General features: G+C 42.0%; 1 protein-coding gene across 2 annotated transcripts; it reads left to right on the top strand.

Moving 5' to 3' along the window:
• Nucleotides 1–47,692: 47,692 nt before the first annotated feature.
• Nucleotides 47,693–57,211, top strand: LOC147456192 (cytokinin dehydrogenase 11-like). Of its 2 annotated transcripts, XM_086514738.1 has the most exons (5): nucleotides 47,701–48,390; nucleotides 50,085–50,212; nucleotides 51,381–51,686; nucleotides 55,399–55,664; nucleotides 56,838–57,211. In XM_086514738.1, exons 1-5 carry the CDS (start codon nucleotides 47,802–47,804, stop codon nucleotides 57,178–57,180), a joined length of 1,632 nt encoding a protein of 543 aa, XP_086370864.1. In that variant the 5' UTR covers nucleotides 47,701–47,801; the 3' UTR covers nucleotides 57,181–57,211. The 2 variants fall into 2 exon arrangements, with proteins under 2 accessions (XP_086370865.1, XP_086370864.1); XM_086514739.1 differs by lacking the exon at nucleotides 51,381–51,686 and having other exon boundaries at nucleotides 47,693–48,390.
• The last annotated feature ends 14,878 nt before the right edge of the window (nucleotides 57,212–72,089 follow it).

Genomic DNA, 72,089 nt, shown 5'->3' with positions numbered 1-72,089 from the left:
ATATAGCGGCTAGCGACTCTTCCTCTGACTACGATCTTATGGAAGAGCATCTTACACAAAGCCCTGGGGGAACAAATGAAACCGTACCTAGCTGGGCCCAACAACCTGGAACTAGTGTTTTTAGCCGTTTGATGGAAACTTTTAGTAAAGCTAGGCGCTCTGAACCTACGGCTAGTGAAGTAAACGAAGGGGGTGGGGAAGTAGAATCACCATTCACATCTCCTGTAGACCCCACACTCCCTCAGAGCGTCCACGTGGACATTCTACCTACCTCATTTAATGAGGGCCTTACCGAGCTACCACCTTCCAAAGTCGCCTCTAAGGTAGCGGTGACTAAAAGTCAAAACACGGGAAGCAACATTGCATCCACCTCACGGCAACCCTCTAGTACACCAAGTTTGGACGGGGTATTTCTCAATGAAAATTGGGAATATGACCTACACACAGAGACTTTGACCAACCTATACATGGGCTACACATACCATGTGGGTTGGTTAGAAGTTGTACAATCCACATCTAGTGCCACTAGTCTAGAGGAACAACAACACATGATCTGCAATGTCATCCATAGGATTATCCAGTCCGAGAGGCAAAATCGAGGAATAAACATACCTTCGACCGGTCCTATGCAATTTTGAGACACGGGCAAAGGGAAACAACCCACTCTATCACAAATGGAGACTCCCCCAGTACATGGTCATCAAGCTAAGGATTGCATAGTATTTAAGCGTGCGATGACCAATAGACCAACCTTAGCATGGACAAACACACCTTGAGTGCCTGCCTTGATGCCGGCCCCACCTCTTGAACAAACAACACAACACATGGTCCCTAGGGCCCAAAATGTTGTTCAAACAACACCCTTACCACCTCCAGTGCTACGACCGCAACCACCACATCCGAGAATCACTTCTGTGAATCAAGTGGATTGTGAGTCATCTATTTCTTTTTTGGAAGGCTATGAGGAAGATATAGATCCTAATATCGCCTTAGGGATGGATGTGCTTGAAGAAAGTCCACAATACTACATGGAGGACTATTGGGGACCAGTCAAACCTGTATATCAAGTAGCTGCTCTTGCGGCAAGAGGCCAAAATATCAATTACACTGCTAAGAGACCACCTCTTCAATGCTATGAGTGTGGAGGTCCACATCGTGTAGCCGAGTGTCCTATTAGGCTACAAAAGAACGCCACACTAATGCAAACCAATCAAGCGAGCACGTCTACAATGCCGATACTCATGTGTAATCGATGTGGCATAGATCATTTGATTGCCCAATGTCCAAATAATCCAAATGCACCAAAGATCACGCCATTAAACTTGATTGAAGTTACCGAGGAGCCATCACCAAGTACACCCGTGGTACCAGTAAACGTACTCACACGATCGATGGTCCAAAAACAAAATTATATTCTTGAGGAAAGAGACACGGCATCAATCGCCCAATCTCAGAAAAAGAAGAAAACACGAAGAAAGAGCTCGCAAAAAGTAACGAAGTCAGACCCCAGTTCAAAGACCAACATAGGGACTGGTGACGATCCCGTATATTTGAACGACGCTAAAGAAGATTCTGATTCAGGTGAAACCATGGAGACCAAAACGACCACTAACATAGAAACCAACAAGGAAGATCTTCATGAGCCACAATGGCCAGGATCCAAAAATAAGATAGGAACTTACCCAAACCCTACAGAGGAGATTGAGCGAGTCAAGCAATTAAGGAGTTTGGTAGAAGATACCCAAAGGGATCTAGAACTAGCACCTAGGAAGATCCAGATTACAGACACTGTGTTCCCTACGCAACAACAACCTCACCAAGTCCATAGACCCTTGGACATACCTAGTGTCATCCAAGAAGAAAGTGACTTAAAGTCATGGGAAAGTGGGCGTACTCACTTCTTGATGGAAAGAATGTTTACAAAGGGACTACCTGATCCTATCGAAGAAATGGAGATCCCATCTTCCCCACGTCAAGGGACTCAAGACCAAAAGGTGCCGTTAAACATTGCCAAATTGATGGATTTCATGTCTTCAGAAGTTAGAACCACCATCATGTCCAAACTATATAAAGACCTTGAGCTAGTCTCAGCTCTTCGAGCCTTCCTAATTGGAGAACTGAAGTTTGGGCTACCACAATTTGCACAGATGGATGGTGCTGGGGAGATGCCAATAGAGGAGGAATACATAGATCCACAACCCAGCCTAGATGAGAACCTTGTTATAGAAATACCTGTTAACAAGTTGGGACAATACTTTGAGGGTGATGAATCCAATTCGACCATACCAATCACTACTAAGGGATTAACTGTGAAGGGAATCCTTGATGGTGGTGCTGGGGTTAGCATTGTGACTAAAAATTCCTGGGAAACTATGGGAAGATCGCACCTTGCGACCACAACCATAGTAGTGAAGATGGCCAATGGGTCTATTGTTAAACCTATTGGGATGCTAGAAGATCTCAAGATCAAGGTCTTTGGACATAAAATAAGGATTACCTTTATTGTTATGGATTTCTCCAAACACACTATGGCATCGGAGATGATCTTAGGACGTCCTTTCATGAGGGAAGCAAAAATGGTGCATGACTGGTCTAAAAACCATGTCTACTTGCAGTTCCAAGATTCTGTCATTCGAGTGGATCTTGTGACGAGTCGAGCACATCCTTTAGGAAACAGGTTTATAATCGATCATAGATCTGACACCACAGTTCACTCGGCTCCATTGCAGTATTGTTACACATGTAAAGCAGACACTCATTTTGGGGAAGATTCTCCTTATATGGATGTACTACCTGGGATGACTGAGTCAGACAATGTGGATTGGGTCCACCTAGCAGCAACCATAGACACTTGGGGAAATAGGGGGACGACCTGGGTAACACCTGAGGGGGATGAAATACCACCACTTGTACCCTTAAACATGCTAGAAGCAATGCATATAGCTTCTGATGATCTACAAGATGAAAGTTTGACTGGCATTGAAACCAGTAGCGCCTCACAAGACTATAGCCCACACGATTTGGGGTCATAATCATCAGTTGAAATTGACTCTGAGGACAAAGAATCTGAGTTAAATCTTAGTGCAAAATTCAAAACATGTGCTTGAAAGAGTTGCAGGGAAGGAAGCTTATAGCTTTTTGGATGGGTACTCTGGCTACAATCAAATCACAATTGCGCTGGAGGACCAAGCTAAAACAGCCTTTATAACCAAATTTGGAGTGTTCGCATTTCGTGTTATGGCTTTTGGCTTAACCAATGCCCCAGCTACCTTTCAAAGATTAATAAACACTGCTTTTAGAGAATATTTGAGGGAGTTTTGTGAAGATTTCTTAGATGACCTTTGTGTTTATTCCTCTTGGAAAGAACATCTATCATGCTTATGAAAAGTGTTTGAGAAGTGTAGATTGTATCGCATCTCCTTAAACCCTTTTAAATGCCAATTTTGGGTTAAACATGGAGTCATTTTAGGGCATATAGTGTCCAAAAATGGGATTTCCACAGATGAGAGCAAAATTAAAGCCATTGCAGAATTGCCACCACCTACAAACTATAAAGGAGTTCAAAGGTTCATGGGCCATGTTGGTTATTACCAACGGTTTATTTTAAACTTTGCCGAGATAGCTCGTCCTTTGTACAAGCTTCCTATTGAGTTCCAATGGACTACGGAGTGTGACCATGCTTATGAGTCATTGAAAAAGACCTTGACTAGCGCTCCTATTCTACGAGTGCCCGATTGGAATGTAATTTTTCATGTGCATATTGATGCACCGAACTTTGCTATTGGGTGTGTTCTAGCTCAAACCAGGAGAACATAAACTGGACTACCCCATTAGCTTTGCAAGTCGTCAGTTGAATGATGCCGAAAGAAACTACACCACTACAGAGCGAGAAGGTTTAGGTATGATTTATGCAGTGAAGAAATTTCGCTACTACCTTCTGGCCAACAAGTTTGTGTTCTATGTTGATAGTGAAGCCTTGTTGTATCTAGTAAATAAACCTTGTTCTATGGGAAGAATTACAAGATGGTTGTTAATTCTCCTTGAGTTTGATTTTACCATTGTGGTGAGACCTAGTAAAAGACATGTCATGGCTAATCATTTGTCTCGCATACCCAATGGTGAAGCCCCTATTGGAGTCAATGATGAATTGCCTGATACTTCTCTATTCCTAGTCGAAACCATACCCAATGGAGTGAGAAGATTGTGAACTTTCTAGTTAATGGTTTTCCACCCAAAGAGCTTCGTAAGGACATAGCTCAAAAACTGTTAAAAGAATGTGAACCTTACTCTCTCATTGCAGGAACTCTCTACAGGCTAGGGAAGGATGATATTCTTAGACATTGGGCCCGTGAGGATGAGTATTTATACATGCTGAAAGAAGCCCACGTGGGTATAGCCGAAGGACATTTCTCAGGGGAACTAACAGCTAGAAAGGTGTTGCAATCAGGCTATTGGTGGCCAACCTTATTTAAGGATTCATCACTTTTTGCAAAAGGATGTGATGAATGCCAACGTTACAAGATCACACAACAAAAGGATAGGATGACCTTACATCCTGTTAAAGTGACTCAACCATTTGAAAAATGGGGTTTAGACTTTGTAGGCCCAATTAGTCCGGCAGCTCGTAGCACTCAATCTCGATATATTATCGTTGCCACTGACTATGTGACAAAGTGGGTGGAAGCCAGGGCGACACGTAAGGCCGATGCAAGGTCAACTACCAAGTTTCTCTTTGAGAACATTGCTACAAGATTTGGTTTTCCCTTTGAGATTGTGAGTGACAATGGTACTCATTTTATAAATGGAGTAATAAAAGAACTTACTACCAACTTTATGATAGCTCACCATAAATCCACACCTTATTATTCACAAGCAAATGGCCAAGCTGAGAGCACCAATAAGACCTTAATCTCTATCTTAACCAAAACGGTGGAAGCTCATCGCACAGATTGGGATTTAAAGCTTACATCAGCTCTATGGGCTTATCGTACTGCGTATAAAGTTGCCATTAACTGCAACCATTCAAGATGGTGTATGGCCAAGAAGCGGTTATGCCATGGGAGTTTGTCGTTTCTAGTCTTCGAGTAGCTTCTCAAGAAGGTTGGGATGGTAACCCCTTAGTTGAGCGATTATATATCCTTGAAAGGCTAGATGAAGAGAGGCAATTAGCTGTACAAAATGCACTTGTGGAGAAAGATAGGAGGAAGAAATGGTTTGACTGTCATCTAAAGAACAAAGATATCAATGTTGGTGATAGAGTCCTTGTGTATGGAGTGCGTAACAAAAAGAAAAAGTTCAAATATGCGGAAAAAGGACCATATAGAGTATGTGAGATCACCCCACAAGGAACCATTCGTGTGGAGACTCTTGATGGAGTTGAAACCATTGGATTCCTCAATGGGAGCAAATTTAAAAGATACTATGATCCTTTAAGCCAAGAGGAGTTGCATGCCATCCATACAAAAAAGGCAGCCAAGGCACAAATAGAATTGAAGAAGATACAAGCTCAAGCTGAGGCTAAGGAGCGACAACAACGTATAAGACGAAAACGAGAGGCTAACCTTGGAGTCACACATGCATTCCACGTTGAAATCGACGAGGATTGGTTGGACTCTGACACACCTCTACGATACCCTATTGAGCTATATAGCACCTATGGAAAAGTGCTATATAACGCCTTATTGGACACGGGTGCTAAATATAATCTGCTATCATATGGGGTGTGGTGTCAGTTAGGGAAGCCACCTCTATTTGAGAGTATTATCCAAGTCAAGGGTGTCAACAAGAAAAAAACTACGGTTTTTGGAATCTGGCACACTTATGTCAGTTATGACAATGGGGTTGTAGCTCAAGACTTTTTGGTCATGCATGTTGGAACTATGGAGGGTAATATAAACCTAGGATGCACGTGGATGATAGCCACCAAATGCACTATTGATTGGAGGACTGGGGGTGTCACAACGCAAAAACCAACTCTTATCCCTACCACTCAAGCCATAGTCCTTGAGATATTGCCTAAGGAAATAAAACCCAAGACATTGCATGTCCAAGAGGTTGAACCATACGTCCCCATAGCCCAACTCTCTAGAGCTTCAACTGATGTAGTTGAAAGAAAGCTTGAGACACACAAGAACCATCCTAATATAACAAAGAAAACATACAAGTGGGTCCCTAAAGCTTCTTTAGTAACCATGGTTGATGCTAAAAAACGGAAGCCTCGTAAGAAACGTCCCCCTCACTCCAAGAAATGTAAAGAAACATTGTGTTGGATTCCTAAACGACTATTGGAAGCCCAAGGATACTATGAAGGAAATGATCAAATCTGGGTGCCCAAACGTAAATTATACTCTTACCTGTCACCAGGCCCATGTGAGCTCAATCCTATGGCTCCAAAACAAATTGAAGATCGTGGAAAGGAAAAAATCACAGAATGCGACACACTTGCTCCAGAGCTAGTTTGGGTACGAAAGAAAGAACGATTTGTTCCACCTAGCTCAGGAACAGGGAAAGCAAATGAAGCTTCTTGCTCTTCATGTAGTTCCTATACGAAAATAGAAGCTTCGATACAACCTCCACCTACCATTGTACATATCCATACAAGCAAGAAAGAGTTTACACCTCCCGTTGTAAGTTCACCACCTACAACGATGTTGCAAATAAAATCATGGGAGAGTACCTTACCACCCTTGCAACTAGATGAAACGCATAGAGCGGTCGAAAACTATTGGTTAAAGCCTTCACCTATAACAACTTGGAACAACTGGTTTCAAAGGGTGACGACATCATTTCAAACGGTATGATCTACCCAAGGAAGGGGGGAGTGTTTGTTAACATCCATCATTCACTTGCTCCCCTCTCAACCTTTCTCCCTGACCTGTTAACCTCCAATCTTAGGGAATGTATATATAAAGCCTTATACTCACAAAAACAAGATAAAAAAGTAAATAGGCAAAAGCGACTAGCAACGAGAGAGCACCCTATCAGATCCTACACATAAGTCTAAATTCACCATGTCACATCAAGAAACACACAAAAACAACTCATGTTTTAAATACCTAACCAAATCTATTTGTATTCTCAGAGATGGCTAGTTCACCAGAGGCATGCGCTTCTATTTTTTTATGAAAGGTACCCTTTTTCTTTTTCTCAAGTGTTTCACATCTGCTACCCTGTACTTTCTTGCGAATGGGATTTGGTAGAGAGACTTGCATGTGAGTGAAATTTTGAGGAGTTAGAATGGCTGATACGTCTATGGATAACTAGTGATCCCTACCCAGTAGCGAATGTTTCTCCAGTGGCACATGCTTATTCTTTTGCACAGGATGAGTATCCACGCATCGCGAGGTTCTTGATTAACACGCTTGCGCAAGAGGATGATGAAGAAGAAATAATAGAGACAGAGTAAGACTATGGCCTCACGAAAAATGATTTCGTTTATCTAGATGATGAGGATAGAGGCCTAGCCTTAGGGTGGCCACCCGGTTTATATAGTATCCTCTTTCCTTGATTCTAAAAGGGATGACAGATAGGTAGGCTAGGGGTCTAGATTGTGTTTTGAATTTGTTTTCTAGGAGTTTTAATTTTTTCACACTGACATGCCTCCTAGAGGTATAGTGCTTGTTTTTTGGATGTGTTAGGTAGGACTTATATGGATCTCCATCCACATGGCTGAGGACATCTGCTTCGACGAAATGAGCAACTCCATACCTCCAAGTGTACTACTTTCCATGATTCATGTTGGTGGATATGTATAATTGCTAATAATGATTTTTCATGGTTTGTTTGAGTGCAATAGTTATGTTTGTTATCTGCCATTATAGATGTATAAATTTGTCTTTGCTTAAGTTGATCGAGATGAGCCTTGAGATTAGGAGACCGTGACTTTAGGTTAACTCATTTACATGACCACTAGGCCTAGCTGATAAAATTATCTGAGTATTTGAGACCTTAGGAATGTTTAAGGCATAGAGAATCTTGCTCACTTAAACAACAAAAACACTAGTGAGAATACAAAGGAAATGGAAGCAAAAAACATAAGTGCCACAAATGAAAAATCTAATGCTGGAAGAGAAATCCTGGCTTGATTTGGTACTTCACTCACATGTATTGTCTATGGTACTAGAGCCCTAGAGGTTCCCAATGTGGGCGCTTTTCCTTGAGAAGCAAAAAGCCCCGGACATACAAAATAAGCACACACGTCAAATAATTGTGAACCAAAGTAAAAAAGAGAAAAAGAAAAAAATGAATGACATTTAAAAGACTTCCATCGAGCTTACAGTTAACATTTCAAGCTTTTGTTTGCAGTTGTGAGAGCTAGTTGGCTAATCAAAGCTGAAAAGCATAATTAGGAAATCTTGCATTTAGATAATCTTCTTAGCTTAGCTAGTACTAGAGTAGTTGTTTTAACCTTAGTCACAACTAACTAATTGATAGACTCACCCATAAGCCCAAAACTCTTGATAAATTAATTTACTCAAAGTGCGATTTATTTGTCCTTAATGGCAGTCTAACATTTCATAAATCTTGCATTTACTTATTTCCACATGTACTTTACATTCCCCTCATAATTTATGGAAATATAATTCCACTTGCTGAAACAGTGACTTTGCCTTGCAGATTCAAATCCAGATGCTCTACAACATGGGCATAACAAGCTTCAACTCAATAGCTTTCGAGGACGGAATCTACATCAGAAAGGGGGGCATGTTAACCCTCACGGATCACGGACACCCTATTACCTACGACGGACGTTGTAACCTACGGCGGACATTGTATTATTTATTTGGTAGAGTCAGGTACCAGGCTTGTCGGTCCAATAGGAAAAGGGTAAGAGTGATCACCGATGAGAGGCGCACTCTAATTGGAACATTCAAGGGATTAGTTGGCTAAGCATAGGCGCCCAAGTGTGAATGGGACAAGCTCATATAAAAGTCAACTAAACCTAAAATTCACTCATTCTCTCATTTGTGCAATAGAAGAGTGCTCTTGCTCCATCTCCATCTCCATCTTCTTCTTCTTCACCTCCTTGTGTGTGTGTGTATGTGAGAGAGAGAGAGAGAGAGAGAGAGAGAGAGAGTGGGTGATCGAGCAATACAAAGGCACGGAGGCGGCGAAGCGATTGAGTGTGGCAAAGTGGCGGCTCCTTCTTCTTCGCGGCGAGGAATCCTCCACGAAGCAAGCGTAGAGCGGTGAGTGACACACTATCGCCTCCTTTGAGCTTACTAGTTTAGGCTTGTTGTGTGCTTGGAGCCATTTGTGGCTCGCCCACGGTGTATCGGCAAGTTCCTTGCATTGACACGTGCGACATACGCGCACAGGGAACAAGGGGGTGTTGTGGCAAGGGGCGATCCAAGGAATGCATGAAGGGGCGGGCATAGGGAGACGCAGGCATAGGGGGCGGGGAGTCAACACGATAGGGGACATGGGCAGGCACAAGGCACGTGGAGTCAACGCGATAGGGGGCATGGGCCACGTCCACATGGAGAGAGAGAGAGAGAGAGAGAGAGAGAGAGAGAGAGAGAGAGAGAGAGAGAGAGAGAGAGAGAGAGAGAGAGAGAGAGAGAGAGAGAGAGAGAGAGAGAGAGAAAGAGAGATGGGGATCGGTTCACACGGGGAGAGAGAGAGAGAGAGAGAGAGAGAGAGAGAGAGAGAGAGAGGGATGGGGATTGATTCACACATGGAGAGCGAGTGAGAGAGGGGGGGTGGGGGCCGGTTCACACAGAGAGAGAGAGAGAGAGAGAGAGAGAGAGAGAGAGAGAGAGAGAGAGAGAGAGAGAGAGAGAGAGGGCACAAGATGTTGGAATTAGGGTTGTAGAGAAACGCACACCGCTTGGAGAAGACGAAGGAAGCTCAAGGCACACAATAGAGAGTGTGTTACTTAGTGTGCAATGAAAAGATGGATAGCCCTAGAGTGATGGGCATGTATACAATGCTCGGGGGAAAAAACCTCCTAAAGAGGGAAAAAATGCCCCGGCGATTCTAGTGTGTTCACACACATCATTACCACATGTATATGGTAACAAATCCCCCCTGGAGTGATGCGATGAACGAGAGCTGGCACATGAGTAAAGGGAAGTGCCATACCCTGAGGACATGATCAATCCACAAAGGGAGTAAGCCCAAAGCTTTGCGAAAAGCTTCAAGATTCTCTCAAGACAATGCCTTTGTGAAAAGATCTGCAAGGTTGTCCTGTGTTGGCACATAAGCCAAGATGATCTCTCTTGCTAAGAGCCTCTCCCTGACATAGTGGTAATGTACCTCAATGTGCTTTGTGTGAGCATGAAAAACTGGGTTCCTCGCAACTGCCAATGCACTCTGACTGTCAGTGTAGATAGTGTTGGCAATGTCCTATTCAACACCCAAATCATCCATAAGGCATCTGAGCCATACACACTCAACCGTAGCTGCGAAGACTGCCCTGTACTCATCCTCACAACTCGAAGTGGCCACAATAGGTTGCTTCTTTCTCAACCATGATATACATGAACTGCCAAGCATGAAACAAAAACCACTTGTGGACACTCGCGTGTTGAAACAACCAGCCCAATCTGAGTCCAAAAAAGCATGTAAATCTGGCGACAATGATCCCCCCTTGGGATAAAACAAGCCAAGATGTAAAGTGCCAATAAGTTAGAAAAAAATCCTCTTGACAACCTGCCAATGCTTAGACCCTGGGCTATGCATAAATTTGCTAACCTGTGAGACTGCAAACTGAATATCTGGCCTCGTGTTGCATACATAAATGAGGCAGCCAACAAAAATTTGGTAAAGAGTGATATCAGCAGGATCGCCAGCATCATGTAGAATCAACTTCAAACCTGTTTCCATGGGAGTGGCAATAGGTTTGCAATCCTCAAGTCCAAACTTACATAGCAATGTCTCTATGTAACTTTTCTGACACAAGGCAATACCACCATCACACTGCTTAAACTGTATGCCCAAATAATAATGCAACAACCCCAAATCTTTCATCTTGAAAGTAGCATTGAAATCAGCCTTAAATTCAGCAATATGTCTCTCATTTGGTCCAGTGATCAGCAAATCATCTACATAAAGAACCACAATGAGAAGTACATCACCCTCACGCTTTACATACAATGTGTTTTCTGTTGGACTATTACGAAAGCCTTGTTTGACTAAATGAGTGTCAGCTTTCTCATACCAAGCACGCAGAGATTGCTTCAACCCATACAAAGCCTTCTTACATTTGCACACTTTGTCCTCTTTTCCTTTCACGAAAAAACTGCGAGGCTGCATTACATAAACTTCCTCAAATATGTCACCATTCAAGAAAGCAGTAACAATGTCTGATTGATGTACATCCCAACCAAAATGAGCTGCAAATGCACATAGAAAATACACAACAGTCATATGATAAGTGGGAGCAAAAGTCTCTTCATAATCTATGCCTTTTTGTTGTGCATAACCCTTTGCAACAAGTCGAGCCTTATGGCGATAGATCCCACCATCCGACTTGCGTTTCAACTTGTAAACCCACTTCGTACCAATGGCCTTTTTGCCATGAGGCAAATCACATAAAGTCCATGTGTCATTTTCTATAAGTGCATCATATTCTAATTGCATGGTAGCCATCCAATTTTCTGAATTCTGTGCTTCATCAAAAGACAGAGGCTCCTCAACATCATGAATCTAGACACAGCCAAAGCATAACAATCTGATGCATAAGATGCATGGCGAGAGCCTGAATGAGTACGACTAGACAAAGGTGCATCCAATTTACTATCACGCAAAGTGTGCACCAGCCATTTTGGCATGCCTCTAGCTTGCTCATTTTCAGCCCTTTCCTCATCAAGTACATCATGTACATCTGCATCAGTAATAGGATGATCTGTAACATTTTCAAAAACCCCCATAGGCTGTACATTTGCCTCATTGTAACTTACATTCGTATTTCCACCAGTGAAAAGAGGAACAAAGTGTCATGAATGTCTTGTGAGCTTACATTACTGTCTCTAGTACATGACAGCAAGGGCTGAACAGAATCTTCCACAAACACTACATGCCGTGAAACCATAATTTGTTTTGTTTGCGGATGATACAACCTGTAACCTTTGCTTTCATCATTATAACCAACAAAAATACATTTGACAACCTTATCATCCAATTTTCTGCGCTGTGTTTGTGGCACCAAAGCATATGCCAAATAGCCAAAAACATGCATGTGCTCAATAGAAGGCTTTCTATCATGCCATGCTTCATATGGAGTAATAGACTGCAAAGCTTTCGTAGGACACCTGTTTAGTACATAAGTGGCACACATGATGGCCTCAAGACAAAAATAATGCGGCAAAGCTTGACTTTTGACCATGCATCATGCCATTTTCGTAAGTGACCTGTTTTTCCTCTCAGCAACACCATTTTGTTGAGGTGTACAAGGCACTGCACATTGGTGTTTTATCCCAAGACTAGCGAGAAATGCATTGAATTCATGAGACATATACTCCCCTTCATGAGACATATACTCCCCCCTCTCGATCGGAACGGAGGGTGCCCATAGTACATTTCGAGATATTTTCAGCCATAGCCGGAAATTGTTTGAAGCACATAAAAACATTGGACTTCGCTGTAAGCGGAAATACCCATGCATGCCTGGAGTAATCGTTAATGAAAGTCACGAAGTAAAGGTAATTTCCCAAGGACGGAGTTTGCATGGGCCCACAAACATCACTATGCACAAGCTGCAACCTGCATGTGGCTTGAACTGAATCATCCTTCGAAAACTTAGAACGCCGCATCTTACCCAGAATACAGCCTTCACAAACATGTTTGACAGGTGCTTCAAGAGGTGGCAAAGAAGAAACCATATCAAATTTCTGCAAACGCAGCAAACTGGCAAAATTCAGATGACCAAAACGTGCATGTCAAAGTTTTGCATCTGAAATAGCCTTTGAATCTGCAATTGCATTTGCAAAATTTTGTCCACACTTGTCATACAAAGTGATCTTATACAGCCCACGGCACAAAAGCCCAGATGCAACGATTTCATCACCAAAACTGAGATCATGAACTCTACATCTGTCATCCACAAATTTGACTACAGACAAAATATTCTTCTTGATCCCAGGTACATAAAGTGCATCAACAAGTGTGAAAGAACTACCATTTGCAGCAGTAAGCACAATCTTTCCAACTCCTTGAACCGGATAAGAGGCATTGTTGGCACAAGTGACTGAATTTCCATGAGGGACAGAGACTCGAGAGAGGTGAACAATTCATGATGTGAGCTAATGTGCTTTGTAGCACCACTATCAAAATACCACACATGTGAATCTGCAGCAGAGCTGACAAGCATGCATCATGGACAACAGGATTTAAGTGCACTGTACGCTAAAAGCCCATTTTGCATCAACATCAGCACTACAGTCTCCTTTTACAGAAGACTCAACAATGGCTGCATTTGTAGTGGAACCAGCATTTGCAGTGGACCCACCCTCTTTCTTCTTAGCCTCTTTGGCCTTCAACTTCGGACACTGCTTGATCAAGTGATCATTAGCTTTACAATAATGGCAACGTATCTTCTTTTTGCCCTTATCACCAGAATTTCCAGATGAATTGTTGCCAGTAGAAGCATTAGGAACAGAAGTTTTGCACTCGCAGCAGAATCATAAGAAGTGGCTGCATTGTTGTTACCACCCTTTCTTTGAGAAGCAATAAAAGCCTGTTCAACTGCACGCTGCCTAGTCCTTTTTTTTTTTTGGAAAGTGACTCTTGCAACAACAATGTGCATAATACATCAAACTTGACAACTTCAGGATTTCCTTGGGTCATCAGTCTCCAAGTACTAGCAAAAGTCTGGTAGGAATCTGGTAAGACATTGACGAGAGCAAAGCGAACCCCGAACCTCGATGGCCTCTAAAACACCGGGGACTGAATGGCGCGCCTCGAGCCTGTCATGGTAAAGCAAACAGGGGGCACCACCTAGCTTCAGCGGCTAGGACGCAAACAACACACCACCATAACAAAGTTTTCATCCAAGAGAGATGGATGCTTGGGAGTAATGATGAAAAGGAAAGGGAATGAGATCAAGTGAGAGAGAGAGAGAGAGAGAGAGAGTGAGGGAGGGGGTATAGCGGCTTAGTACTTATGCATCACAAAAGGATGGCGAATCGGCACACCCTTCACACATACACAAGCTCACTCCAAAACACAAGACTAGGTGGCGATTCCGCACACCTCACATAGGCAAAACATTGCAAGAAAACATACTCACAAAACCTCAAGCTTTATTTAGAGAATTAGGCGATGAAATGGGGAGCATAGGGTAGGGGAATGAGAAGGGAGAGAGTGGTAGAGCACATGGCGGATAGGTGGGAGTTGATGGCGAAGACTCGCACGAGGATTATGGCCATCATCCTTCATTTAGTTGCCCTTCATCTTCCATAGCCAAGGGTGTAGAGTTCATGCTCAAGACAAGCATGGTGATTGCGGTGATGGTGATGGTGTGGGTGTGTGTGTGTGTGCACTAGGCACACACAATGCATAGTGTGTTCTTTGGTGTTGTGTGTGTTTAGTGTGATGGTGACCCCTCTTTATATAGGGAAGGAGGGGGGAGAAATTCTAGAATTTAGAAATGAAGAAATCATTATCTACATAGGCCATGTGATTGTGGGCCACACTTGTCTGGCTGTGTGTATATGTGCCTGAACAGCAGTCTCATGAGAGAGAGACTAAGAGAGAGAGATGGGTTGATGAAAAAAAGTGAGAGGTGACATGGAGAATAAAGTAATTACAAGAGGGGAGAGAGGGGAGTGTGTTCAGAGGTGAATCTGTGTGTAGATGTGTGTGAACACAAGAAAAATCAGGTAACCACCGGGTGGGGATGGGTCTGTGGGTACCTTTTTCAGTGAAACTGAGTGTGTGTGAGTGTGGGGGAGGTTATTTAGCTACAAGACAAGAGACATGGCGCCCTTTAGAGAGAGGGGGGGGTATTTGGGTCATGGGATATGATAGGAGAGAAAAAGAGGGGGTGGGGTATACTATTTTGGAAGATAGGGTAAGTTGCATGTGAGTTAGGGTGCATTATTGGTGAGTTATAATGCATTATTGGTGAGAGGTGGGGTAGCTTGAGGGGAGAGAGAAAGGAGAAAGGACAAGGGGAAGAGAGAGGGGGTTGACCTTTTGAGTGGAGGAGAGGAAAAGGGACACCCGGCGGGGCAACAGTGAAGAAAAAGGAGGCAAGGTGGGGATGGGCTACCCCGCAGGCATGAGGTGGCCTATTTTACCTTTCTTATATATTTACATAATCATAATTTATTTTTTCTTACCTTTTTCCAATGCCTTTTATCACTCCCTCCCTAAGAGGGGGTTTTCATGGGGTGGGGACGAGAGAATAGGGGTATGGGAGCTTGGCTTGTGAAAAGCCCCCATCAGCATCAAGAACAATCTGCACAAGGGAACTGTCTGAAATGACTTCACCTGCAGAAATAAGTTGCTCATTGATATCCTTGACACCAGCAAGGAAAGTTTCCATATCATCTTCCTCATGCATAATCTTTGACTCCATCTCTTTACGCAGCAAAGCAGTTTTAGCCTCATTGTGACTTGCATAAAGACCAACCAATATATCCCAAGCCTGTTTTGCAGATTTTGTTGAACGAATGTGAGGAACAATGGTACGCTTCACAAACAAAGAAATCAATGCATGAGCCTATGCATCCTTTACAAATCCCAACGAGATTGTTCTGTCGTAAGCAAAACAACTCTAATAGCAGCAATCCTTGCAGCAAGACCTGCAACATCCTCAACATCGCCTGCACCCCTCAGAACCAGGACGTACATCAATGCCCTGCACAATATTCTAGATGCCCTTTGACAGAAGAACATGTTGCATCATGTAAGCCCACATAGGGTAATTGTCCCTATCCAACCTATCCTCAGCAGCAAACATCTTGAACACATCTGTGTTGTTGTCAGCCATGGTAAATGTTGCACCTGATGTGAAACTGCCCCAAAAGAGTAGAAACGAAGCGGTAAAAACATGTGCTATATATCACAAATTGTAGAAGACTGTAAGGCACCTGTTATGCAGAAAATGACACTGACAGAAATTTTGCACAAAATGACGAAATAGCATGTGCAGACCTGCCTGTAGTGGAAACGGAGGCCGAAATGAGCCCGAATCAAGAATCTGAGCAGACAAAGCTCTACGAGTATATCCAAAAAATTTGTCGACCTGCGAACGCTTGCCAAACGTCACTATAATCGGAGGAAGTGAGCAGGCGTGTGCTGGAGCATCTGGCGACTAAGCTTGGAAGGACGCATCCTGCTCTGATACCAATTGTTGGAATTAGGGTTGTAGAGAAACGCACACAGCTTGGAGAAGATGAAGGAAGCTCAAGGCATACAATAGAGAGTGTGTTACTTAGCGTGCAATGGAAAGATGGATAGCCCTAGAGTGATGGGCGTATATACAATGCTCGGGGAAAAAAACCTCCTAAAGAGGGAAAAAATGCCCCAACGGTCCTAGTGTGTTCACACACATCACTACCACATGTATATGGTAACACAAGAGAGCAATGAAAATTTAAAAAAACATTAATTTTAATATGGATTTCAAAAATTATTAAATATTACTAATAATTACTAAGATCAATGTAAAATGCTTTTAAATCCTCTAAACAGAACTAAACAATTTCACTCTCATCTTTTCAATCTCTTGCTTATCTTTTCTACTCTACTATCATGTCATGCACTATAGTCTTCCCTTCTTTCGAAAGGGCTTTTCCCTTTTCCAATGGGAAGATTATCTTTGGGGTTAAATATCTACAAGAGCATGTTGTGCCACAAATATTTTCTGCTTTGCATGCAATTGTCATGGTTGGGAATGAAGAGTTGATAGTGCCAATGGAGAGAATATGCAATCACTTAAGAGAGGAGTTTTATGTTGTGGACAAATCTCTTTCTACAACACAGTCTCAAATTCTAGTGGCATGGCTGCTCCAATGGTGGATGTTCCCTACATAGACCTTACTAGTCCAAGAAAGGAGTAAGCATTGCAAAACTCTATCGAGGTAAGGAGTACAAATAGTATTTTGTCATTTTTTAATGCAATGACGAATCCCAACACACTAACAAAGCTTCTTTCAAAGATACTGAAAATCAAACAAGTGTCGGAAATACCAAAAGTGTACAATGGTAACATGGTGTTTGGGTTTCCATCAACCCTAGGAAAGGTTCATCCAATGGATGCTATGGAATATGAGTATGATTTACACCATTGGACCAAACCGCAAACCTCAAATATTGCATTTCTTATAGTGTGTCGCAAAAGTCAGTGTGCAGGTGCTCTAAAATGTCTCGATAAAAGTTGTCCCAAATTGGTTAATTTTGGGAAGTCAAACACAACACATTTCAATGGAAGCATCCTAAAATTACCTTACAAGGACGAGTTTTGTGAGGACCTTGGTGGCAAGCTTACTTGCCACTATTGCGGTCAACCGCCCATTTGTTTGTGTTGATGTGATTGCTTCGTATATTATGTCATGCCAAGAGATGACAGCATGAGAAGATTAATGCTACATCAAGGAACTCACCAACATGACATGAGGGATGGGTCGTCAAAAGAGCGCACCGATAAAACCAAAGAAATGGTTGCACGAGTTCTGAGTGTGGATAGACATGCACGTGCAAGAAAGGTACAAATGTGTGTGGAAAAGGAAATTATGACAACAACTTTGATGCAAGAGGGGGGCTCTTGCCATGTACTTGGTGAGAAAGAATTTCTAAATGTTGTTGAAGCAATGGGTCCCTTGGTGGAGGACAATTGGTGAGGATTCTTACATGTTCCTCTTATTTTGACATAACATTTCAAAGTAATTTAACTCTAAAATATGGGTTTTGAAGGTCCGTGGCTGCAACTAGGAATGGGCCAACAAAGGAGAGCTTTGGTGTGGACTCCTTGCTACGGCTAAAAAGAGACTGCACATATTATTTTTTCTATAAAAGCAAGTTTCTCGGGCAAAGAGCAGAAGGGGAGCGGTGCTTTGTGTTCAAGATGTTTACAGTTGGTCCTGCATTTGGATTGGATTTCGTCAATCGAATGTGACGAAGACTTGGAGATCTTTGGCATGTGTTAAGGCGGTTACGCCGCTAGCGGAAGCTAAATAGCGAGAACTCAACCAACAACAGAATTTGTCAGACGAGGACGGAGCTTGACCCACAGGCGCATGGAAACAACTAGGTGGGTGTCAAATCACCTACTCGACCTTCTAATGACAATCACTACTAAGGAAATCAAATCTAAGTTCTAAAATACGCAAGTGACTGAAATCCGTACTACGAACAAATGCTATACGAAATAGGATCTAGAATCATTGAATCGATCTCAAAATCAAGGGGAAGTCTATACACTAGGTAAGAACAACACCCTAAAGACTTGAACTGCAAAATCAACCTATAATCACTCCGTGCGGTAAACGCGTATGAAGACAGACCGAAAAATACAGGTGACCGAAACTTGACCCCGATGGTACTAATGCGTAGCTCTACTCGTTGTGGTTCTATAGATATGCTGCACGCTCCATTCCGACACACGAGTTGGAAGAAAACTCACACCGAAGCTCGTAGGAACTTACCACACATAGAAGCCGATAGCACGCACTCTTGGTATCTGTGCGTAGCTCTCGCCGTTGCTAACACAATGGCGGTGTCGCTTCTCCAATGGCGGCTCCGTAGCTTGCGTAGCAAGTAGATAAGACTCTCTCTCTCTCTCTCTCTCTCTCTCTCTCTCTCTCTCTCTCTCTCAGACACAGTCACGGCGCTCAAAAACTCGCTTTGATTAATAATCTGAATCTCCTTTTAGGTTACAAAAACTTTGGCTTATATACCTCAGCCTTGGAGGTGAGAACATCTCTAACTAATTACATCAGCAAGTGAAATTACTTCGGGATTACAAGCTGGAAACTCAATTGAGTCCCATTACTTAATGAATGGCTCAAATCAAAATTAATGTCGGAGAGACATTTATTACAATCAATGGTTACAAAATGATGAGTGTGAGCAAAAATGTGGGTGTGATCCTCTGCTGGCTCAACACTCCCCCCCTCCGCGTTCATGTCGTCCCTGACATGACTTTTATGCTTGGTCAATAAAGTCCTGTCGTCTTGAGCATCTGCAAATGTGATTCGTATCGTAGGTTGCCGATGGTCAAGGTTGGGCCGAATATTTTTCTTTCGTGGGTGAAAAAGCCGGTGTAGAAAGCTTCTTCGAATGTTTGCATGTGGAAGCTAGGCAAAAACATAATCCTTTGGTATAGGAGGTGCAACACTTTTGGAGAAGGCTACAATGAAAGATCATATATCATATCAGTCACTGTGTCGGCCATCGATAGTAGACTCGAGGTCGTGGCTTTATCTGGCGCGAACACTTCAATGCAAGCTAAGAGAGTCCTGCAGATTTTCTTGAGCATCTGACACGAAAGGTCAGGAGAGCCAGTAAAGAGCTTGATGGTGCCCGTTAGGGTTTTCACCATGTAGGCTTTACCTATTCTCTCTCCTGCCTTTGGTCCTGGCATCCTGGGATTATTAAGCCAATTTGGCTTCTTTTCTGCAATCTTGCCATGCTCTTTCCAGTTTCTGACTCTTGGCACCGGGCAGAAGGTTGCATTCTCCCGAATCTCCTTTGGTGCCTCCACCAAGTAGATGAGGTAGGCTGGGTATTTGTTCAGCCAACCTTTCCTCCATCTAGGTTGTGAATCTACTATCTTCTTTGACTGTTCTTCCTTTGTGATGTCGCCTTCGTAAAGAGCGACATACTGCTCCTCCTCTATTCTCTTTTTCGTCTTTAGCACTTCAAATTTCATCAAAGGGAAAGGCAGGCTGGGTTGCATCCACTCTTCATGGAGCACTTTTGTGTCTAATCCCTGAAGTCTAATGGAGATGAGGAGTCTCCTCTCCCATTCCATTTCCGCCTTGGCACTCTCCTCTGCTGACTTTTCTATTTGGTCATGGAGCCTTTGTTCTTCTTCCTCAGAGATTCTTGAAGTCGAGACCACCTCTTGAGCTGGGGCTGGATCTTCAATTGTGGTTGCCTCTCCAGTTTCTGGTAGCTCTATGGCTGCTCCACTTGATTCTTCGTGTGGTGTCTCTGTCTCTCTTCTTTGTTGCTCTTGTAGATCTTGGAGCTGTTTGCGGAGGGCCTCATTCTGTGTCCTTAGTGTTTGATTTTCTAATGTGAGCCTCTCCTCTGCGGCCAATGATCCCTCCGCAATGTGCAACCTTTGCACTTGCTCTAATCTCAGCTCTCTTTGTAAGCTTCGGATCTGGTCTTCTAAAGCTGGTACGAGAGTTCCTTCTTGTTCGGTTCCTTCTCTGCTAGCTCTAGGGGTAGTCCTAAGTCTAGTGATTGTTCTTTCTTGGAGCTCGACTCTTTCCCTTAGCTCAATGAGCTCATCCTTGGCTGCCTCCAACTCATCTTCTATCCGCTCCTTTGCTTCCTGTGCACTTGTTACCTCTCTTGAAGCCTCGGCTAGCTGGAGTATCAAGCCGTCTCTCTCGTTTTCCGCGTCATAGAGTGATGCTTTATGACTTTCAGATTCGGTCATAGCATTCTCTAATTTCCTCTGCAACTCTGCTTCCCTTTGTTTGGCTGTCCCAATCTCTACTTCCTTTGCCCTGGATCTTTCTTTGATCTTGCCTAGCAGTTCATGCACCATGTGCACATGCACCATGTGCATGTCTTTTTCATCTTCATCTGTCAACTCTAAAGCTCTTTCTGCCACCACCTCCACTGGCTTCGGCTCTTCTAGTACGTTCTGTTCGTCCAGTTTCTCTTCACTTTCTTTTGTACTCTTTGTTTTTTCCTCCGTCCCTCTCCGATCATCTTGTTTTTGTAGGGTGATCCCATAAACTGCCTCAAGGGCCTCTGCTTCAATGTATCCTATCGCTACCAGATCCTCATAATCATTTCTCTTTTGCTGAACTGGATCTATCTCCTTTTCTTTGGTCTCGGCCTTCGGCTTTTCCAAATCATCTATGTCCATCTCTATTGTGGTCTCTTCCACGATATTTTTTGTCTTCTTCGGGCTTGGTACATCAGTCATAGAGGGGTATCTGTCCTCAGCTTCTTTGGCTTTCCCCTTGTCGGCTTGCCCGTCTGTCTCTTGAGATTTAGTAGACTCATCTACTTTCCCTTTCCCCTTGTCGTCCTTTTTCAGCTCAGCTTTTAAAAGTTGTACCTCCTCTTCAGTGTATGGCTCGACAGGTTGCTGCTCCAGTATAGCCTCTGACTCCTCATAAGCTTTAATATATTGATCGTATTGATCAACATGTGGCCTGGCTGAGCTAGTTCCGACTTTGGTGGGGTCTGGCACCCACTTTTCTTCAAAGTCACCCTTTAGAGCTCTTTCTGCTCTAAACTGCTCCACTAGTCTTTCCATTCTTGCCACTTTCTGACTTTTGGTTTGCTTGGGAGCACCCTTCTTCTTTACTTTCTTCATAAGCGGCTCGTCCACCTCCTCTTCAGGTTCTAAAACTATTTCTAGTTTCCGGCGTGCTCTTGTGGATGCCCTCTTGGATACTTCGGGCTGTTCTTCCTCCTCGTCGGCTTCTCTAAGCCACTCATTCTAGGAGGGAACCTTTGGCCACTAATCTCTAGCTCCAATAGCTTCATAAGCTATTCTTGTCAGAATTTCCGCTCCTCCTATGTACTTTGGCTTCTCGTTGTGCATGGCAATTACTTGCTCGTGGATGTGTTGAGCGTAATTCACCTCTTTTGGCATATTGCTCTTTAATGCCCATGTTATGGTGGTCGCAATGGCATGGGGCGGTGTCGTATACTTTTGCGGTCTTTTACTGCAAACATGGAGAAACTGGTTGTACAGTCGGCAAAGGGTTGCCTCTCTTTGGTCCGCCATATCTCCATAGGTTGCATTCTGTTTCTTGGATCCATAGACCTCTATGGCCTCCCTTCTTTCCCTGACAGAGCTCCCTTTGTTGTGCAGCTTCAATGCGTCGGCAATGAGCTGTGGAGTGATCTGTACTTCTACTTTCTCTCCATCCATGGCTGTCAATGTGGCTTTCCCATCCTTCTGAATGGATGTTGCCAACTCGTACACTCTTCTTGTATCCACACCTGATGGTCTCGAGGTGAAGAAACTGTGCAAGTCTGCCCTTTCCAGGTACCTGTTGATGTCTTCTGACCTGCTATAATTTACCAATTCCTGTGGGATCATCGGTACATCCACTGCTTGCCCTTGAGGATCTCTGAAAGTCCCCTGGTAGATCTTTATTCCCTCTTTCTCCAATACTGCTTCCTCCACCCAAGTTTTGGTTGGCTTGAGGGTTTCTGCTGGAATGTCAAAGGGTTCCGCTTCTGCAAGAGCATCTTTGATTGTCGGTCTTTTTCTCTTCGTTGCCGATAACTTGGCGGAATCCATGGATCCTGTAACTCCAATTTCAGAAGTTAGCGTCTTTTTAGTACTGAAAGCCGAAATGAAGATTTTAACTATCCAAATGACTTGAAAATTGAAACATGAGCTATTCAGGGCCTAAGGATGCAAGGTAGGTGAAAAAATATGCAAAATGGGCTCAAAATCATGATGTAGACATCATACGCGTATGATGTTTTTTGTGTCAAAATGACTTCATATTGGTTGTGCTTGTAGCTGATAGTGTATACATGAGTATCATATGCTTGGATTTGAGTTTGGATACCATTTGGTCAAGTTTTGGCCAGTTTAGTCCAGTTCCGGCTCTTGGCAAAATTTTGAAAGGGATTTGGATTTTATGATCCAAATTGGATAAAACTTGGTGGTTCACTTTCAAATGGCATGTAGATCACTTATGTTTGGTGGTTGAAGCCCTGAGGTGCCAAAATCACATAGTGAGACATCATACGCGTATGATGTGTTTTAGTGTATTTTTGGACCAAATTTCTCTATAAGCTTGGATTTGTATTCAGTGGATTTATGAATTTTGGATAGATTTTGGGCTAAAAATGGCTCTGGAGACATCATACGCGTATGATGTCTTCTTCATCAATTTTTCATGGGATTGGTTCTGTGGACTCCCCATGTACTAGTGAAGGACTATATCTACTCAAATCTTGGTTTGGACTTGAGTATGTTGGATTTGGGCCAAAAATAGGCTTTAGGTGAAGGATTTTCCTTCAATTGGGCTACTGGGGTGATCCTCTTGACCAAATGGTTCCAAATTTCATATGTAGCATGTATTAGATATATATAATGGATGTATGATGACAAATGAGCAGTTTTGGCTCTGTAAGTGCAAATAGACATCATACGCGTATGATGTCTTTTGTGTCAAAATGGTGCTTTTTGGTTCCAGATAGCTTGTAGATGTGTTAATCAACAATCCTACAAAGTTTCATTGAGTTTGGAGTTATTTTGACAAAATTAGGACCAAAAATCAATTTTATGGCCTAATTTGCGTCTTTTTGGTTTTCCTTGGGTTTTCTAACTCCAATTCTCATGATACTTGGTTCATAGGATGTGATTAACCTGTGGAATGAGGCTATGCACTCAAATGTTGAAATGGATGTGAAATTCATGCTGTGAGACATCATACGCGTATGATGTCTTTTCTTGAAATGTTGGTCTTTTTGTGCAAAGAATGCTTTGTGCTAGTGCCCTAAGCCCTGCTAACTAGTTTTCAACTTAAAAAGTCATCAGTTTAGCTAAAAAGCCCCCTTATAGGCATTTCAGTCTCCGAAGTCGTCTCTTTGCCGTGGGGTTGAATTTCTTCAACTTTTCTTCTCGAGAGTTGCATTTCCAGCTCATTGGATATGTTGTGAAGCCATCTATTTGGTTGAACTTGACTTTGGCTCCCCGTTCTCCATCTTTCTCCATTTGGTTGCCCAAAAGCGTCTTTTTCACCATCGGTAAGTGAATCAGCTTTCTTTTGAGTTTTGCTTGCAAACATAAGTCATCCATGTATATTTGAAGCTGCTTGTGAAGTTTCATTTCATTCGGTCGTCAATTTCAGTCGTTATGCCAAAATGACGCTTTGTGTGTCTGTCGTCGAATCGGTTGTTTTGACCCACTTTTGGTGGTCCAAACCTGGAGATACTCCATGGTTGCATTGCCCTCGATGTTGTTGAGCTTCCTGAGGAGTTTTGTGTCGTTTCGACAACTTTTTCCTGTTTGCCACTTGCAGGCTCTGTTGACCTAGGGTTTTTCCAGTCGTTCTTTCTCGAGCTTTGAGTGTTAGAAATATACTAGGGTAACCCACCTATAAGTTCTTGCAAGGTTTGGTTAGGCGGTTGTGCCACTACCTAGCATTCTACCGCATTCCCCGTCTGCTCTTGTTTCTTGGTTTTGGTCAGTTTTCGCGACAAAAGTTAACGATAAGCATCAAAAGCTTATGGCAACGAGTCTACCTCTCATGTTTGGTGTCCTCTGAGCTCTCGTAGCAGTCGTAGAAGGCTGTAGAAGGTTGGATGCTCCTGTGTGCTCTTTGCTCTCTCCAAGAAGGTAATAGTGGAAATGAGCTTAAAAGTGAAGTGAAAAATACTTAACTTCGGACTTCCCGGATCACTTGTTACCAAATTTGACATGTGCTCCTATCTCATCGTGAAATGCACTTTAGGATATGAAATTTCTCAATTTGGACTCTGTTTGACCTGTTTCTGAGAAATCTGTCCACTTTGTCAAAATTCTGTCATTTCGGGCTTTCCGCAACTTTTTCCGAATTGTACTCAATTTTTACCATGGGTTGCCCTTGTCATTAGGATCATCACCATCTATTCTTTTCTTTTTTCTGATCTCGTTTCACCAGCTTTTTTATTTTTCTTTTACTTTTATCAAGAAAATCATAAAAAATAAAGGAAAATAGCAAATCGAAGCCAAAAAATTCCAAACATACACAATAAATAGCTGGTAACTCTGTGTATATGAATATACAATTATTTGTGATTTCTGGACTTGGATTACCACTTTTATCCACTTTTTAGCTCCAAAAACACTCTTATTTAGTGATATTTACACGTCTAGAGACCCAAATTCATCATTTGATCTCTTCTTGTTGCAAAACAAGGTATATAAGGGCATAAATATTATCAATATCCGCAATCAAACATAAAAATTGCAAAATCATGTAAGACACTGCCCTTGTAATATAATTTTTGTTTTTCTTTGTTTTTGTCGCTTGTAGCTGCTTTGTAGCTCCTGTATACCTGTATACCTCCCCCCCTCCTAGTCTGAGTCCTCCCGGACGACTATGAAGTGTCTGTGGGCGAAGCATTGTAGTTGTTTTGGTCATAAGTTCCCAATGCAATTGCAGAGCGATGATACAACAATCTTTCCAATAAAGCTGCCCTTTGTTTGATTGAAGGATTGGTGGTCGGGTTTTGGGTTGGTTTTGGCACTTCGGTAGTAGAATCAGTAGATGGATTCTTCTTTACTTTGTTGTTCTTTTTTACAATCCAAATCTGCTTCCGCTTCACTTGTGCTTGCCACAAACTCTTTGCGACCCAAACCTGCTTTGTTCTTTGTGTTGATTTCCTCGACTTGAAATACCTAGGAGTTTCCGTTGATTGTACTGAAGGGAGTTCCTGTTTACAAATCTTTGGGATCCAAATTTGCTTGCTATAGCTTTGTGCCGTCATGAACCTCTTTGGAATCCAAATCTGTTTCATTGTCCTTGATTGTCTGGAATCACTCTGTTGTCTGGTATTGAAGACTCTGTTTTCCACCTTTGTGTTCTCTGGCACAACCTTTTTTGGTCTCCATACCAACTTTGACTCCGTTTTTTCCCAAGGTTGAGCTGTTATATTATTGCTTGTCTTCCTTATCCACTGTTGAGAATTCCTCGTCGAAGAGCAATCCAGTTGTATAGAAACTTTTGGTTGCCATTGCTTCTTCTTTTTCTCTGGTTGTTGTTTACCTTTGTTCTTGGATTCTTCCTTTGGAGTTGTCTCTGATCCTTTGGTGAACTTAACTGATTGACTTTCACCTTCGTATTTGATAAGCACTGATTTAGAACTCCAGTCAATCATTGCATTGTATTGCTTCTGCCATGGTTGTCCTAGCAATAATGGATGTTGTGTAGCTTGGTCTTCAACCACGTAAAACATATGAGGATACACATATTGGTTAATCTGTATATGTAAAACTGTGCATCCGACAGTTTTGATTGAATTCTCAGAGTAACTCTTTAACTCTTGCTTGGCAGTTTGCAATTTAGTGTCATTTGTCAATTGTCTATACAAACTGAGTGAAAGTAGGTTAGTTTGAGCTCCTGAATCCAATAGTGCTCTGGCTTTGATTTGGTTGGTTCCTACTTTGCATTCAATGATGGGTTCTTCTTTGTCATTATCATTTTCTGTTATACTGACTGCGTTTATTCGTATTGCTCCTTCATTGCGCTGTTTCTGACGTAGTAGTCTTCTTTTCTCCATTCTTTCCTTCGCCTCGGCTTGCGCTTCCTCCAAAATCATTTTCTTTTTCTGGACACGCAACTTTTCTTGATGTATTTTGAGAAGCATGTCTTGGGTTAGCGGCAAAAGATACTTTTTCACTCTGCATCCACTAATCCAATTGTAGATCTTTAATCACCAGAGGTCCCATCCCTCGCTTTTTAAGCTTCTTAGCATGTTGTTTCAGAGTGTAAACTAGGACATAGTCCCCAACCTTAAACTCTTTAGTCCGCACATACTTATCAAAAAATTCCTTTTGTCGCCTTTTTTGAGCGTAGATAGAAGCTACTGCTTTTAGGCGAAGCTCGTTTAGCTTTTCCAGGTCATCTATTCTATCAGAAAGCTCGTGCCCTGTCCACTCTAGATCCTTAGCCACCCTTAAGGTTGAAATCAAGAATTCTATTGGTAAGATAGCATTTAGCCCAAAAACCATGTTATATGGGGTCGTTCCTATTGATGTTTTATATGCTACCCTATATGCCCATAATGTTGAATGCAACTTCTGGTCCCAGTCAGTTCTCGACTCAAATACAATCTTCGTAAGGACCGTGCATATGGTTTTGTTTGTTGCTTCAGCTTGTCCGTTTGCTTGTGGATGATACGGGGCTGATTTCCTATGGATTACCATGAATTCATCTAGAAGGATCTTTATCACTTCATTTATAAAATGTGTGCCTCGATCACTCACAATTTCTATTGGCAATCCATATCGTACAAAGACGTATTCATATAGAAATTGTGCCGTGGTCCTGGCATCTGCTTTTTGAGTTGCCTTTGCTTCGACCCACTTTGTTAGATAGTCTGTAGCCACAACGATGTATTGTGCATGAGTTTTATATGCAGGAGGTGAAATGGGTTCGACATAATCAATCCCCCATTTTGCAAAAGCTCTTGCCCCCATCATTGGTCTAAGCGGCATATCATCTCTTTTAAGTGGTACTTTGGTCCGCTGACAGTCATCGCACCGTTTAACGTATTCCTCAGTGTCCATATGTAATGTTGGCCACCATATTCCTGCGGCTAAGACAAGTTTTGCTGTCTTATCACCGGAGAAATGGCCTCCACCTACTCCTCCATGAGCTTGCTCTAGTATTATCACATACTCAGTCTTTGATGCGCAAATCCTAAGCTGGTTGTCTTTACCTCTCTTATAGAGTTGATCTCCTATTAAAGCATAATCTCTAGCTTCTGTCTCTACAGATTTCTGACGAGCTATTGACGTTCCTTTTGGGAAAGTTCTATTTGTGAGATATTCAACAATATACTGACTCCATTCTGGAGCGATCATTATCTGATATAATGTCGAATACTCTGCTGGCGGTTTTGATGAACATACAATACATACAGTGACATATTCATGTACGCTTTCTTTCATTCCTGGCCAATAGACTCCCAATTGTAACAAATTCCTATATGTGTTCCTTCTTGAAAAATGAAATGCACATTCTTGAACATGTGCTTCGCGCAGATATATATTATATTCCTCAGGATTGATGCATAGTCCTAAAACATGATCATTTCCCAATTGATACAACCTTCCTGCAACCAATTGAAGATTCTTGGATTGCTGAATAGCAATATGTTTCTGGTTGTATTCTCTTCTATCAAACTCTCCTCCATAGGTTAATAGGCTAACGACATTTTGAGACCACTTCGGTATCATTTCTATGTTGAACAAGTACGCGTCTGGCATGTCGTCATCTACTCCTATAGGGTCTTCTCCATTCGTCAATCGCGAAAGATGATCAGCTCTAAGATGTGTTTTTCCTTTCTTTACTACTACCGTGAAGTCGAATTCCAGTAAGATAATGAACCATCTCACTATTCTCCCGGTATTGCATGGTTTATTCACTAGGTAGAGCAAGGCTTGGTGATCCGTAAAAAACACAAACTTGTTGGCTAGAAGATAATGCCGAAATTTCTTCACAGCATATATCATTCCTAATCCTTCTCGCTCTGTTGTGGTGTAATTCTTCTCTGCATTGTTGAGCTGTCGACTGGCGTAACAGATAGAAAATCCATGTTTCCTTCTTCTGGCTGAGCCAGAATGCATCCTATTGCATATGCCGAAGCATCTATATGCACATGGAATATCTTCTCCCAATCTGGTGATTTCAAGACTAGAGCAGTAATGAGTGCCTCTTTCAATTTCTTGAATGATTCCTCACACTCCTCTGTCCATTCAAAGTTCACTATTAGCCTGTAAAGTGGTTGGCCTATTATAGCGTACATGTAAATGAATCGTCTATAATATCCGCAATGTCTCATAAAGCTCTGTACTTGTTTCGCATTGGTTGGTCTAGGCATATCCACTATAACTTTTATCTTCTCTAAATTCGTGGATATTCCGTTTTGTGAGACAATATGTCCCAGAATTCTGCCCTGTCGGACCATAAACACACATTTCTCAGGATTGAGACAAATGCGATATGTCCTACATTTCTCAAATACTTTTCTTAGGTGTTCTAGATGCTCATCTCTCAGAAGAGAATGTACACATAAGTCATCCATGTATATTTCTAGAAACAACCTTAAGTATTCTTTGAAAGCATGCGTCATCAGCCTCTGGAAGGTTGCGGGAGCATTGGTTAGACCAAAAGGCATAACCCGATAAGCATAAATTCCCCACTCCGTTGCAAAAGCTGTTTTATGTTGATCTTCCAGTGCTATGGCTAGCTGGTTATATCTTGAAAACCCATCAAGAAAGGAGTATGCTGTTTTCCCTGATACACGCTCTAGAACATGATCAGTTATCGGCAGGGGATAATTGTCCCTGATTGTTGCAGCATTCACTTTCTTTAAGTTGACACACACTCGGAGTTTTCCGTTCTTCTTGGGTACTACCACAATTGGAGATACCCAATCGGTGTGTTCAATCTCGTATATGAATTCAGCTTCCATTAGCTTATCTATCTCTTCTTTGATTCGCTTAGCAAATGTATCATTATATGTGTATGGTCTCTGTCTGCTAGGCTTTGCGTCTTGTTTCAGTGGGATAGTGTGTTGGCATATCGATGGGTCAACTCCCTTTAAGTCCTTATAAGACCATGCAAACACATCCCTATACTCTCTGAGAAGACTCAAAAGTCTCTCTTCCTCGCCTGGAGACAAATCTGTGGCTATGTACACCGGTCTAGGTGTCTCACCTGGAGCTGCTAAATCAACTTTTTTTGCATCCTCCGGTCCGTCATAAGATTCGTTCTCCCTTCTCTCTCGAATAGGTTGGGTTAATACCACCTTCCTATCCTCTATTGTGAATTTCCTATAGTGAGAGGGAACATCCATGTTTTCCTTGATTTTGGTGTTTTTGTCCTCTCCACTCTCAATTTCTGTCGTCCAAACTTCTTTCAGAGTTTTCTTGAGCTCTCTGTACTTGTTTCTACGTTCTAACTTGGACTCCGTGTGTTCTCTGTTGCGCTTGTTCTTTTCTGATTTTTCTGTTTCTGTTTTCGTTCCATTCCTTTGAACTTGATTTCTTGAGCCTCTTTTGTCTTTTCGTAAGCTCTTTTGATCATTGCTCTCATTCTTCCAGAAATCTTGTCCTTAACACAATCTTCCGCCTTTACTAGCATTAGGAATTGATTTTTTCCTCTTATTCTAGGCATCGGATTGGTTCTAACCCCCTTTGTTTTTCTCTTTGCTCTATAGCGTTTCTGGCGTGGTTTAGTTTGGTTCGGAAAATCATAAAATCTGACATCCGTTATAGTTTCTTCGTTTCCGCTTGAACTGTCCGTTGACTCGTTGTCTGCTTCATTTCCCCACTCTGGATAATCGGGAATGTTGTGAAACACCTCTTCTTCATCTTCCTTTTCCAGTGTATCGTTCTTTTCAGTTTCTTTTTCGAGTATAGTTCTCAACATGAAGTACGGAACCACGTCGTACCCGTCCTTGTCGCAAAATTTCGTTGTGGGACCATCCAGAATTGCACAAACATCTAGGGTTGCTAGAATGTGTGTCCATTCTAATGGTTCAAGTGTGTCCTCTGGAAAGGGTTCTCCTATATAAGTTTCGTCTTCGATAGCCCTTTCTCAAACATATTCTTCTCGCCTCAGACTTCCACATTTCGAGGCTCCACACATCCATAACTCCTTGGGCTTACCTAACCAAGCTGGAAATTCAGATCCCGCCAAAGTAGCTGAATCAAACTCCTCTACCGGTGTTCGGTTCACATCTTTGTAGCTATGGTCTTTCAGGTTCACACGTGTAGTGGTTTCTATATTTCTCAGGTATATGTGATTGTAGCCCCAATCCTGGACCATTTTCAACTGTCTCATGAATGGTCTTCGCAATATGATATCATAGTTATTCTCCTTGCCAAAATCGACAATAGCAAAAGTATGTTCGTATTCAATGCCGCAAGAAGTCACTACGACTTTCTCTAATAACCCCATAGGTTTCTCCATGTGTCCATCTGCTAATTGGAGTTTCAACCTAGTCTTCCTTATTGCTGGTTTCCCCCATTTTTTCCAGATTTCTTTTGTAGCAATAGCTACCCCAGCTCCGCTGTCTAGTATCGCCATCGTGTTCACTCCTTGGAATTCAACTGGTAAGGTTGTATTCCCCTCTTCACCTTCGCAATACTCTCCGACCTTGTTTAAGGGTACAGGCTTAGCGTTCTTTTGTGGTTTGTTCAGCTCTTGTATACCCTCTTGCAGTCTCGATGTTGGGTCTTTTATCCCAAATTTCTCCAAGCATTTTCCTACAGTGGTCCACATATGTGGTCTTAGCCTCAAAAGCTCAGCTAGAGTGATAGTGCATGTCACTGGTGTTGACAAGATCTCTATCAATCCTTGCGAGTCCATGACTTTTTCTGATGAGATTCTTCGTGAGGGAAGTGCTCTAATCTCGAATTTTGCTTCATAATCTCCTAAGTATGAAGGTAAGGTTTTCAATGAATGAGGTTTGCTCTCCATTGTTCTAACAGAGCCCCCATCTCCCCAGTAAGATTGCACATCCAAGTCCACTTGAGATCCTGCTTCAAATTCCACTATGGGAGGATTCCTGATGTCCTTTTCCCAATTTGTCTGATTAGCTTGGCAACTTAGCTCGTTTGCAAAGTTTGCGCCTCTCACTTGTTTCCAAAATTCATTGTAATCCTCATCTCTTCCGTAAGACCTCTGTATGACTGGATGAAAACTCTCTATCTCCTGATTGGTTGTGTTCAATACTATGTGGTCATCCTTGTGTGTATTTTCAGGCTTTTGTGCACTGGGAGTCTTTTCAGCTACCCGTGAAACGATAGTCTCTTGCTGAATTGGGTTTTCCGTTCCGCAATTCATTGTTTCTTTTGGTGGTTCTAATAAGGCTTGTGCAGTCTCGATCATTCTCTGGCACATTTCAAGTCTCTGCTTTTCCAATTCCGCGTTTGGGTATGTCATCCACCTCTGTTCTTGTGTTTGGTTGTTCTTTAACCTAGCTTCGTAAGCTCTCATCAGTGCGTCCAATGGTTCGTGTACTTTGTCGACTAGCACTGATCCCCCTGAGCTTAAGCTCGTTGTTTCTTTGATACTCTTTTGTTTCGTTCTTTCCGGGCTCATCTCTCGTTTCCCGTTTTGCCTCTCAAGTTTTTCTAATCTATCTTTAGTTAGCTTCAGTTCCTCAGCTAGAATAGCGTCTTCACGTTCTTTTCTCAACTTCATGCGTGCTTTTCTAGCTTTCCATGTGTTTCTCTGACTCCGCGGTCCTTGACTAACCACTCCAGTCCCTAACTTTCCATTCTCAGGTTCTCTAGTGGTTTTCTTAGCTTGAGCTCTAGTAACAACTTGCGTTGGTATCAGAGTTTCATTTTCAGACCCACTGCTGGTAGGAATAGTTTCTAGCATATTCAATGTCGTCTTTTGCACTTTGTTTGGATTCTTTGAACAATCCTCAATGAAGTGAGTAACCCCACACTCAGTGCAATAAGCGTTAATTCTAATGATTTCCGTATGTGGACAAACATTCATCAGATGGTCACCTCCACACTTGTAACAGGGTCCTAGTGCTGGTCTTGGTCCCATTTGATTCGTCCTTTGTGGATAGGATGGTCTTTGTCCTGTTAACCCTCCATGAGCTATGAACATCAATGTTCTTGCGTCCAAATTGTATCTCTCTTCATCAAAAGCACTTATAACTGTTGGTATTCCAACATTCCCAATCATGCCCCATGGTTCTGGTTGTTTGGATTCTTCTGGTGGGTAATACACAGTTGGAGACATGTGTGCACCAGATTCTTCATAATAGGCTTGAACAGGCACTAAGGCTTGTTCTTCCTGATTCTCTAAGGTTGGTGCATATCTAATGCCCACTGGTCTTGCTCCTGGTAAAGGTGGTTGTTGTCCCAATACCGGTTGCGGTCTTTCTATCCCCATAGGTCCTGGTACATTTCCTGTTGGGTATCGAGGTACTGGATGTACCTGAGGTGGTGCTAATTGAGCAGGAGGTGCATACTGACGCTCCCTTACATACCCTTTGTTGTAATGGCACTCCTCTGTTGGATGGTTTGTCCATTTTTGTTCAATCGCACACCATTTCAGTGGTTTTGGCAATGGTTTTTGGTATGGTGCCATCCCTTTTAGAGCCTCTTCTATCATTTGCTCTACATTTGGCATGGTTGTTGTTTGAACATTCTTTTTAGTGGTAGTCTCGCTCACTACGGAGGAAGAGCTACTGGATGCAAAATTTGTATCCGCTGACACCTCTCCATAAACCGTACAATTATCCACTAAGTACAATGCCTCTCTCGTTACTTGCTCGAAACTTGTACAAGCTTTCAAGTGCAAGTCCTTCTTGAGAGTGTCGTTTCTCAGTCCCTCAATAAAGAGAACAGATAGTCTGTCATCTTGTGGTCGTTCACGTACTGGACATCTCTCAATGTATTGTTTGAAGCGAAGTAAAGCTTCCTTCACTTTTTCGTGTTCTCTCTGTTTAAAAGCATATATTTGTGAGACAGTATTGTGCTTAATCCCTCGTTTTGAGAATTCCTCAGCAAACTCTCTTAGCAAATGGTCAATGTCATGGAATCCCTCTATGTTCAGTGGTTGAAACCATGTCAATGCCGTACCTTCTAGAGTAAGACCAAATCCCTCGTATTGTGTATGGAAATCTGTTATCTGCTCAGCTCTTAAGACTTGCTTAAAGAGTGACACATGTGCATACGGATCTCCTGAACCACCATACTTCTTTGGCATACACTTGGCTACTTGAGATGGTCTCATACGTCTCTGGTCTGCTACCAATCTCATTGCTCCTGTGTCCCGGCTAAAGCTTTCTCTAGCATCATGGACTTCATGGGTTACCCTTGTCGGTTCCCCTGCCCTGAATCTACTATTAGGAGGTAAATGTGATGGTTCCGCTTCAAACCTTGGACCTGGAGTGGTATACGTGGGGATTGGAACTGCACTACCTCGATTCGTATCCATTGACTCTCTGGAATGTAATGATCCCATTGGTCCAGGCTTCGAGTACTGAGGTTGACTGAAAGAGTCAGCAGCCTGAGTTCTTTGTCCTCCTGTCGTCATTGGGTTTTGCACTCCATTTGTTGGTGCTGGTCATTGTGAGCTAGAAGTAACATAATACTGATGTAGTGGTCCCCCAAAGTATGTATATCCTTCTAATTCTTTCTTGCCCATTGTTGAGTATTGCCTCCCATACTTGTCGTAAGTAGCAATTTTCACTTCCGATCCCTCTGTGTAGGTAAAGACATAAAGTCTTTTTTGGTCTGTCAACTCTCCGGTGTAGGGTTCTTCACATCTATAATAGAGATCTTGCTCCCCATTATTATATTTGTATAGCCTCACATAGATGTTATCAGTGTTGATCCTTGTAGTTTCATTCTCTCTTCTTAACCTCGCATCAGGTAAGTTCATTATTGGTGCTTTCTCCTCAAGTTCTTCATCTACTTTGGCTTTGGTGCCCATCAATCCCCACTTGTCCACAATGTTAGGGTTTAGGACTACCAAGTACATGGCACCCTCATCATCTAGATATCTTTCACCGCTATAGCTCACAGGCACTAAGTCCTTGAACTCACTAGGTCTCTCTTATATCTTTACACAATAGCGGTCCATTCCATCTTTATAGATCTTGGCACCTTGCTCATTGTCGTACTGGTATTTTATGAACAATAGCTTCATTGTGGCGGAAAGGTTTGATGATCCTGTTGCCATATTTTCTCTGTTGTTCAGGTTCAAGTGTTCCAAGTGTTTGGTGAAAATCTCGTAAGATCTCTCCGAAGAAGTATCAGAAACACTTCCTTCAAAGATCGGCTCTAATGGTTGCACCCAACTTTGGTTTACACTTCCCTCGGTTGATATGACACTTGCTTGTTCCCCTTGTTTTGGTTGGTTATTCTGGAGATTCCTGCCCGATCTCAAATTCATCAATTCCCCTAAAGGACTTTAACTTTTCCGTCTCGGCAATTTGTTTTCCCCAAGTTTTTGTGGTCAGAATTGATCCAAACTGATTGATACTTGGTCAATTGTTTAATCTTGTCAGTTGGACAACTTCTGTTTCATCAAGTGAGAATTTTGTTGCAGTTATGCTGAAAAAGACATTATACGCGTATGATGTCTTTTTTAACAGATTTGGACAATTTTGGTTATGCTCACTCTCAGTAGCCCCCTTATGCTCTGTCCACTCACAAAATTCAGTTTGAACTCTGTTTGAGCAAGTTATGGCTAATTTAGGCTTTTCTTGGCAATTTTCCGCTTTTGACTTGTTTTGGGTCAATTATGATCCAAATGGGATGAAACTTGAAATATAACCTCTAGACAGCTATTACAATGGATCTGTGTTGGCAAAGTATCAAAATATGTCCAAAATTAGGTCAAAGACATCATACGCGCATAATGTCTTTTTCATCAATTTGGGTCAAGACTTGATATTTATGCTTTCTACAGTGTTTGCAACAATCTTGTCAGGTCAGATATCAAAAATAAGCAGTGGATGTGCTAAAAGACATTATACGCGTATGATGTCTTTTGTCCCAGATTTTGACTATTCTTGGTTTTAAGCTTTCTCCAATGTTTATAATTGAGTTTCAAGTGTTTTTGTCAGGTTTGAATGTAAAAACAAGATCTGAATCCAAAATTTCCTATTCTTTGCGTTTCTTGGACTCCGACTTGTCTTTTTGGGTTTCTTTGAGTGTTAATGCTCTTGTTTTAAGTTGAAATTAGGGTATAACTCCCCTTTTGAACACTCTGGTAAAGTCAAAATTTTTGTTTCGGTCTCTGTTTGGTCATTTAGACATCATACGCGTATGATGTCTAAAGTTGCAGATTTCCAGTTTTTTGGCACAGAATCCTTCCTAAAGCTTTCTCAAGTGCTCAGCAACTCCCAGATACACAGAAAATTTCTCTGACTTTTGTTTATTGCAAGTTTCACTACTAACTCGACGGTTTAGTTATCTAACATGCAATCAACCATATCAAGCAAATACTCCAATGATTACTAGCTCTAGATCAGGATCAAATGAAGTCCTATCTAAGCTATTCCTAATCATAAAATGGGTTTGGTAATTGTGATTTTAAAGAGATCCACTGCCACTCACGGACTAGCAAATTCTTCTTCTATCAACAACTACTCAACACCAACAAAACAACCAACAAATCTAAGCTAAACTAAAAATACTGTCAACACGGAAGACCCAGGAATACCCCACTTCCTAGTATCTCTCGAGATCTTCGGAGTCCACCACTCCTAGATCTTTTCTAACTAAAGTATACAAAGTAGTTTATACGACTCACCTCGTAGGATTAGTCTAAGGTCACCTACTTAGGGCTCTCGTCCCCGGCAGTGGCGCCAAATGTTAAGGCGGTTACGCCGCTAGCGGAAGCTAAATAGCGAGAACTCAACCAACAACAGAATTTGTCAGACGAGGACGGAGCTTGACCCGCAGGCGCATGGAAACAACTAGGTGGGTGTCAAATCACCTACTCGACCTTCTAATGACAATCACTACTAAGGAAATCAAATCTAAGTTCTAAAATACGCAAGTGACTGAAATCCGTACTACGAACGAATGCTATACGAAACAGAATCTAGAATCATTGAATCGATCTCAAACTCAAGGGGAAGTCTATACACTAGGTAAGAACAACACCCTAAAGACTTGAACTGCAAAATCAACCTATAATCACTCCGTGCGGTAAACGCGTATGAAGACAGGCCGAAAAATACAGGTGACCGAAACTTGACCCCGATGGTACTAATGCGTAGCTCTACTCGTTGTGGTTCTATAGATATGATGCACGCTCCATTCTGACACACGAGTTGGAAGAAAACTCACACCGAAGCTCGTAGGAACTTACCACACATAGAAGCCGATAGCACGCACTCTTGGTATCTGTGCGTAGCTCTCGCCGTTGCTAACACAATGGCGGTGTCGCTTCTCCAATGGCGGCTCCGTAGCTCGCGTAGCAAGTAGATAAGACTCTCTCTCTCTCTCTCTCTCTCTCTCTCTCTCTCTCTCTCTCTCTCTCTCTCTCTCTCTCTCTCTCAGACACAGTCACGGCGCTCAAAAACTCACTTTGATTAATAATCTGAATCTCCTTTTAGGTTACAAAAACTTTGGCTTATATACCTCAGCCTTGGAGGTGAGAACATCTCTAACTAATTACATCAGCAAGTGAAATTACTTTGGGATTACAAGCTGGAAACTCAATTGAGTCCCGTTACTTAATGAATGGCTCAAATCAAAATTAATGTCGGAGAGACATTTATTACAATCAATGGTTACAAAATGATGAGTGTGAGCAAAAATGTGGGTGTGATCCTCTGCTGGCTCAACAGCATGCTTGGGTGCAGTTTGATCACACTCACCGAGTGGTGGATTGGGTAACCATGGTATGCCAAGTTTACGATCTAGGGTTTGTTGTCTTAGGAACATATTTCAAAATTTTGGGATATCTTAAGAAACAACCAGCAACGTGTTTGCTAATGTACTTGTCTTATGTTGCAGCATATCCTCACTATTCCAACTTGTGAGATAAAAGAGGAAGACATGGAAGCACAAATTCTATTCTGGCAGTGCATAAATGAAGTTATGGAGGGTCATGGATGTGAGAGAGTAGATTTCCATGGATTCATGTGGTAGATGAAGCTCAAGTTAACTAGAATGCAGTTCGCAGCGTGTTCAGTGGTGGCAAAGACAATGTTCTACAACATCGAGAGTGATATTGCCTTTTTCATTGGAAACAAAGCATGGTGGAACACACCACAAAGTACATCGTCTCTTCATCTCAACAAACTCACAAAGACATGTGCGAAAAGTGGCATCTACCCCTCTCTAGAGAGGCAGCTGCAGTGGAGTCTCGTCTACTTCGACAATGTTGGCGAACTTCGACAAAATGGAGCTTGATAAGTGGCTTGGAGGGGTGCGACTTGTGTGGGCAGACCTTCCCACACATTGCAAACTTGATTCCGGCATATGTGGCATACCTTGATGGAATGCATTATTTGTCAAGCTCATTGCCAGTGCGTTCACCTCGGCTGAAGAGATTTTACTATTGGACGGCATAGTAGTCATGGTGTGTCGGGAAAACCACTTGGCATTCATCACCGAGGAGACTCGCTTGCATGATTTTTGTCATCTTTGCACTATTTTTCTCTGTATGGTGTCATGCACATATGTTGTGATAGATAACTTCACGGATTCGGTAAGTTCTCAACCATTTTTCCACGAATTTCATGGTTGGTAGATATTGGTTTTTTTGTGTGTTTGGAACAGTACCCATATTGTAGGTCACGACCTTATTGCTAGTCATGTTCACACGTAAAATTGAAGGCCTTCCAGTAATTCCACTATATGATCGTCAAGCACGAGATGTGGCAGTTGACAACAATGGGTTCGAGTTTGATTATGACATGATATGAGAGCCACTACGGGACTTTCCATGGACGTTAGATGCCCTTGGAGCACCATTTCATCCTGGAGTGAAGAAGAGCGAGTTCTTTGCTCGGTAAGTCAAGGAGGGCACTTTTATGCTCGATTTTCTCCATTGAACTAGTTCGCTAATGTGACATTGAAATGTGTGCTAATGCTCTGGAACACTCTCAGGACACTTTGGGAAAACTTGAAAAATCGCAGAAAATGCCTCGGACCGCCTGACTGAATCTGCCGACAGCCGTCCGCCGTCGCGAACGAGGAGCACCTTCACACAAAGGTTGGGGATGCATTTTTAGATAGTCTTGTAGGTTGTGGTGTCTTGGCAATGGAGTGCGAGCGTCTACAACGACATTGCATCAGCATTGATCAGGAGAATTTTTTTTTTTTGGCACGTATTCAACCGCATCAGCTGCTTCCTACTGGTCTAGGATCGACTCATCATGTGGGCGAGGTATCACGTAGAGTACAATCATAGCCACCCCCGTCTCCTTTACGATGTCGCCAAGAGTTGGTTGTGCCATCTGATCCTCCTTTGAGTAGACCTTCAACCATAGTTCTTGGTTGGCCAACCCCAACCTATGGTCAACCGCTCTACCATCCATTATTTCCCACACTTCCCATGGGGCCCCATACCTGCACACACCCCAATAGTACAATCCCCCATAGGATTTGTGGCCATCGAAAACCTAAATCCCGACTTGTATTGATTACTCCATATTAACTTATTTCTATGTAATGGCACACCTGAACTTATTGGTTGGTCATACTATGTTTTAATTTTTTCACAATCTGATATGTGTTTGCCAATATGTTTTTATTTTTATTTTTGTAGTTTTATTTAATTTTTGAAGGCAAGTCAATTGATGGTGGTTAATCTTTCATTGATTTTTTTCTCTTTGTAATATTCTAAGTGAAAATATTATGGAGGACATGGTGTGAATGACCTTTGAAGTAAAGACGCTTGGGGTTTTTTATAAATAGCCAGAAGAACACTAATTTCATTCATTCATTCCTGCGCAAGTCACGCTAATTAAGTATATATTTTCTAAAGTTATTCCATTTGTTTTCTCTCATTCACATATTTACCATGCCTAGGGAAAATCGCGGACAACGCGATTAGCGTGTTCAATCCCCTCCCCGTATTGACCCCATCACTAATATGCATGCCAATTACATTATCAATATTGTATATGCTATGAATGTTGTATGCACAGCACATAGTGCACACAACTACACGGACTCTCTCCGCGTAGTCGACGAGGCCACAAGCTCTATATTCAACGCCATGCAAAACCTTGATTTCAATGCACATCCAACCAAGGGGATATTGATCAAGCTGCCGCCTTAGCCAACAAATCAAGTATGATTTGGAGGGAACATGGTTTTTGCACCCCATAGGAGTGTACATCCTTCGAACAACATGTGGAGGCTTGGGTAGAAGTGTGGATGGCATACATTGTTGTGCAAGGAATAGCCAATGGAGCCAACAACAACAACTAGATCTCACCTTTCCTCGCTAATGTTGGAGAAATAAGGCCTTAATACCATATTAGCATATGGTACTATTTTTTTCTCCATATCTATCTTATTGTAGTTGTTGTTTTAAGTTGTGTGCTTTAAACCCTTTTAATATCAGTTTGTGGTTTTTTTATTGCATTCTTTAAATGTTGTTCAAAATCGAATTTCATTGTTATGGAGTGTGAACCGTTGAAATTGATTTGTTGCATGTGTACGAGTGCTCACAAGTGTGACAAAATAGAAAGACACTTGCCACATTGGTGGTTAATCTTGTTGCCCAATATATATCACAACATTTGAGAAGAAAAGTCCCACGTATTAGTGAGAGGATAGTGTGAGAGAGAGAGAGAGAGATTTATAAATTATGAATGTTTGAGAGAGAGAGAGAGAGAGAGAGAGAATAAAATTGAGAAGGGAGAAAGAATCTTCTTGAAATCTGCTCACCGGATTCCAAAAAAGCACTCGCCGAAAAATTACGTCCATGTGAAAGCAAAGCTTGAAATCCATGGCAGTCCATCTATAGAGCAAGCAATGAAGAGAGGGAGAGAGATTGGCTCATAAGGACGTCGCCCATTGACAGTGCTATGATGGGTTATCCTCCACAAATCCATGCATAGCCAACGAGCTCCTTCCCACCACTTTTCATGTCGGCCCAACCTCCACGTTCTCTGTGTAGAAGAGGGACTTCCCATGCCATCACCCCTCAAGCTTGCCCTTCACCCATATGAAAGCGTGTCATCCCACACATGCTCCTACTTCTTCCTCCACCATCACCAGTTGCATGCATGCACATGCAAGGCCTTTACTCCATGACCCTCCTATCCTCGGATGTCACTTGAGCTCTGATACCAATGTAAGACTATCAAGAACTCCGCATGCTCATCTCCACCCAACAATATTCCTAAATAGGCCACGTGGCCCCTTTCTAGAAAACCCCTTAACTATGTATGCTTAGCATAGGGCCATGCCCCCCGCCTGGTCGTAATGTACCATTTCACTGATAGAAATGGCATGCTTCATTGTCTACGAATGCCCTTTTCCCAACTTGACTAAACGCCCCTTCAACACTTTTGGTTCCAGCCTATATGAACCATCTATGGGCTTGCCTCCTCTATCGCAGCTAAATATTGAACCGCTACTCTATGTGTTGGTTACGTGACCTGTCGAGTAGGCCACGTTCTATTTTTGGCTTGCCTAAACATTAATATGTTTGAACAAGCTTGATGATGTTCAAACCTATCGTGCAGGTAGTATGGTTATGTCGTTTGACTGGTTTGTGGAGGGTGAAGGGTCCAAGCACGATGCACCGCACATGTTGATCACAATTTTGCTCAATCATGCGACCAATGTAATCATTGCACTTGGCTAAGCATGCATTACATGCTGGGAATTAGATGCGGCAACTGCCTCACAACCAAAGAGTCTGATTTCTATTATGAGCCGGAGGGCGTAGAGGCAATAGCGAGGGATGGTGCTCAGTGCAGAGGCAAGGTGAATGCGAGGAGCTCTGCCCAAGTGATGCCACATACTCTCCCTCATCTGTGTGTGTGTGTGTGTGTGTGTGTGTGTGTGTGTGTGTGTGTGTGTGTGTGCGCCGCAGCACCTTGCAAGTTGTTTTCTCTTCTAGTTTGGGTGGAATTATCATACATGGTAGTATGGTACACCATACATAATACTGATACATGCTTCCAAAGACTCGTGAGTCTTGAGGTCTCAAGGGGTATATCATCATACCACTTACAAATCTGTATATGCATCAAACACTCTCGAGATCTAGTTATTAGTTCTCGCTATCTCTCTTTTTTGAGTCTCTGTTGTCTAGCTATAAGGCCTAGGGTAACTGAACCTCGGGATCCTCCTCCCTACCACCCCTTATATAGGCTAGCTCCTAGCACTTGCCCTAAGCGGATCCCCAGTCTGCACTGGTCCAGCTGGGCCCTTGGCCTAGGTCCTTGACCCCCTAGGTTGGGCCTTGCCCCGTAGGAACCTTGTCCTGACATTACTCCCCCCTTAAGGAAGAGTTTTCGTCCTCGAAAACACAAGTAGTAATATCTTCTTAAGAATACTGATGTTTTCTTTACTGATGTCCCATAAGTGAGCAAGTTTTCTGTATGACCGATAATTGGTACAGTGAGGAGGTTCAATGAAACCAAGAGCAACATCTTGATTTTCAACATTGTTGTCCGTTTGCAACCACTTGGGTCTAAATGGTACCTCCATTTATAACTCACTTGAGTATTGTAAAGGAGTAACCTACAACTAAGAGGTGTCCAAAGGCATAACCAGTTTTCAGATCTTCTGAAGGTACTGGAATAATGCAAGAAAACCTTGGCGTAACTTTTCATGCAGTTGTGAGCCAGATTTCCTACTCGCTTGAGTATCTTGAAAAGTTCAAAGATAGGGAGTGTCCTCGTGTTAGAATTCTGAATGGTTTTGAACACAAAGAACTACATGTTCATCCCTAATGAAGGCTACTTGCCAACATAATTTGTCATCACACCTGGTAAGTCCTTGACGTATGAAAGTATTGACACAATCTTCAACCCCACCACAAGAGGTGTTCAGAGTCAAAAATCGTACTTAAGCAAATTCTAGAATAGGGAGAAAATCATCTATTCAGAAATGCGTTGTGCTAACGTATGCTCTTAGCAGATCCTTTAGCACAAGATTACTCTTTGTAATCTGCCTATCCCCTTGGATAAGTGACAGTACTGAGGTGTGTTTTCCTCACGGTTTACAGACAGTCGGCCCAGATGACTCGTAAACGGGGAATCACAATATCGTGTAACATTGTTGAGGAATCAACAATGTCCGGAATAACCGTCGTGGTTATCTTGGAAAATCCACAAACACCCAAACCGAGCCATGACCTCTATTGGTGATTAGTAGACCCGAAAGTAATCTCATAGAGATAGTGCACATAGAGTGCAAAATGCTTCATAAGCAACAACCTGAGGAATATGCATGCTGTTCCAAATCAGCCTTTGCTAAACACTAGGGCCCATAATACCTAGTGTGCATGCATTCAGTAAGAAACAGATCCAAACCTGTATATCCATGGTGATCTTTGCCAATACTTATGGAAAATGTGATGCACGTAGCACACATTAAAAAAGGATGTAAATAGTTCTGAAAAGAAACTAACTACGTTCAGTTGCAATCTTTTGCAAGCCTTACTGAAACATCTGAATGGCAATAGAAGGTGAAACATTGATCACTTCTAGGTACAGACAACGAAACGTTTTCATTAACAACTTATAGCCTTGCTATATGTATAAACAACCATCTGTAATGTTGTTTAGCAGTACTTGTACCTTAACAAGTCATTCTAAGTATCCGACAATTTCTGGCCATGAAATTGATCCTGATACGTCGTGCTAAAAATGGTCCAGAAAATAGATGTGACGAGCACCTAGGGACTTTGTCGTGACACATAATTGAAATAATGGCGCCAGTGTCAGTCCAGAGACTCATATTCTCCACATGTGGAATATGTCTCATGTAAGGATGTGTAAAAAAGAACATCCTGCAAGTACTAGATGTACTTGTGTGTGGAGGAACTGCAAAACACTCCGCGACTAGAGTGAGAGGGACCCTCATTATCTTGCTCCACACTGGCTGAACCGAACTCCTTGAGTTCCTAGACCATGTTGCATCCCATGTGGCAGCATGTGTCAAATTGAACCCTACAAGTAGGTTCGTAACAACATAAGGCAGAAAGAAAGAGTAGACATTGTGCCCAAAATAGTTAGTGCCGACATGCCCTTGGCATGGCTCTGTAACATTCAAACGTACTTATATTTATTGAAAAACCAAGCAAAGCATACTAAACATGGAATAACACCAAATCAATAGATGCGTACCTGGAGAGTTGTACGTAATGTACACTTACCTGTATTCAAATGGAGAGGAGCACGTCCCCTACCTGAAAAAACAAACAGCCTTGCACTGGGAACCCTAGGTATTGCCTTTGCAATCTAAGCCCTTGGATTAGAATCTACGTAGTCAAACCCCTTGGATTAGAATCTACGTAGTCAAACCCCTTGGTAAGACACTTTGTAGAAACTGCTCAACTAGCAGATAACGGTAGCCAACATAGTCAACCGTGTACAGAATGATTGGAATCAAGTTGAAAAGTGTGTTCATCCGCTACCGCTCCTTGAAAGTATAACTGGGAGAGATCAATTGTGATCCTCAATGCATATCAAACTATGATCCTTAATGCCTATGGGTGATGTAACAATCACCCGTCGGGTCTCACCTCAAAACAGTATGTCCATAGACACTCCGTAGTGCTATAGAGAGAGCAGGAAACCCACACAAGTGAACTGCCGAGCTCTTATGGACAGCCATGCTGTCACAACTGATTGCTGCATCTATACTTCCTTGTAGAGATCAACTGTTGTGAGTTGAAGATTATCAAAAACTCAACTTGAGTGTCGTACTGAAAACATGTACTGCAAAAATGACACCCTAAACATCCGTAGTGACAAGACTCTTGCTTGTCCATTAACGTCGATGTGTACTTCCTTGGGTAGATCTTGAAAACAATCACCCAAAGAATGCCAATAGTTGGGTCTTACCCTTGGCCTGACAATGGATCTTAGCCTGTTTGGCTCATAACCCTTATGCAAAATAGTGTTCCATCGACGAACCGATGAAGACTAATTTGAGAAGCATCTTAGCCACGTGCTAGGTGTGAGTTAGAGCACCTTGACCCAAGCTGACTCACGAGCAGAACATGTATCAAAAGCTTCGTAGAAGAATTTTGTTATTCTTGAAAGAAATAAGAAGAAGAGAGAAAAGAAGAGCATGCTGGGCTGAGGAACTTTCCTTAAATGACGAGCTTGTATAGGTTAGCGGAAGCGTAATTCACGAGGTTGTAGAATTGAATCCACCTAAATAGCATGCCTTGATCCCGTCTGGTAAGCCCTTGCGGAGAGTGATGTTCTCAACCGTGAGAACCAAAACCATAAGTGCCTTGCACAATTTAGTTTGGTAGGGATTTGGTGAATTGCCCAGTAAAGTGTAAACAGGAAAAAACTTAAACTTGGCTAACCTGGTCGTTGCTGTAACCAGTTGTCATGAAATTTGGAAGGAAAAACTCATTTCCAAAATGGATTATAACCATATCTGCACAGACGCCGTCGTATTTCCTATACACATGTCTGGTACATACTGAAATAACCTGCAATATGAATTAACCTGCAAACACCTTGCCTATTTCTTCGCAATTTTGTATGGTCAAACCATATGCCGAACGTGCGAAGTCTCAATACAAAATTGAGCAATTATGAAAGCCGTGCTTCACAAAAATACTTCTTCTATGCTCATAGCGTAGAGATGTGCTTGCCAATTTACAGAGCAAAAGAAAGTCGACGTTGTTGAGCATTTACCGATAATCGACCTTGTTGAATTGGCCCCACGTACTGAAAAGCAGAAAAACTTGCAAAATAAGTACTGTGTACCTGCTTGGCTTGATTTCGGTTGTCGAGGACCCATATCTGAGCAACAATGAAGATCTAGAATGCGACAGAGAGAAACCCCTGTCGACTTCTTAAGCTGGAACGGGGACTTTTCCTGTCTCGAATGCGGCTCCTAGCCTTTGCATGTCTTACAAATTCAAGATGGGGACTTTCCCATCTTGATTTCAGCTCATAGCCTTTGCATGTTTTTCCCTTCTGAATTGCATGTAGCTGCCTCTTGCGATGTGCACCCATTGCCATGCAGTTTGGAGAACAATGGAATAGCAAGAGTGTATCGGGTCTGGAAAAATTTGCCTAGGAGCTATGCCCTTGTCGCATAACTTGGTTGGACAAGTCACAGGCCCTGCATTGCTTGCCTTTGATTCCAGGAAACCTCATCCTCAAGTCCTAGCTCATGGCCCACGACCTTGTCAATTCAAGGGCACTTGAACATGTGCTCCTTGATAGTTTCCATACTCAAAGCATAAAACATTTACTTCAATGGCACAAACAAAGCATACCTGAGCTGCCATTTTTGTAAACAAAAAAGATTAAGCTGTCAGGTCAGTCCGCACGGTAAATTCTTCAAGCAGTCTCATGATGAAGCTTTGAGATCGTAAGTGGGGCTCCCTGCACGGCCATGCCCGTTGACTTGTCGAACTATGAATATGAATAACCTAGATAAATCTCAAGCCTTGCTCGACTTTTGTTACGCTGTGAATAGGGTGTGTATCCCCCCTTAAGGTTGTCCACCCCTTGGCTTTGGGCGTCCAAATGAGAAAAACCCTAAACAAAAAACAAAAGAAAAAAAAACGCGATTTTCAACTATGGCGTTCTCTGCCGCCTGTGCAGGAAGAAAATGGGGTTTGGGAACCCGTTGCATGCAGATTCGGGGCAAGTCACAGTGTCGAAAATCATGCCTCAGGCCAGGGCGAATCCAGCGATGCCGAGCCCAGCCCATTCCGTGCAAGTTCGCACTTGGCCCCTTTTTGTGTAGGCAGCCGCTCCCACGGCCCTGTATGCCGATGGTTCCCACCCTCGTCTGCTAAGGGTTCCTACCCACGGCAGTCCACTCCTTCGTCTGTCTGTGTCTTTAAGCGGCCTTTCCTCTTCCTTGCCAAGAGCACCTTTCCACGGCCGTCTTTGCCAACCTCTGCTCTGTAGGAGCGCGGTCCCATCACCCGACCGAGAGAGAGAGAGAGAGAGAGAGAGAGAGAGAGAGAGAGAGAGAGAGAGAGAGAGAGAGAGAGAGAGAGATCTCGATGAACGAGCCTATGATCATGCAATCATCCATGTAAGGCTTCCTCCTCCTCTGTAAGGCTTCCCCCTCCTCCATAGCTCCTCCCTCCCCCTGAGCTCTGATACCAATATAAAGCCTAGGGTAATTGAACCTCGGGATCCTCCTCCCTACCGCCCCTTATATAGGCTAGCTCCTAGCACTTGCCCTAAGCGGATCCCCAGTCCGCACTGGTCTAGCTGGCCCTTGGCCTAGGTCCCTGACCCCCTAGGTTGGGCCTTGCCCCATAGGACCCTTGTCCTGACACTAGCAGCCAACCTATACCAAACAACTTCAATGTCCAATGTTGTCTATGCTTCTTTGCACACTTCACATCATATTCTAATGTTGCGTCTAATTAATAAAGAAGACTCCACTTTTCGAGAAAGTCGCAACTCGTAAGGCTTTTTAGACAACCCTCTTTTGGTTGGCTAGAGCTTGGTCGAGGAGGAGTGCACGGGGAGGAGTGTAAGAACTATAGGCCGCTCAAAAATGTCACATGTCTTAAGTGTTCACCATCACTTCACTAAGTTCACCCTCTTAGGGCTTGCTCACATGCACACAATGTACACATCTATGGAGAAGTGGTGTGGCCACACTTTTTGAAGCATTTTATGCTGCATTTCCAGCCCCTAGCTAGATGGTTTCCTCCGAGTTTAAAGTGGTATTGAACACTGGAAGGTGTGTTTTCCAATATCAAAGCTAGTTTATCTTTTACGAAGATGCAGCTTTATAGAGTGGCGTGAATGGGTTAAGTAATTACTAGCGCCACCAAAGCTTACGCAAATGCGTCACTCCGGGCAGCGTGTAAACAGGCCCTATAATATCGACGTCGGACAAAGACCGCATTCTGGCTAGAGAAAACTCTCCGAGATCGAACTTTGATGATCTGATAACTCTTCAACATCTCTCCTCTCTCTCTCTCTCTCTCTCTCATCACAGACACATACAAACACGTACTAAGTGACAACAACGGGTTCTGCTTGTGAAATGGTGAGCGCACACATAGTACACGCATGTAGTCCTGGGCTAATAGTCCAAGGCAGAGCTCTCTCTCTCTCTCTCTCACACACACAGTCTCAACACATGGTACTCTTACCAGTGGTGATTCTACAAGTGCATGTGCAGTTTTGCACTCATAGTGACTGCCACACACTTTTGTCAACTCTCCCTCTCTCTCTCTCTCTCTCTCTCAACACACTCTCTACACACCTTCACCACACCATTGACGGATTAGAGGCGTATTCTGCAGCTCTTTGCTCAGCATTAACCGCCCTTCCTTGTCATGAGTCTAGAGCCTCCTCCCCCTCTCTCTAGCTGCACCTCCATTGCGCCCCCCCTCCCCTCCATGGACTCTATCATCCTTCCCTCCATGGACAACAATAAACTACCTCTCTCTAACCTACACATACAAGGCTCCATTTCTCTCTCTAACCTAGCCCTCGCCTCCTCTGATTTTGGCAACTTCATTCACCGCTCTCCTCAGGCCTTCATCCAGCCGGCCTCTGTCGACGAGCTTGCCGCCACAATCCACTATGCAGAGGCCTCCTCCTCCGGGCTTACAGTTGCAGCACGCGGGAACGGCCACTCCATTAGCGGGCAAGCGCAGGCGTGTGATGGGCTGGTCATTGACATGCGGAGCTTGCGTGGGATCGAGGTCTGCCTCGGGGAGGTTTCATACGTGGAGGCATGTGGAGGTGAGCTTTGGATTGATGTTCTCAAAGCGTGCTTGCGAGAGGGATATGCCCCGCCGTCGTGGCCAGACTATCTGTATATCACCGTCGGCGGGACACTTCAGAATGCGGGGGTCGGAGGTCAGACATTCAAGTATGGGCCTGTCATCAGCAATGTGCTTCAGCTTGAGGTAGTCACAGGTAATTAATTAGGTTAAAGGTTATGATTAAGGTCTCATTGGTTGCCTAATTAGCAAGTGAATTGATTAAGGTTTCAGTTAAAGGGGTTCATATCTCTGTCTAATTCGTTGCAATATAGGAATTGCATTGTAAGTCTGTCGATAAATCACAGAGAATCCGGTGGCTGCGTTTTCCCTCGGCGACGATTGTATACAGCTAATGCAGTTACACCGCTAGCACTCCAATAAGAAGGTTGTAATCAAATTTCGCCAAGCTAAAGTAAGGGTATATATAGATTCAAGGTTCAGGGAAGGTCCCTGAGTGACCTTTCCCAATATTACCGCGACTGCACGACAAGCGGCGGGGAGACGGAGAGCCATTGGCAGGAGTAGTATCGCTGGGAATAGCCCTGGCCGCTCGCCATGCGGTCGCAATTTTTATTGGGATAGGGTCGTAAGGTTGGGGGAAGGGGGCCAATAAGCAGGACCTGCGAATAGATTTCAAGCGCTTCGATCTCCCTTGATTTCAAAATCTTTGAACTTTTTAATGGCTACCACTGCTGCCACATCATCAGCATGCTCGAAATTTATCGTCGCTCCTGATAAGCAAGCCGCCATAGTTGGCGGGTATAGGTGTGCAGTGATCACTAATTAAGTGATGGTGTGTACCAATTTGGTACCCTATGATTGGAAGGCACGAGCAAAATTCTAGAGGTGGCGAGGGGTCTAGCATCGGACGGTTGTAGGCAATCTTTCCGGTTCAGTAAGCAGAGTAGATTTTCGCCGGAAGGGTTGCCCCACGGTCTTCGGGAAATAAAAAGGCTTAATTCTATATCAAGCTCTTGAAGGATTGGAAATAGCTCACAATGCATGTGTCTGATGGTTGTACCCCTGGTGCCTGCATTCTAAGCTCTCCTGATTCTTCCTTTTTCCTTTAGTTGGTATCAATGTCCATGCTTTCTCATCGATGTACAAAACTCACCAGAAAAGCAAAAGTGCCTGTTACCTTTTGGCTTTGTCACGGAGCAAAACAACCTTTTGTAAATTTGAAGGTAGCAGATTCCAATGCAAAAAAAAGGCTGCAATCTGATCCAAGCTTTTATGTCTCTTTGTAGAGGTTCATTCCTGGCACGATTGGCAATCCTCGATTAGCATTAGCTGTGTAAATAGAGAGATTAGACTCTAGAGAGAAGAAATGATGAAATCCATTGCAATTGCCACCATTTCACAAGCAGAGAAGGCTTGGAGGTGTAGGATTATATACTCCATTGCGATCTTGCTGTAGTGGCATTTAATTAGTGCGAACACGATACTACTGTGGCTGCACAACCTTCTTTTGGCGCTTTATACACAAGAAGTTCTGACAATAATTCCCACATTGTGACTTACCTCAACATCATGAGCTTCTGTGAGGGAGGCACCGCATACCTAGCTAGGTATGCGGTGCCTCTCGAGCAGAAGCTCATGATGTTATTCATTGTATGAAAAACACTCCGTTTTCCTACATGAGGAAATTTCTAAATCTTCTTGTGAATTAATTGGACAGATTAATGCATTGTAAGCTCGATTATGAATGCACATTGTGCACGAGAGATGTTTTTCGTAGCTTGCAGTGCTCTAATGTATGATCATTAATACTTTGCAAAATGCATTGTGTGTGTGTGTATATATGTTGCTTGAAAGCTGATCGTGGGCTTATTCTGGAATGGAAAGCAGGAAGAGGAGAATTCTGCACTTGTAGTCCTACGTCAAACAAGGAGCTCTTTTTTGCAATGCTTGGAGGGCTGGGACAGTTTGGGATAGTCACTAAAGCAAGGATTCTTCTGGTGAGGGCGCCTGAGAAGGTAAGAAGACATGCGGGTGCCTCTCTCTCTCTCTCTCTCTCTCTCTAACACACATGAAAACCTCTTAAAGACGAGACAAAGTGAGAGTGAGAGATGTCCTGCCTAAAAGTGTGAGTGCATGTGGCTGGCCCTGGTGCCATGTAGGTAGTTGGGTTGAAGCATAGAGAGAGTACGTCTTGACTAACTAGGCTAGGCCAACTTGATTGTAACATTTAAATGTAAGGTCAGCAATCCTGTGTGAAGATTGACTCTATATATTTCGTCCCCTTTTAGGCTGTAGCCTCTCTCTCTCTCTCTCTCTCTCTCTCTCTCTCACACACACACACAAACTTTTAACCCTTGGTAGAATTTGACTATTGTGGACTCTCTCTCTCTCTCTCTCTCTCTCTCACACACACACACACACACGAATGAGGAAAGGATAGCTTCTCTCTCTCTCTCTCTCTCTCTCTCTCTCTCACACACACACACACACACACACGCACAGGAATGAGGAAAGGATAGCTTCTCTCTCTCTCTCTCTCTCTCTCTCTCTCTCACTCACACACACACACACACACACACAGGAATGAGGTAAGGATAGCCTCTCTCACTCTCTCTCTCACACACACACAGGAATCAGACCTACTAGATCTAATTCAAAGATTCTGGAATCTGTGATGCGGGTTTCCTAAACCGGTAAAAGAATCCAATTAGATCTTTGTGAAAGAGACATGCCCGCCTGTTTAAATACATCCATTTGCCATCCAAAGAGGCAAAAGGACTACAAATTGTTCAGCTCAGAGCTCTTCTAGGCTTATCAAGTTATCACCAAACTTCCGATTCCCAAATGACATCCTTTTTGGGAGGAGACAGAGAGGGGGGTAGAGTGTGTGTGAGAGAGAATCAGGTGTAGAGAGTGTGTGTGTGTGTGAGAGAGAGAGAGAGAGAGAGAGAGAGAGAGAGTCAGGGGTACTCAGTATATAGCTGCTCTTCTTTTTATTTTTTTAAAAAGAGTCAGGGGTAGAGTGTGTGTGTGTGTGTGAGAGAGAGAGAGAGAGAGAGAGAGAGAGGGGATGTGTGTGTGTGGAGACTTAACTATAGGTGTAATAAAACATTTTCCCTTATTGAAAGGAATAAGAAAGTTGTCAAGAGACTTCATACAGAGCACTTGTTCATGTGCATTTAGGTAAGATGGATCCGAATGGTTTACGATGACGTGGGGAAGTTCACGCGGGACCAAGAGTTGCTCATCAACTTGCATGTTGACAATGCAGAGGAGGGCTTTGATTATGTGGAGGGTTTTGTGGTTTGCAACACCGACGATCCCGTCAATGGGTGGGGTCAAGTCCCCTTCACATCGGCAGAGATGCAACGCTTCGACGTCCTAGCTAGTCTACCTCCCCGCACTACCAACCCCTTCCTTTATTGCCTCGAGGTTGCGAAGCACTATCCCTCTTCCCTACATGCTCAATCCAGACACTCCATGGATGAGGTGAGTTGGCTTATGGTTACTTTAATCAACACTTGTGGTCGTGTGCTTATTTACAAAAATTTAAATTTGTGCTATGCATAAAAAACACTATTTTGTATGTACATGCTACTATATACTACAATATACAATACACATGCATCTACATATGTATACATGTAAACATATAAGTGTTTTGGTCAAGCTTTTTGTATTGATTTGCTGACTATCAATTGGTACATTTGGGGATAAGCATCCATCTAGAAGCTCTTGAACTGGCTTCAATGTATTGTGGCCAAAATAAGAGTCTTCATGTAATTTTTATATTACAATGGTTGATGATTTGTTTATCCAATAGTTATGTTGAGGATAGAGCTAGGGTTTAAGCAGGGTAAAACTCTACTATGAGGTTTAGTCGCGATGGTCCAAGGTAGATAGATACGTAAAGTACGAAAAAAAACGTTGTTGGATACAAAACATTAGCTTTGGATCATGTAATACGTTAAGTACTAAACAAGGTGTTTGTTTAACATGTATATGTGTGTATTTTACATTTGTTGATCAGAGATTCTTAGAAATGTAGTACAATTTTTACGCTTGCATAGCATGCAAACTTTGAATTTAGAAGCAGAGGAGATGGTCCACTAGTGGAAGAAAGAGAGGATGTCATCAAATCGGGTGCAAGTAGGATAAGAGTTTTGGCCTTTAGCTTCTTTTTGTCAAATGGAGTGCTCGATGCAAGTAGGAGAGAAGTTTTGGCCTTGAACTCTTTTTGTTGTCATAGAATCTTTGATGGAGAGAAGAACCTCGGTCTACAACTTAATTAGTTTAGTAAATCCACATCATTGGCTTTTGAAAATCAAAACCCACGGGCCACAACGATGAGATTAGAGCACATAGCCACGAAAAATCTTAGGAAAACCTTGGTTTTCTTTCTTGCAACATTGTACTTCCTTTGGGTGACAAGCTTACATGAGCATATCTAGAGGTCTACTTTTACTCAATATATAGCTACTTTTGGAGAGAGAGAGAGAGAGAGAGAGAGAGAGAGAGAGAGAGGTGCCTAATCTATTCTTTGTGCGGCCAAGGGTTTCCTTAGAAGTTTCCACAAGTTTTTTACTGCTCTTTTTTTAATCTCAAAGAAATTTGATGAGCTAGTTTTACAGGATTGTATCCACACACCCACACCAACACCCACATGTTGCAAGGGTTGAACCATAGCGGGCACGCTTTAAGTCCCTCGCCTTTATTGCTAGGGAAACTCCCCTTCACAAAGGATTATCTGATGGTCTTGTTTGGCTAGCACTGGGATAGACTTGTGATAAGATCAAGTTTTAGGTTTTTTACATTGATGTCTCTCCAAAGTAACAGCTTGAAAGTTTAGAGCGTGGCTGTTATTGATAGAGAGATGCATAGCAATGCTTTGCTTTCCAAGCTTTATTTCATGCGGCCATTTCCCAATGGATGAGTCTCAGAAGGGATTGCTTTATTGTGCCTTATCAGGGGCGTCTCCCAGATTTGGGTTGCTAGATGTTGAGGGCTCATGGAAGACAGAGTACGAGTTGATGCATGGTCCTTCATGGGCTTTGGTAGCACTCCCTTTCGCCAGAAAGGGAGGGTGTATGCCGAGGGAATTTCAGCCCATGTACAATGGAGCACCCTTGAAATTTTGAAATGTATGTTCTATTTCTCTCCTTTTTAATCTATAGTTTCTCTTCTTCTTCTTCTCTACCCCCCTCTCTCTCTCTCTCTCTCTCTCTCTCTCTCTCTCTCTCTCTCCACATAATCAAGTTGAACGGCGGTGCCAATTTGTCTCTAGATGTCTTGTTATTGCTTTGCAACCATGTAGATTCTAAAGTGCTTATAATGCTTGACTTTAGAATGAACATCAATTGGGTGAGATTTTAGAGCGCTTAGGTACCCCCCACACAGAAGAGGGTAAGTCGTAGAATTAGATAGAGAATCCGTTGATTGACAGGCTTAGTCATGCACACACCAAAAGAGATGGGTTTAACAAGCCCAAATTCTAGCTGCACCTCAAAAAGGTTTAGTTAGTTCAGGAAGGGAGGGGTAATCCATAACGATTACCCCCTCTTCGTATGGGCATCCCCTCATGTTTGAGTTTAGGAGAGACATACGTTAGGTGAGAGTACCCATAAACGTTGGGCTCAATGGTGTGATGGTCTCATCTTTGTTTCACTAGTCGCCTACCACAATGTTGGACAAATAGCTCATTAGTTAGCATTTTTGTATCACAAGAGGAATCGCTTTGTTGAGATTGCTAATTCATGCCAATCTTTAGGGACTTCATATCATCTATTGCAACTTGAGATCGACGGTATTGCCACCTCTTCTTCTAGGGTTTGGTGGCTCAAACATTGTTTTGGACTTGACTTGGCAGCCTATTCGAGTTTTTGTCTCTTTCTCCAAGCCTATCTTGTATGACCTAGTTTTTACTCTTGAGAAGGTGGAAGCTTTGCATTTACAGTTATGGGATGCTCTATCACCACATGCACACATTCCTTTGTCCAGAAGGGAGCTCAGGTGAATGCAGGAGCCTACCTCTTTCCAAAAATCTCTATCTGATCCAAACTTATTGTGCCTAATCCTCAAGCAAAACCTCAAATGGTTATCTTCAATTTTGACCAAAAAAGTTGAGTGTGTCCTTGCAACTTCGTGTGAAATTGACCACATACTAGTGTGGATCAGTGCTCTGAATGACCATCACTTATGTGATGCCCTATGTCTAAGTCATTGGGTACACTTACCTTCCACAGGGAGACTTAAGTCCCATAAAAACTGGTGCTTTCCTCATATAGAAAGAAAGCCATGTGTGGAGTAAGTGTGGCACACAATTGTGTCTAAAAGGGATCTAAAAAAATGTTGCACTCAATACTATTTTGGATGTTACACTATGCTTGCTCATTCATGCCTGCTAGATAGTGCTCAACTTATTCGTCACGTGCCAGTGAAATGTTGACTTATCTTGAGAGATTATGTGCACTCACAGCGCACGATACCTAAGCCTACATACGCAGTCTTGAGGGATCTTTGCTCATAATATGGCCTCACAATTTTCTAGCTTTTAGTAGCCAATAACATGAACTTGCATATGCTCACCACTAATGCAAACTACACAATCTATTCATTGTGTGATAATATAGTGAGCATGTTACTTGATATAAACCTTCCACAATTGCGCTTGCAAGGGTTGAACCCCTCCCATGCAAAACGCCTCCTACAAATTCGTCCACAAGTGCATCTGAGTGACTATCTAATATCTATCCCCTCCCCAATTGGGATAAAGCCTTAATGTAGCTTGCCAGCTTGGTACTAGGTAGGTAGCGATTTTGTGATTGCAGGAGCTCTCAGTTGAGGAAGACATGCCACTTGGGCGCTGCAACTTGTGATTAATAAATCCACCCTCATTCCCATGCACGTCTTGTCACTCCCGGGACAACGCGCACTCGCATGCAGTCGAGACTCTCATACAAACACGAGGGGAGACAATCTCTCTGTTGGCGAGCCAAGGCTTCTTTCCATTGTGTGTGTGTGTGTGTGTGTGTGTGTGTGTGTATATGTATAAGAGAGAGAGAGAGAGAGAGAGAGAGAGGAGGGAAGGCCTCGTTTATAAATAACACGGGGACCAGCTGGCGCTTCTTACGTCCTGAGAGAGAGAGAGAGAGAGAGAGAGAGAGAGAGAATATTATGATGATGATCTTGGTCCTTACTGCAGGTGGTGGAAGCATTGCAGAGAAAATTGGGTTATATCCCAGAATTGACATTCAACAGAGATGTTGCCTACTTGGAGTTTTTGAATCGAGTGCATGCCCAAGAGCAAATGCTGCGAGAGTTAGGCATGTGGCAAGCCCCACACCCTTGGTTGTGCTTGTTTGTGCCCAAATCTGATATCCTTGCCCTCCACAAGGTCATGTTTTTGCAAACCAACCTCACGAATGGTGTCGGTGGTCCGATGCACATGTACCCCATGTTAAAGATCAAGTAAGTAAGTTTTTCCTTTTTTTTCTCTGTTCTTTTTGGCCATAGTGCCTATTTAGGTTCCCTTGTTGCATTCATCGGTAAGAAAGTAAAGAAGGGTGCATTGGAATTTTAATATCAAGCTCTGCTAGAATTGATCAAGGCATTAGGCCTGCATGATCTCGGAAAATAAAATTCCTTTCAAAACATCTCAAATGCATAAGTGAAGCGTGATGAGTTCAGGAAGTGAAAGCGGCCCATGGAAATGGAAAGTCAAAAGACTTTTCATGTCCATATAAAGAGGTGGTCTACACAAGAAGTTTTGGACAGATTCTCACAATAATTCCCACATTATGACTTACCTCAACATCATGAGCTTCTGTGAGGGAGGCACGGCATACCTAGCTAGGTACGATTGGGGGCAGGGGACCGCCGGCTCGGTGGGGGGGCCGGGGTCCTGTGCCCCCAATCGTACCTAGCTAGGTATGCGGTGCCTCCCGAAGAGAAGCTCATGATGTTTTGTATTGTATGAAAAACACTGAAAAAGGCTCCCTCTTCCTACATGAGAAAATTTCTAAATCCACTTGTGCTAATGTGCTTCGATAAGGTTGTATTTTTCATCTTCTTTACCTTTCTTTTAGCCTTTTCTTCTCTTTTGAGTTTCTTTGCACTATGTAGTTCAGTGATTTTTTTTTTTTGAAGCCATAAGAAAATATATACATTAGATATGTATTAGCACAAAATTGTTTGTAAGAATGTTCACTAGATATGGCAAGGAGGGATAAGAAGCGCAAGCTTCATTTCAAGAAACCTAATTCGGTTTGCTACATGTCTTTCGGGATTGAAAGCGTGGCCCACTAAGAAGTTAAAAAGGTGATAACAGAACACTATGCAATATTGGGTTTGCTATATCATTTTCGAGTCCATCATTTGAACTTCGAGTAATAGGGTACAACTAGATTGCCCTCGGCTACAAACACCTTAGGTTTAAGTGCGCGGAATCTATGAAGTATAGCTTTTACGTGGCATTTAACTCTTCAAGGTATCTTTGTATCAAAAATTACAGGTGCACTCCATTTTGTTTACTAGATGAAGATTTAATGTTCAATTGATATATATGTGATATTTCATATTGTCCTTTCTCAAGCACTAGTGCTTGAATGTCATTTTGATTTACTTCATTTATTTGTGCCACAGGTGGATCAGTCATGCAAGTGTGGTGACCCCTGAGGCTGAGGTGTTTTACCTTGTGAGTCTCCTTAGGTTCAATTTTCCACCGCCTCGAGGACCAAAGGCTGAGAGACTTCTTTTAGAAAATAACAACATTCTAGGGCTTTTACAAAGAGCAAACATATCATTTAAGGTATATATGCCTTATTTTAAGTCATGTGAAGATAGTAGGCTCCATTTTGGCCCTTATTGGGAACGATTTGTTTCTTTAAAACAGACATTTGACCCCCTTGCCATTCTGGCTCCTGGGCAATCAATTTTTGCTCGTCAAAATTCTCATTGTTTGAAGGCTTTGTCAAGTGTAACATAGCCCGTGATTATGCATACTTACTAATTTTGCCCTTTGTTTATAGATATAGGGGCAAGGTTCTCATAAACCATTTGCAAGAGTTAGCTACTCAACTAGAACAATTTTTCGTTTCTAGTTGAGAGCTACCTTACATGGTTAATCCTTTTTGTTATTCGTAATTTCAAGACACTACACAAGAAAATGTATTGCTATGTGAAATAATTTGAGCATTCTTTTTTTCATAGTCCAATCAAATTCTAAGGACTTTTGCAATCACTTAATTCTTGTTCTATGGAAGATCTCTCCAAAATATCTAGGTTTAAGAACACTTTGATAATACCATACCACCTTATTATTGAATTGCATTTTTACAAGTGGAGTTTTGGTTAGATGTAGATGCTCCAGAGAATGTTTGATGTTTGCAATGGAATTTTTGTTAGAAATGAGCTTTCTTTTAGGAGTGACAATTGTATGGATCATGGCCTCATTTGCACGGGTCCTTACTAGTCTTCAACTTCATATCGATTTCTTCATATGGTGAGTTTTTGTGCATGCCCTTAAATCACCCAAGGATTTCCCAAAGCTAAATCAAAAGATCCTAGTGAACACAACACTCATAAATGTTGTCCATGGAGGGCTAAATTCTTGAGGAATATTGTGCTTTTTAGTCTAGGCATCAAAAGCCTATGTAAGCCAATACAATTTCATTTACAATGACCCTTCACGTGAAAGGCATGATTTTTAACCTCCCTTTGTTGTATATTGTCCATTACATTAATATCTTGTGTGAGCAATAAAGTCAACCCTTAGGTGCTAGATAGAGAGTAGAGTCTAGATTCCCCATTGAGAAGACTTGTATCTAGAACATCATCCATTTGTACTAGCATACCAACAACATCTCCAAAGGTCTAAGTTGGCTCCTCTAGCTCCAAAGGCATGATGTTTATCCTCTACCGTTGAGGGTGCACTTATAAGATACCTTGTATATCACATGCATTCAAATGGTATTTAGAAAAACCCTATACTTACATGTTGTGATTCAATAAAATGGCCCCTTCTTCTTGCTAATCTTAGAGTTTTTATTAATAACCTCTTCTGAAAGTAAAATAACTTCAAATAAATTGATGGAAAAATCCCTCCATTTGAATGCATGTACACACTAAAAAAGTTTTAGGTGCAGTGGAAGCCTTTCATTGAGTGTGTTGCTAATGTACGTTGACACAATCTCTAAATTTAAAGTTTGCCATCATTATCGACCTCTTATAGATAATAGAAGGTCAAAGACACCTTGTGAGATGAAGGTTTCATTGATACTCTTAAGAATATTATTTCTACCTAAAAGGATTAGGTCTTCCCAATCTCAAAAAATAAAAATTCTCTCAAAACACTTCAAATGCATAAGTGAAGGGTGAGTATAGAAAATGAAAAGCCCCATGTAAATGAAAAGTCATGGGAAATGAAAAGTCAAAAGACATTTCGTCTCCATATAAAAGAGATGGTCGAGTACACATCATATACATTTGTCTTTTTCTTTTCTTATTTTGCCCTTAAGCATTTTCTTAGTGTCATTGCACTTCATAAGCGTTTCTTAGTGTCCTTGCACTACTTATGTAGTGAATATTTTTGTTTTGAAGCCATTAGGTAAACCTTTTTTTTATCTACTAGTTTGATTCATAGAATCTCAATTGTATTATGCTTATAAAATCATCATAAACCACATCAACAATCGTTTTGACTTGTAAGGCCAAAGAAGATTTACAAGAACAAGTTATCATTAAGGATTGAATGGGGTCTTCTTGGGCCCTTTAGTTTTTCCCACCCTAATCAAGGTGATCAAGAAGTAGCCAAATGGGAAAATGCCATGTAGACTAGAATGTCTCTTTGTAAGAGCCTAAAATTAGGTGTTAAACTTGCAAGCCTAAGCTAAATAGCACATTTTCTATTTCCTAAAATAGTTTAAAATTGAAAACTTATCTATTTCAATATTACTCATCTCCCCTCTCCATATCTTCCTTTCTTCAAAACATCCTCTTCTCACATGTCCTCTTTGACCTACTCTAGGAGAGTCCCCTCCACTCCCATTCATACTCAAGCTCTACACCTACTATAATGGTTTAGTGGAGCCTCTAGCCCATATTCCCCACATTTTCTTCACATGTGACCTCCTTCTATTCAGTCTTAGAAGTTGTGCCACCACCATGAATAGGAGACTTTAGTGAATAATCTTGGTCTCTTATAGTGGAAATGGCCATGAGGAAGATGGCCACCATGGTGTATGCAAAGTGGATGTGGGCAACAATGTGCCCTCGCACAAGAGAAGTCCACCACATTTGTCATCAACATATCGGACATTGGGATCCATTGTTGGAAAGTGCAAAGTTTGGAGCTTAAGTAATCAAGTTCAAATAGTTATAGGATTACGTGTACAAAAGGGGTTAAAAAATAGAAGTTTCAAAAAAGGCGACTAATTTATGAAAGGAAACATCAGGAGGAACTTGGACTCTTTTTGGACCCTGTAAGAAGTTCCATGTTAACTTAGAGAGACAAAATGAAAATGTTAAATAGTACATTTTACGTAATGTCTTTTTGCGCCAATAAAAGCCAAGTGACATTCTTTATTAGGTAGCCACCATCTTTATTTTTTTATCCTTCGTTCTCTTGTCAAGAATCCAACTAACCATATGAATAATGATTTGAAATGCCAACTTACAAGTGTTCCCTTCAACAACGTAAGCTACAGGAACTCTATCAACTCTAAACATGGGACTATAGCATTCCCTCTCAAAACTTGAGATATTTAGTCAGTCTCGTGTGTCTGTCTGTCTCTCTATCAACTCTAGGAATGGAGAATGCTTCTTTTTCTCATGAAAACACCAATTTGAACTTGCACTGATCAACCCCTTCATCTTCAACACTTACCCAAAGAAATAACATACATCATCTTCATGTTGATGTATTGCAAGAGTACACACCATTGCAGAAACATAGGAGGGAGTCTTTCTTATATCAACGAGAGAAAGAACTTAGAAGGACAAACAAGGAAGTTCATTTGGATTTGTGGACCACAACCTTCCCTCCCAAAACTTGAGATATTTCATCAGTCTCGAGTGCCTATCTGTCTCTCTATCAACTCTAGGAATGAAAAATGCTTACCAATTTGAACTTGCAATCCTCATCTTCAACACTTAACCAAAGAAAGAACACACATAATCTTCATGTTGATGTATTGCAAGAGTACGCACCATTACAATATAGGAGGGAGTCTTTCTTGTCTCAACGAGAGAAAGAATTTAGAAGGACAAACAAGGAACATCATTTGGATTTATGAACCGATGGATCTATTTACCCAAAGGATCCTACAACAAATGCCCCACCTTCCTTTGCTAATATGTGACTAGTTGTTACATTTCACAGACGATGGCAATGATGGGCTATTGGACTACACTCAACATGTAGAAATGTGAGGATTGAATGCAGAAAAGCAAAAAGACTTCCTAGCGATGGAGAGCATGCTGCTGAGGAAACTTAAGGAGACATGTGCTCAGAAGATTTTATCAAAGAGAGAGATAATCCAAACCTTGAGAAGATCACAAGTTTGCGTGAGAAAGACATCATGCTTGGGAGTCGGAAAAGAAAACGATATCTATGAAACATAGAGAATATGAAGACTGGTAGTGACGGCTTGAAAAAACAAATATGAGCTTTAAGGTAACTCGAAGTTTGTTTCTTCTTTTTTATCCTATATATGCGTTACACTTTCTTATTAGTGATCATGACACATGGTGCTTGCTATCTTTGCAAGTCTTTGCTACATCCAAATTCGGACATAGTAGGTTCCAATGTTGGAGTACATTATAGCCGTTTAGTTCTAAAACAATCAGTTGAAGAGATGAAAACTCAAAAAATATTTCATAAATTGAAAAGGAGGCTCCTTATCTCCTTCATGAAGGAGAACCAGTTGGAACCAATGAAAGTGCAAGCAATACTTGATGAGAGTGGCATCTCACAGATGGAATACAGAGCACTCCTCAAAGCATTAGCTAAAAAGTCTCAAAATAAATTCCAGAGAGGATCATTGCTGCCAAAACTATCACATGTAAAGGTTGCACGTCGACAAGTAAATGATGAGGTTTTTGAGAAATTTGGGTCACCATCAGGGATTTCATTCACGTCTTCACGTGAAGTGTGAACTGGTAGTAACTCATGTTATTAACACTCCATGGGAGTGTTAATAACATCAAATTCACAATGATTGGCCGGAACTTGGTCTTCTAGTTGGCCTTCTCGGCATCCTTCCTGGCCCGCCGGGCGAGTAGTGCCCCAGCGGGATCGGCTATATCCCCTCTCTGCTCTCTATTTCTGGAGGTGGCTATATAACCTTGTCCCATCCTTCTAGCCGTCCATTTTGGCGCACTGCAAAACTTCCACCAGAATTTTTAGTTGAGGTTTACCTTGGTTGAGTTTACTTGTTGGATTTTTTTCAAGTAGCTTTTATCCCTATATTTTTCAAAATCCACGAACTGCTACCTCCCATCGGTGTCTATCCACCTGGAAACAGGTTTGGGTAGGGAGCATCCTCGTGGAGGATTTAAGTGGTGCATGTGCTTGGTGCTTATTTCTATGGCTGAAATGGGACGCTCCTTATCACTACACCTACGTATTGTTCTGTTAGCTTAGTTACCTCCCCTGGTATCTATCCGCCTAGAGATAGGTTTGGGCAGGGAGCATCCTCACAAAGGTTTTAGGTGGTGCTAGTGCCTGGGGCTCATTTCTATAGCTCGAATGGAGTACTCCTTATCACTACATCGATGTACTTGTCTGTTACATTTAGTTACCTCCCCTGGAAGTCTATCCGCCTGGAAATAGGTTTGAATAGGAAGCATCTTTATGAAGGGTTTAGGTGATGCAAGTGCTTGGGGCTCATTTCTATTGTTGGAATGGAGCGCTCCTTATCACACTGCATTGGTGTACTTGTTTGTTACGTTTAGTTACCTTCCCTGGGTGTCTATCCATCTGAAAACAGGTTTGGATAGGGAGCATTTTTGTGAAGGGTTTAGATGGTGCAAGTGTCTGGGGCTCATTCCTATGGTTGGAATGGAGTTCTCCTCATCACTACACCAACATTCTTGTATGCCCATTTCTATTCCTGGGATAGAGTGCTCCTCATTACCACCGATTTCACTTCTTCTTTTTTTATTTTTTATTTGTATCATTATACTTTATTATACAATTGTTCAATTAAATACAAATGTTTAAAAACCTAATATTTTTGTGATTGTATGAATGCATAGGTGGCTTGTGAACTTGTCATGGATGCTAATGCTTGCTCCCAAAATATCAATGCAGCTACTTCTAGTTGTCCATCGACTGGTGGTGAAGGATCAAATAATGGTAAAGGGAAGCACAAGACGGATGATAAGGTGTGAAAGTGTGAGTGCCAATATATTGAGAATGTAAGATCATTTATAGATTGGCGCTCTAGCAAGTCACCCAGATCCATTCCATTAAAGTGAGGAAATATGAGGGACCATGGATCTTGGTGTGTTTGTGCTATGCACCTTACGATGACCCTGTGGAACAATTGTAGGCTCGCGTCTAGAGAAAAAGATTGGCGGCTCTCTACTGCATCTTCTTTGAAGTCCTTGACCACATATTGCACTTCCGGCGGTGGCAACCAAGTGACTCTTTAGATGGTGCACTTTGACACAACTCCGTAAGATCCTTTGCCAAGATTTCTACCACACTTGATAGCTTCGAGTGTGATGTCAACACCGATGGCACACTGGGACATTAAGCGGGTGCATAATAAATACTCACAGTCCGTCCTAGCTTGTGCATCAGACTTTCCCACTACTACATCTTTAGAGGAGGATGCAAAAAAAAGATGGTTCTAGCGTTGTGGCTGTGAACATCTTGGGAATCAATATTGAGCGCTCTTTTTTATTTTGACCTCTTTGCATTCCATACATTAGTCCAATGATGTAGCTTGGCTGGATCCGCATCTACTGGTACATCAACATCCAAGTCTCTCAAACACTGTGTCATGTTTCTCACAATACTATCCATTAGCCTATGGATAGGCTTTGCATCGTAGGTTCATAAGTGCATCCGAGATGCTTCAATTATGACATCAAAGAAGCGCTCTCTCTGTGTCTCACTCTCCAACGTAGAGGTGATCTCCTTCGTGGTCAAGGAACATATACACATGATCATGAGAGCTCTATTATTTGTTTTTAGATCCTTCATTTCCACAGGATCCATCTATGCTACAATGATAACATATTTCATGATTCTTAAAGACAACATAACTTGCAATTTTAGAGAAAATATAAACTTTATTCACTAGCTTAAAGAGTAAAGCATCATTCAATGGGAATAACGACACCTCCAACCATGTAGTAGCTCTACAAACATGAGCGTAGAGAGTCCTGCAAAATATCAAAATTATATACTACAATCCATGAAACACACAAATCTGCTTATCTGGCAACCATCCTTGCACATACTCCAAGCTGTATGCGAACATAGAGAGATAGACCGAGAGAGAGCACGTGTATGCGTACCTCCTAGAGCGGAGTCATTAGAAAAGAAATGGACTCATTTTTGGGACTTTTAGCTCTAGTGAGAGAATGCCCCTTAGCCAATAGGAAGAAGGCTAACGTTACGTAGAAAATCTTTTTTTCTCACTTTTGAAAATGTGCATGAAAATCATTTTGGTGAAATTGTCATCGTCACCAAAAAGTAAGGTGCTTGATAGTGACACCTTGCACAAGCGTTGAGCGCCTTTTTATGACCCGATGTTGGTATCTCGCACAAGCATCAATCAACTTTTTGTGAGGTACTCACAATTCAAATCGAATAGGTCGTACTTGATAGCGATTGACAGATCCTATTTGAAACTATGAAGAGGTCATAACCAAGCGAATAGAGGCCCATGAGGGGTCACTTGGACCTCTATTTGCTTGGTACTGACCTTAGGAGGCCCTAGACTTAAAAAGGTTGTATCTTGAGCTAGAGACATCGGATTTTAGTGTTTTAAAGTTCTATCCAAAGGTTTTTTTCACGTTCTAGATGCATTCATGGTGTTCATTTTGTATTATTCATGAGATATTGACTACCAATAGAGATTGTCAGTGATCGGGGAACTCATTTCCTCAATGAGGTAATAGAGTATTTGCTTAATGAGTTTTATGGTCATCCATAACAAATCAGCTCCCTATCACCCACAAGCAAATGAACAAGCTGAGCATATGAATAGAATTCTTAGCTCGGTGCTGACTAAAGTGGTTAGTTCAGGAAGGACAGACTGGAAAATGAATCTCCATGCTGCTCTATGGGCTTATTGAGTTTCATTCAAAACAGCTCTAAATGCTACACCCTTTAACCTTGTTTATGGTCTTGATGCCATACTGCCAATAGAATTTCTATTGCCGATGTTGGGGGTCCCATCGTTGCAATAGCTCCCATGACCAACAAAATTATCAATCGGGAGGGATGAGCTACCCGGCTAGGGCATGGAAAAACTCACACGGTTAGTGAGCTAATCGTGGCAACATTAACATGTCTTATGTGTTTCCTCTCATCTCACATCACATCACTCATTAAGATTCACGGACATGGATTTTTGTGCACCTTAAGTTGGGCTCTCGAAAAGCATTTTGTACGAGCATGCATTTAAGTAATCGAGCAAACTTTTATTTATGTACTATGAGAAATAGAATTCGAAAAAACTACTTTTGTATTTTTAGGATTACCTCTCTCTATGCAGAGTTGGCGTTTCGTACATGGCCCAAAATTGAGTCCAACTTTCTCCTAATGGCTACACAAGCACAGCGAGAGACGAGAGGGAAGAGGAGAGAAGAAAGACACAAGCACTGGGTGCAATCTCCTCCCATGCAAGAGTGAGCATTTTCCTCTTCCTCTTGCACGTATTTACTTATAGATTTCTTGAATGCCAAAAAATGTGTACAAACTGGTCAGCCGGTCATAAATGCCAAAGCTCATAAAGAGAACTTGAATAATAAAATGTACATAAAATGTATATCCGTTCACATAGGCCTTAGCTCGGTTAAGCCTTTTCCACGTGTCAGCTGTACTAGATAATAAAATATTAATTCCATTATATACCTCTCCGTTAGAAAACAACTATCCTCAATTGCAAAGATAAGAATCTACAAACCATACTTTGTAAAAAACAGTGATTAGTATTTTGTGTCAAAAATATCACAAAGTAAAAGAAAAAATTCATAAAGCTAAACAACATTTCTTAATATGCCTGTCGTCATCCACATACTGCTTATTCTAGTGTCCCAAACCACTAGAACAAGTAATATATATGTCATATCGTGATGAAGCAGGATATCATCGGTCACACTCATCATACAATAAATCAATTCTGATTAATCTCAAGTTCAATTCCATAAATAATCTCGTGACAAGAAGTCATCATATACCCATTCCAAATCCAATCACTTTCATTATATACCCGGGTAACAAAATCATACTAAGGACAATGGTGGCCAACGCCACTTTAGCATGATTTTGTGATCGGTGTTGCCTAAATCAATGAATCTGCACCCGATGTGCTACCTAAATTGAAGAATTGGCAATTATGTTGCCTAAACCGGCGGATTTGCACTTAATATTGTTGGAAATAGTAAATGTCTTATTTATCAGTGTACTGCCTAAATCGGCGGATCTGCACACTCATGCTTTCTAAATTGGCGGATCTGCAGTCACAATTGGTGTTGCCAAAATTGGTAAATCTACAGCATGATGAGCATTTACACACTGCCTAAATCGGCGAGTGTGTGTACATGTGACCAATGGACTAGGCAAGATATAAAATAGGAAAATATTTACTATCTATTTGACATCGCTTTGGAGTATAGGAAAGTACTTACGAACTGTTGTTTATGAATCCAAAATACCTTAGCTCATGTTAGGAGCTGGATAATATACTGAAAAATGCATACTTCAGTGTGTGCATGTAGAGAGAGGTACAAATAGGAGAGAGTTGCAATTATCAAACTCGTGCAAGGTATAGTTAACAATGGCTATATGTGTCAATTTTGTGCTAATAAGTGGCTATGAAATAAAACAAGATAGCAACGTGTTTAAGATAATTCAATTAATGTTAAAAGAATAGCAGTGCCACTTGGCCTCTATAGTGACATCGTTATATGGAAAACTACATATTGAGTTTGATTGCACATGGAGGACTTTTATGACTGTGTATACCAGAATTAGAAACTCAAACAATGGCAAAAAGCCTTTGAAGGTAGGAATGACAAGTAAAATCATTACAATGAAAAGTAGTAATGTTCGCGTATGAATCGTGGTAACACAACGTACAGATGATAATGAGAGTTGATAAGGTTTGTAGTTATGTTTTTAATAGTAAATGGTTGTACTTATCATGAAAGTCCATGGTTATTCAACCTTAACTAATTGCCTAGAATAGTCATGAAAAGGCTGAACCGAAAATGCTTTATCATCAAGTCTTTTCAGTTCCAAGAGAATATTGTACTAAATTTGAAGTATTGCAAGATAATTTCTAGAAAAGTGATGGATTATTCACCACAATACTACAACATTTTTGCACTCAATGAGTCAGTAAAAAATAATTAATCATACAATCGACTTACCGAGGTCTACCATGATTAGCCTTTGATCAATGAGAAAGTGAGATTATTCTGCTTAGATTGTGTAAGAAGATGATCTAGCCTTGTCTTGTAGAAAAGGGATTGTTGGAATTAGGGTTGCAGGGAAATGCACACAGCTTGGAGAAGACAAAGGAAGCACAAGGAACACAACAGAGTGTATTACTTAGTGTGCAATGGAAAGATAGATAGCCCTAGAATGAATGGACGTATATACAATGCACGGGAGGAAAAACCTCCAGAGAGGGAAAAAATTCCCCGGCCGTCCTAAGTGTGTTCACACACATCACTACCACATGTATATGGTAACAAATCCCCCCTGGAGTGATGCGGTGAACAAGAGCTGGCACATGAGTAAAGGGAAGTTCCATGCCCTGAGGACATGATCAATCCACAAAGGGGAGTAAGACCAAAGCTTTGTGGAAAGATTTGAACTTCTCACGAGACAATGCCTTTGTGAAAAGATCTGCAAGGTTGTCCTGTGTTGGCACATAAGCCAAGTTGATCTCTCGTGCTGAGAGCCTCTCCCTGACATAGTGGTAACGCACCTCAATGTGCTTTGTGTGAGCATGAAAAACTGGGTTTCTTGCAACTACCAATGCGCTCTGACTGCCAGTGTAGATAGTGTTGGCAGTGTCCAGTCCAACACCCAAATCATCCATAAGGCGTTTGAGCCATACACACTCAATCGTAGCTATGAAGATTGCACTGTACTCAGCCTCACAACTAGAAGTGGCCATAGTAGGTTGCTTCTTGCTCAACCATGATATACATGAACTGCCAACCATGAAACAAAGACCACTTGTGGACACTCATGTGTCAAAACAGCTAGCCCAATCTAAGTCCATAAAACCTTGTAAGTCTGGCGCGACAATGATCCCCCCCTGGGATAAAACAAGCTAAGATGTAAAATGCCACTCAAGTAGTGGAAAATCCTCTTGACAGCCTGCAATGCGTAGACCCTGGGCTATGCATAAATCTGTTGACTTGTGAGACTGCAAACTGAATATCCGGCCTTGTGTTGCATACATAAATGAGGCAGCCGTGACAACAATTTGGTAAAGAGTGACATCAGCAGCATGATCACCAGCATCATGTAGACTCAACTTCAAACCTGTTTCCATGGGAGTGGCAATAGGTTTGCAATCGTCAAGTCCAAACTTACATAGCAATGTCTCTATGTAACTTTTCTGACATAAGGCATACCACCATCACAGTGCTTAAACTATATGCCCAAGCAATGATGCAACATCCCCAAATCTTTCATCTTGAAAGTAGCATTTAAATCAGACTTAAATTCAGCAATATGTGCCTCATTGGGACCAGTGATCAATAAATCATCCACATAAAGTACAATAATGAGAAGTACATCGCCCTCACGCTTGACATACAATGTGCTTTCTGTTGGACTGTTACGAAAGCCTTGTTTGACCAAATGAGTGTCAGCTTTCTCATACCAAGCAGGAGGAGATTTCTTCAACCCATACAAATCCTTCTTACATCTGCACACTTTGTCCTCTTGTCTTTTCTTGACAAAACCGCGAGACTGCGTTACATAAACTTCCTCAAATATGTCACCATTCAAGAAGGAGTAACAACGTCTGACTGATGTACATCTCAACCAAAATGAGCTGCCAATGCACATAGAAAACGAACAATAGTCATACGATAAGAGGAAACAAAATTTTCTTCATAATCTATGCCTTTTTGTTGTGCATAGCCTTTTGCAACAAGTCGAGCCTTATGGCGATCAACCTCACCATCCGGCTTGCGTTTCAACTTGTAAACCCACTTTGTACCAATGGCCTTTTTGCCAGGAGGCAAATCACATAAAGTCCATGTGTCATTTTCTATAAGTGCATCATATTCTAATTGCATAGCAACCATTCTATTTTGTGAATTATGTGCTTCATCAAAAGACAGAGGTTCCTCAACATCATGTAAGCTAGACATAGCCAAAGCATAACAATCTGATGCATAAGAGGCATGTCGAGAACCTAAACGAGTACCACTAGACAAAGGTGCATCCAATATACTATCATGCAAAGTGTGCACCAGCCATTTTGGCATACATCCAGCCTGCTCATTTTCAGCCCTTTCCTCATCAAGTACATCATGTACATTTGCATCAGTAATAGGCTGATCTGTAACATTTTCAGAAACCCTTATAGGCTGTACATTTGTCTCATTGGAATTTACATTCGTACTTCCACCACTAAAAAGAGGCAACAAAGTGTCATAAATGTCATGTGAGCTTACATTATTGTCTCTAGTACATGACATCAAAGGCTGAACAGAATCTTCCACAAACACATCACATGAGACCATAGTTACACAGAGTGGTTAAAGAAAATGTTGCTGGTGGGGCAATCCAAAATCACAAGGAAAACATGTGGAAATCACTTGATAAAATTTTCCACTACGTTGAGCAACATTCTTGGGACAAAAGTAAGCTCACATAATTTCAAGCAGCCTTGCCGGATTGGAAGAAGGCATACTTAGCAGGGTGGAGTGGGCAACATATCACTCATTACTGGCTGCCAAACCAGTCTTTGTAGAGGGATCAAAAGGAGAGAAAATAGGGATCCAAAGGGGGACAGTCTGCAAAAGAGCAATGTGCATCAATGGAGCTTAAAAGACCTAAGGTTTAGCTTCATTAAGACTTCCATAGGCTAAGGTTTCAAAATTTTAATTAAAAAGTCCAAATGGTCAAAGCTAGGAAAATTGGATGGTGGTGGGAACACACACACACACACACACCAAATCTTCCCCTGAAGGGAATACTAGACACATGGCAGACTCCTAGCCTAGTTGCCCCCAATCTTCCCTCAAATCCTATTGGATGGCCAGAGAGGTGGACCAATGAGAATTAGGCTAGAGTAAAATTAGTCTAGTTAATTTTAAAATTCTTGATAAAATAACTAATAGACATTAAGCTCCCTAGAAGACTATTGGACAGTCTACCAGGGGTCCAATGAGCATCAAATAGCCCAATGGCTTGCCTCATTTCTATTGACCAAAAGACTAAAAGGTCCAATGAGTGTTTAATAAATTATTTTGATTACCTAAAGCTCTCACAAAAGGGGAAAGGGGGACACATGTCACAAGGCTATCAATTATGCTTCTAGTTTGTGATTGGCTAAGCTTTGCCGGAGCCAATAGGAGGTCAGCAAGAGTAATTGGCAAGAGGGGTCGACCAAGAAGAGAGAGAGGGCTGTATTTTTTACCAACACATTCCTACACACACACACACACACACACACACACACACACACACACACACACATACACACACACACACACAACTCATGTGTGAAAGAAGAAATCCATCTCCTTCTCCAAGCATTGAGAAGTAGAGGCCTACACCAACAACTCTTGGCTATGGAATGCAAGTCCCCAACCAAGAGCCAACCTTCAATGGCATGCTCATCTCCTCTAACATGCTAAGCTAAGCTATGCTATTAGAGTGAATATGTGAGGAGAAGACTTCTTTCTCATAGATACATCTTCTTCCTATCAATCATCATCATTCCCTGCTAGCTCTCACCATTTTTGAAGGTGTGTGAGGTCTTGGGACTGAGGCTAGGTAAACTAGGTGCGTTTTTTTCAAGCATAATTTGGTGCATGAAGCTTCCATCTTCATTGAACCAACGAGTTTTTGTCAAGGAACACAAGGATTGTATTGTACAAAAGTCTCCTTTGATGGGAGAAGCTATAATACAAAGCCTTTAGGGAGGGGGGACCGGCTCCATGTAAATCCGGTCCTCAACTATTGTCAATTGTTCCATTTCTCTTTCTTTTCAATTATTGTCTATGCCAAACTAGCTAGATGTAAATTTCTATGTTGCTTTCTCAAATTAAGTCTCTATGCTCATTAAGAACTTGTCCTTAGTGAAATGCTCACTATATTATCAATTTCCGGTACACACAAGTTACTAGTGCATTAAATGTTACAGAAGTGAGAGGGTAGGAGGGGAAGAAGAGAGTGGGATAATAGGAGGACCTTGAAAAAGGGAGAGTGGCCGGAGGAGGAGATGGAGGAAGGGAGGGTGGCTAGAGGAGGAGATGGAGGAAGGAGGTGGAGGAGAGGGAGGATGTTGGAGGAGGAGCAAGGGAAGAGAAGAAGCACATGGGCAGTGAGAGGACGAAGTGGAGGTAGCAAGGATGGCCCAAAGAAAATTTCTCGCATCATACCTCACTTCTTTGAGCTCACTCAATGACCTAAATCATGGTCAAATAGTATTTCAAATTGAGCAACATACAAATAACGTTGTCATGTCTCAGAGCGGAGACTATCACATAGAGCTCTCTTAGCATAATGATTTTGTTGTGCAAAATTGAGTTCTTTTTCTTGCAAATGCAAGTGCTCAAGTCAAGAACTACACCAATAGCTCAATTACTAGCATCAATCTCTAGCACAAAAGATTTCATCGGGATCCTTGGGGGGTGTGGTGCTCTGTTCCAGTAACCCTTTATATAAAGTGCATTCATAGAGTAATTAAAAAACCACTTTTTTAACATGTTTGAATTATATAAAATGACCCCTTTTTAAAGGAATTTTTTTCAAATTTGAATATAAAACCCCCTTATTTTAATGTATCTCTACTAAATTGCCTGAATTTTTTGCATTTTAAAACCCCTTCTATTGAACTCATATGGTACATTAACATGATTAAATAGTGCAACCCCCGAGATTGGATCTGCAATATCTAAGATGGGTGCAGTAGCTAGAGTGACCTCAATTGCATCGAAACGTTTGAGCTTCTCACTAATGAATTGATTTTCCCTTGGCTTTTAGTTGGTCCATCATAGGAACAATAATTTTGGCATATTTTTAATGAACTTATGATAAAAACCTGCAAATACCAACAAAATTTGGAGCTCTTCCAATTTTTTTGAAGAATGCTTGTTATGGATGGGATCCACTTTGGATTGATCCCTATGTAGATCTATAGTAGAAATTACATGGTCCAAATAGTGAATTTTTGCTTTTAGAAAGTCACACTTGGATTGCTTAGCATATAATTTGTGTTGTAGTACCAGATCGGAAAAGCCTAAGGTGCACGATTCAAGGGCTCCTAAAATAGGGACCAGTGGTCTATTTAGGGCAAGTTTGGGTGGAGATGAGCATGCTATACTACCTCAATTCTCAAATTGGTATCAAATCTTGGCAAAGGGGGGGATCAATGAGGAAGCATGGAGGGATTCATTCTCTCTCTCTCTCTCTCTCTCTCTCTCTCTCTCTCTCTCTCTCTCTCTCTCTCCTGG

This window comes from Adiantum capillus-veneris, chromosome 6 (genome assembly GCF_014529385.1).
Source record: "Adiantum capillus-veneris isolate H3 chromosome 6, ASM1452938v2, whole genome shotgun sequence".
Lineage (NCBI taxonomy): Eukaryota > Viridiplantae > Streptophyta > Polypodiopsida > Polypodiales > Pteridaceae > Adiantum > Adiantum capillus-veneris.
Note: the sequence above shows the minus strand (reverse complement) of the source record. Positions and strands in the feature narration are given on the sequence as shown.

Coding starts and splice junctions, on each gene's coding strand:
- LOC147456192 (XM_086514738.1), top strand. CDS start 47,802: ATGAGTCTAGAGCCTCCTCCCCCTCTCTCTAGCTGCACCTCCATTGCG. Junction 51,687..55,398: donor CCAGACACTCCATGGATGAG/GTGAGTTGGCTT, acceptor TCCTTACTGCAG/GTGGTGGAAGCATTGCAGAG. Junction 55,665..56,837: donor TACCCCATGTTAAAGATCAA/GTAAGTAAGTTT, acceptor TTTGTGCCACAG/GTGGATCAGTCATGCAAGTG.